We start from the raw sequence: 72,089 nt of genomic DNA, 5'->3' as shown, positions 1-72,089 counted from the left end.
TTGGTTCAACATGATCTTAACCAGGCCTGCTCATGACAGGCTGAAGCCATCAGTCTTTGGACAGAATCAGTCTATCTTGACACTGTGAGCTGGGTGGGGCTGAGAGGGCTCTCACAGCAGCTGCCCTTTCAAGGACAACCTCTGCCAGAGCTATGGCTGACCCAAGGCCATTCCAGCAGGTGCAAGTGGAGGAGTGAGGAATCAAACCCCAGTTCTCCCAGATAAAAGTCTGCGCACTTAACCACTACACCAAACTGGCTCTCTTTCCATGGGGGAAAAAAAAAAAAAAGATCTGATCAGAGGCAAATGAAGGATTCGTTGTCTTTAGATACAAGATGGAAGGCTGTGGGCTGTTAATCTTAAATCCTGTTTCCCAGGCCTTCAGGAGCAGAGCAAAAGAGACAAAATTTCTCGGGATTATAGAAGACAGACGGTCTACAGACAGAAAGTCTTTGGCTCAGAAATTAAGATTTCCACCTTGGAGAAGGATGAAAATTTGAGGTTTCTTGCAACTAAAGGTTCTTCCATGTGACGTCTGAGAAGATTTGCCCACTCTAGGTTGGGAAATTTTTAGAGATTTTGGCAGTGGAGTTTGGGGAAGGGAGGGTTTGGGGATGGGATGGAACTCCGTGGGATATAATGTTGTAGTGTTTGCTCTCCAAAGCAGCCCTTTTATCCATGGGAGCTGATCTCTTTATTCTCATGATCTGTTATAACTTTGGGAGATCTATAGGCCCTAGCTGGAGGTTGGCAAACCTGATTCTGAGTTGAATCTTATAAGAGTTGTTTCTGACCAATTTCGCACACAGCTTACCCCGCAGTCACGTTCCTCGTCTCTGCGCCGCGTCCATCGGATTCCCCACTATGTGTGCCAGAGTTACAGGAAGTGCCGTGGCTTTCCCGTAGCAAACGTAAACCGGGTTGCAGCGGTTACGTTTGCTACACGAAAGCCGCAACACTTCCTGTAACTCCGGCGCAGTTAGTGGGGAATCAGAAGGACGCTGCGTAGAGAAGAGGAACGTGAACGCGGGGTAAGCTTTGTGCGAAATCGGTATCTGTTTTTCATTACATGCTGACTTTAACCATGATCTTTTCTAACGAGCCACCGTGGATTATATCTGCACTGGCCTCAGAGTTATTTTTAGGTGCAAGAGGCAACCCCCCTTACTGGACACAGTACGAAGTTTTGAGATTGGATAAACCAGGGCTGGACTGAAAAAAGAGGAGTTTGACTTCTGCCTTCACATGGTCAAAAAGGCATAACCTGAGCTAGAAAACACACCTTCCAAGAGTGGGTACCAGTATACTCAGAGTAGCCCTAATACCACAATTCTCACTGTACTAATCTGTATACCAGGGGTGGCCAAACTGTGGCTTCGGCCACCCCTGCTCTATACATTGTCCCATTTTGTAATCCCGTTTTTGTTCGCTTAAATATATCCTTGCTAAGTAATATTTTTGGAGAAAGATGGCCTACACAAGAATGAATAAACAAATACATTCATAGAGAGTAATCAAGAAGAGGCTGTGAAATCAGTAGATTTCCCCCACCTGGTTTAGCCGCTCGGGCCACATAATAGCCTCGTGGTTAATGGTGATCTTGAGCTCTCTGGATGGTTGTCTCTCCGCAGTCCCGACATTCACACCCCCATGGGAGTAATTTGGAAATCCCACCCACTGCAGAATGTCAAGATCTACAGTGATGTCCCGATTCTCATCCAAGTACACTTCACCCGTGGAAGTGTTGTAAAGTGGGATGTTCCTCAGGAAAGCGTGAAGCTAGAAGGAAGGAGAAAACTCAGGCACTTGGAAATCAGCAACGAGTGTGGATCTCTGAGCACGGTTCAGTTGGAAATCTTATCATCTATGGCTCAACGTCTGTGCCACGTCTTCTAGATTCACTGTAGTTCTGACTGTTTTGCCCATTCACAGAGGGCCTAAATCTGCTTGGGAGTTCTTCTTGCTTCTCATGTCTTACACCACACTCCTAAGGTCTGGAGCCTGTTGCGGGTTTACTTTTGCACACCTCACTGTACCCTCAGTATCCCAAACCCAAAACAACCTGCAGTTATCAAAAGGTTAATACACACTTAATAACAGATAGGTTTATTAGACTCCAAGTTTCTCTTCTCTCCAGACAGAAGGCTTAGTAATACATGTAGAAAAGCAAAGCAATCGGATAACATTACAGTTTAAGGACATAAGAGAAGCCATGTTGGATCAGGCCAATGGCCCATCCAGTGCAACACTCTGTGTCACATAAGAACATAAGAGAAGCCATGTTGGATCAGGCCAATGGCCCATCCAGTCCAACACTCTGTGTCACATAAGAACATAAGAGAAGCCATGTTGGATCAGGCCAATGGCCCATCCAGTCCAACACTCTGTGTCACAGAAGAACATAAGAGAAGCCCTGTTGGATCAGGCCAATGGCCCATCCAGTCCAACACTCTGTGTCACACAGTGGCCCCAAAAAATTATATATATATATACACACTGTGGCTAATAGCCACTGATGGACCTCTGCTCCCTATTTTTATCTAACCCCCTCTTGAAGCTGGCTATGCTTGTGGCCGCCACCACCTCCTGTGGCAGTGAAATCCACATGTTAATCACCCTTTGGGTGAAGAAGTACTTCCTTTTATCAGTTTTAACCCGACTGCTCAGCAGTTTCATCGAATGCCCACGAGTTCTTGTATTGTGAGAAAGGGAGAAAAGGACTTCTTTCTCTACTTTCTCCATCCCTTGCATAATCTTGTCAACCTCTATCATGTCACCCCGCGGTGACATGGCAGTTTCTGGGTACTGTGAGAAGGTTATGCATTTCAGATAATTCAGAATTCTGATGAACTATACCCAGCTCGTAAGCTTACACTGTTTTAGAATCTAATACCTGTTTAAAAGGATGAATTCTATGAAAACCCAGCTGATTTTAGAGCTGTTTTCTAGGTTTGAGGCTTCAAACAGAAACCAACAAGGATTGTTAATTTCTGGACTGGAGAGGTCCCCTGCCTCTCATGCAGTCAGCAACTTCTGCTCAATATCATGGTTTTCAACTCATTCTCCCAGGAAACTGTATCACAATCTAATCTTTTCGATAATATATCTGTCAGCTGCATTCCAAAATCTGCAGCTGCATCTTACAGATGGCCAGTTATCTGTTACTCTTACCAGTTCCTGTTAATACCATATAAGGCTTTCCCTGTCCTGAGATAACCCTAAACTTTCACCTAGGTTTTTTTTTACTCCACTGACTTCAATTCTCAGCCTAAACTGTTGGGTATTAGCAATATGAATGCTAATATGGCTCCAGGTTGACTCAGCTTTCCATCCTTCCGAGGTCGGTGAAGTGAGTCCCCAGCTTGCTGGGGGGGCGGGGGGAGGCGTAGAGGATGGGGGAAGGCAATGGCAAACCACCCCATAAAAAGTCTGCAGTGAAAATGTTGTGAAAGCAACGTCACTCCAGAGTCGGAAACGACTGGTGCTTGCACAGCACAGGGGACGACCTTTACCTTTTTAATCTTTTGAAATCTTTTGTTTTTTACAGTCTATGGTTTCTAATGGTTTTGCAGAAAATACTTTTGCATAAAATGCTCCATCAGTGGCTATTTGCCATAGCATATTGTTGGAACTCTCTGTTAGGGACAGTGATGCTCTGTATTCTTAATGCTTGTGGAGGGGCACAGTGGGAGGGCTTCTAGTGTCCTGGCCCCGCTGATGGACCTCCTGATGGCATCTGATGGTTTTTTTGGCCATTGTGTGACACAGGGTGTGGGACTGGATGAGCCATTCACCTGACCCAACATGGCTTCTCTTATGCCTGTTGTGGGGGAAGAAGATATAGGACAGTGTAAGCCGCTCTGAATCTCTGATTCAGTGAGAAGGGCGGGGTATAAATCTGCAGTCTTCTTCTTCTTTTCCTCCTCCAGGGTTTATTGTGTTCCTTGATTTGCTGGGTTTCACAGTAGGCTTCAGAAATAACTTTTGTTTTCATTTGTTTTAATCAATTTCATTTGTTTTAATCAATTTGCTTTCATTTGTTTTAATCAATTCATGAATGTGTGTTCCTCGCTAGTCAGAAGACAGATGAGGACCCAGATTTCCACAGATCAGTCAAATTCAGTTGGCCACAGATCTGGAGCCCGATTAAAGGGCATCATGTTTTCAGTGAATTTTTTTCCATGGAGTCAAGATTCTTGTGGCCCAGCCTATATACTTCACTGTGACTGTGATTGTTAGGAGCAAAAGCCCCTGGAGCTGTAGATTTCGTACATCATCTGTCCCAGGGTTTGTGAATTTTGCTATGCTGAAAGGAACAAATAGCTGGTAGACCCCATTGCTATAGTCCACGGCAAAAGCTGGAGCTTTGCTAAGAAATTTTGGTATCCTAAGATCATGTCTTAAGAAAATAAGGGAAGCCATGTTGGATCAGACCAATGACCCATCCAGTCCAACACGCTGTGTCACATAGGAACATAAGAGAAGCCATGTTGGATCAGATCAATGGCCCATCTAGTCCAACACTCTGTGTCACATAAGAACATAAGAAAAGCCATGTTGGATCAGACCAATGGCCCATCCGGTCCAATACTCTGTGTCACATAAGAACTTAAGTGAAGCCATGTTGGATCAGACCAATGGCCCATCCGGTCCAACACTCTGTGTCACATAGGAACATAAGAGAAGCCATGTTGGATCAGGGCCATGGCCCATCCGGTCCAACACTCTGTGTCACATAGGAACATAAGAGAAGCCATGTTGGATCAGACCAATGGCCCATCCATTCCAACACTCTGTGTCACATAAGAACATAAGAGAAGCCATGATGGATCAGACCAATGGCCCATCCAGTCCAACACTCTGTGCCACCCAGTGGCCAAAACCCAGGTTCTATTGGGAGGTCCACTAGCGAGGTCAGAGCTCCAGAAGCCCTCCCACTTTTGCCCCTCAGGCACCAAGAAGACAGAGCATCACTACCCCAGATATAAGAACATCAGAAAAGCCACGTTGGATCAGGCCAGTGGCTTATCCAATCCAACCCTTAGCAAAGTTAAGATGTTTCAGGGCATCTAGAGGAGATGAGGAGGAGGAGGGGTGCTGGATTTATATCCTACCCTTCACTTGGAGTCTCAGAGAGGCTCACAATCACCTTTCCTTCCTCTCCCCACAGCAGACACTGCTTTTGAGAGAGAGAAAAAACCTGAGAAAGCTGTGACTGACCCAGCTCATCCAGCAGCTGCATGTTGAGGAATAGGGAATCAAACCCAGTGCTCCAGATTAGACCCCACCACTCTAAGGCACTACACCAAATTGGCAGAAGGGCAGCAGCTGCTGAATTCACCAGAGCAGTTTCAAAAAGGAAAGGGGGGGGGGGTCTGTGCTTGGAGACAGTTAACAACTGAGGCTGTACTGGCATCTGATTGTGAGAAAAAAAAGTTAAACCATGATTAATTGCTGATTTGTTTATTTAGGTGGAGAAAGGAATACCTGCCAGGGCTGTACCGTGTGGTATCCCAAGCTGTCCCTGCCAAAGATCTGCTTGGATCTCAACGAGTATGCAGCATGTAAAGCCCGTGCCACAGCATGGACAGCATGGAAGGTGAGGTAGCTGTCTCGAGAAAGAATAATTTCCATCAACTCCTGGGAAGGTCCTCCAAATTCTCTCTCTCTGCACAGCTGACTTGGCCTTTTACAGACAAAGCGGGCTTTGAATACACGCAATGGAATGATTGCTCCCAAAACTGCTCGATAGAAGGGTACAACATTGAGTAAGTCAGAAAATCTATCCTTCTTTTTGTCTGCATTGAAAAAGAAAAGAAACCATGGATGTGGTCAGATCTTAAGTATGGTTGCATCAAATAAGGGATGATGTCCCACAGAAGGGTTGTGATCCAGACTTTCCCCACAGAGGGCTTGATCCACATTTCAGCAAATGTTTGTATACGGACAAATATATAGATCAGAACTTCTGGCTCCCCATAATGAATAAATACATTGACCTTCCTCCAAAAGTGAAATGCATCCGACAACAAGAACAGTTTTTCTGCATCTATCGTGAATTTGTTTATCACGGGGAAAGTCAGAGAGAAGGCAACACAAACCCCTCTCCTGCTGGCCAGCGGAGGAAAGACTCTCAGGAATTCTTCTCCGTTGCCAGTGTCTGATGCGATGAGACCGATCCACGTCCATCCAAAATGAACCAGCAATTTTACAATCCCTGGGTAGTGCTGCTCCTCATTTGGAACGATGGGATAGAAAAAAGGGAACTCAAGTGGATCATTAAGAACGTGGGAAACAAACCCATAACTGACCTAGGAAGGAAAGGAAGAGATGGGACTGAAATCCATGACATGATAATGAAAGATTTCCTCGTATCGGAAGGACACTTTGGTGTGGGTTTGGGTCAGGGAAGGAATATTTCTGTGCTCTAGTTAAACATTACGTACATTCAAGGTAAACCTTGGATAATATATAGGGTATCGCATGTCTGATCAAAATTTTTTGTTGGGAGGAGGGCGGGGCGGGGAGGAGGGCGGGGCGACGCGGAGAATGGCGGACGCCTGAAGCGGCTGCTCCCGACTTGCGATCCCTTCGCTCTCCTCCCACTCCCGTTTCTCTCCCTGACCATACCTGGCATGGGCAAACGAAGCACGGCACATCCAAAGGCACCCAGGAGAACCCCCGCGAAAACCTCCGCAACGACACAGCAGGTACTTAACTTTCCCCCAGTCAGTCCTGGTCCTCCGATCCCTTCTGAAATGGCGTCCAGCCCCTCCCCCAGCCCTGGATCGGAGGAAAGCTCTCCGCTGACCACCCAAACATTCCAAACGGTCATTGCACGTTTGGAGGACACTATAGGAGACAAACTTAACAAGGCCATTGCTCCCATACAATCGGAGCTCAAGAAAATAAATGAAACTCTGGCAACAGTCACCCAAACTGCAGACTCAGCGCTCGAGTTGGCAACTCAAGCCCATGACGCTGTGGAAACTTTGCAACGCTCTAATCTCTGGCTCCATGAGAAGGTGCTTTACTTGGATAATAAACTTAGGGCTGCAAATTTGAAATTTCGCGGGCTGCCTGAGCAAGCTGAAGAGAACCAGAAGATAAAAATCTTTATTGCCTCTTGGCTTGTCTCTGCTCTTCACCTCCAAGATGGCGTCGCCCCTCTCATTGATTCTGCCTACCGTCTGGGTGCATTGCAGCCCAATTCAAAGGACTTTTCAAGAGATATATTGTCTACGATCCCAGACTCTAGGACCAGAACCCTGATTCTTCAGAAAGCCCGTTCTGAAGAGGGCCTGCTCTACAAGGGAAAAATGATCCTGGTCCTGGCCGACCTCTCTCCAGAAACCTTGATGCACAGAAAGGAAATGAAACCAATTCTAAACTGCTTGCAGACCACAAGATTCGCTTCCGATGGTCTTTCCCCACTTAAATTCTGGTTGTCCATCAAGGTCTCCGTCTGTCTGCCTCTGATTTTACTTCTGGCTGTGATCTCCTTAAGCAACTGGACATTGACTCTCCTTCACCTTCAGACTCAACCTTGGCTAACTCACTTCGTCCATCCAACTTATTGTTCTCCTCCAAGCCAAGAAGACGACGTTAAGTATATCACATACCTCCATTTCGCCTTTTGCCTACTCTGACTCTCCTCATAGAACTGTTGATTCAGTAACCTATGTGCCTTATGTTGTCAGTTTGAGGGAGCGGGCTCTTTTTATACTTTATTATATCTACAAAGGGACAGTCGGGACATTCCTTCTTCTTGCCCTCCCCAGATTGTACCAAACCTAGTATAGTGTAAAGTTGAATTGTTCCTTAATTGGTAACAATGAACAGTTTAGTAAGATTTATGTTGTTATTGTTGTGGTTTTATTTTTATAGGGGAAACTGTTATTCTTCATTGTTGCTTATGGAAGGCTTTTTTCCAAATGTTGTTCCTAATCCATATTGGTCTGATTTATTATGTGTCGGTTATAACCCACGAGATAAGTGGATTTTTCTAATTGAGATTGGGTTTATGAAGTTTCCTATTATTTTTTTCAAAGTGTGGCTTGTGTATTTTTAATCTTAATTTAGAAACCAAGATATTAATTGTTAAATTGAATTTACATATTCAGGCTCCTTACCTTGTCTACTCCACCCTTAAGGTGCCAGTTTGTTCATATTGTGATGGGTTGGTAAAGGAATTACAGTTGTAATTAACCATTTTTTTCTTCTTCCCTATTTTGGTTATACAGAACTCTATTTTATGGTCAATAGGTCTCTTATGGAATGTAGCACTATTATTACTCTATATCATATCACCATTATGTCAGATTTAAAGGTAATTTAATAATAATAATAAAATTTTATTTATATCCCGCCCTCTCCTGCCAAGGCAGGCTCAGGGCGGCTAACAGCATTTATAGGCATCTGCGTCCCATCCCAAGGGTGACAGGTAGTAGGGCCAGGCTGAACAACCCGCCTCCATCATTGGTGTTATGCAATGCCAGGTCCATTAATAATAAGACCTCAATCCTTCGAGAGTTTATGCTCAAACAGAACATGGACCTGGCTTGCGTGACTGAGACCTGGATCCGGGAGGGTGATACAGTAGCCCTCTCGCAAACAGCTCCCCCGGGTTACTCAGTCTTTCGCGGACTAGCGGGCGGGGGGGAGGAGTTGCATTATTTGTGCGGGAGGCTTACTCCTTCAGGGCGCTCCCGGCCCCAAAGATTGAGGGTATTAAATGTGCCGGTCTGGCGTGGGAGGCTGGAGAGGGCTTGGCGATTTGGCTGGTGTACCGTACGCCTAACGCACCAGCCAATGCCTTACCGTCCCTGCTCGAGGCGGCGACGGGCTGGGCGCTGGAGCACCCAAGGTTGATAATCCTGGGAGACTTCAACGTCCATGCTGATGACCCGTCCTCCAGTCAGGCGACGGACCTGTTGTCTTCCATGGCGACACTGGGACTCTCTCAATTTGTTGTAACTCCCACTCACCAGGCCGGACACATGTTAGACCTGATCTTTGCGGCGGGGGTTGCAGTGAGCGATATAACCGCAGAGGCGGTGCCATGGTCAGATCACTTCGCCCTCAAGGCCCGTGTAGATATGCCTCCCCAAACCTGTTTAGGCGAGGAGCCTATTATGGCTCGCCCGCGGAGCCAAATGGACCCAGAACGGTTCCAGATGGCCCTGCAGGACCCCTGGCCCTCTGGTGATTCTCTCGATGGCCTGATTGAGACCTGGAATAGCCGGCTCTCTAGGGCCATCGAAGAGATCGCACCTCGACGCCCTCTGCGACCTCAGACTAGGCTGGCCCCGTGGTATACCCCAGAATTACGCCAGCTGAAACAAGGTCTTAGACGGCTAGAGAGGCAATGGTGGAGTACCCGTGACGAAGCAACTAGAACATCTTATAGGAAGTTTATGAAGTCCTATGAGATGGCAATCAAGACCGCAAAGAAAACGTACTTTGCGGCTAAGATTGCATCTGCAAATTCGCGCCCGGCCCAATTATTTAGAATAATTCGGAATCTTACCACATTGCCACAGGGCAATTCAAAGGCTAAGGAATTGGAGATTGGCTGTGAGGCTTTTGCGAATTTTTTTGCTGATAAGGTCTAATCGCTCCGCCACGACTGCCCTGCCAATTTAGATGCAGTAAGTGAACTCAAGACCCAATGCGTGTCTTCTGATTTAACCCGCTCAGCTTGGAGGAAGTCGACAGAATTCTTGGCACTGCACGATCCACAACTTGCGATCTGGACCCATGCCCCTCCTGGCTAATTAAGGCTTGCCAGGAGGAATTAAGATGTCCTATATGGGACATCATAAATTGATCCCTTTCAGAGGGTGCTTTTCCAGCACCCCTGAAAGAGGCAGTGGTCCGCCCTCTCCTGAAAAAAGCTACATCAGACCCGGCCGAATTGGCACACTACCGACCGGTCTCAAACTTGCCCTTTTGGGGCAAAATTATTGAGAGGGCTGTGGCGTTGCAGTTACAGGATTTTTTGGAGGACGCTTCCACCCTAGACCCATGCCAGTCCGGCTTCCGCCCAGGCCATGGGACAGAAACAGTCTTGGTCGCCCTCATGGATGACCTCCGACAGCAACTGGACCGAGGTGGCTCGGCAGTATCGCTGCTGCTAGACCTATCGGCTGCGTTCGATATGGTCGATCATCGGCTGCTGACCCGCCGCCTCACCGACGCAGGAATTCGGGGGCTAGCCTTACAGTGGCTCTCCTCCTTTCTTGAAGGTCGGGGACAAAGGGTGGCAATTGGGGGGGAAGTGTCTCAGAGGCACCCACTTCATTGTGGGGTGCCTCAGGGGGCAGTTCTCTCCCCGATGTTGTTTAACATCTACATGCACCCCCTTGCCCAGATTGCACGGAGGTACGGGCTGGGTTGTCATCAGTATGCGGATGATACCCAGCTCTATCTACTGATGGACGGCCGGGCTGGCGATGTCCCTATAAATTTGGACCGGGTGTTACAAGCCGTGGCTGACTGGATCAGGCTGAGCGGGCTGAAGTTGAATCCGGCGAAGACTGAGGTCCTTTGCATGGGCCGCGGCGGACCAGGAGGGGACATTACCCTACCGGCTTTTGACGGTGCGCCACTGATACCAGTGCGCAGGGTCAAGAGCCTGGGAGTGCTTCTGGAATCCTCTTTATCAATGGAGGCCCAGATAGCTGCCACTGCTAGATCCACCTTCTTTCACCTCAAGAGGGCGAGGCAGTTGGCTCCCTTCATGGAACGCAGCGATTTAGCAACTGTGATCCATGCAACGGTCACCTCGAGACTAGACTACTGCAATGCCCTCTACATGGGGCTGCCCTTATACCGAACACGGAAACTTCAGGTAGTGCAGAACGCGGCGGCCAGGCTGCTAGTGGGACTACCTCGGTGGGAACACGTGCGGCCTGGGCTGTGGGATCTGCACTGGCTACCGGTTGTGTACCGTGTTCGCTATAAGGTGCTGGTTATTACCTTTAAAGCCCTATATGGCCAAGGACCTGCCTACCTTAGGGACCGCCTCTCCCCATATGTTCCCCAGAGAGCACCGAGATCTAGCTCTCAAAATCTTTTAATAATCCCTGGGCCAAGAGAGGCTAGATTGAAGAAAACCAGGGAGCAAGCCTTTTCAGCAATGGCCCCTCGATGGTGGAATCAACTTCCAGAGATGGTGCGAGCCCTGCGGGACCTGAACCAATTCCGCAGGGCTTGCAAAACATTTCTTTTTCAGCTTGCTTTTAAGACAGAACCTGGCTAAACTGACCTGTAGCCATCTAGCCATCTTATGTATGATTGTGACTTATAGCATCTTATAGCACCTGTTTTATCTATTTTATCTATTTTAATTAATTTATGTAACTGAATTGTATTTAAAATTGTTGTTTACATTGTTTTATTCAAATCATGGTATTCCATGTCTGTGAGCCGCCCTGAGCCCGCCTTTGGCGGGGGAGGGTGGGATACAAAAATAAATTTATTATTATTATTATTATTATTATTATAGGCAGACAATACAATAGATAAAAACTTTAAATTAACATTATTTAAAAACCAGTCAATACTTAATTAAACTTAACTTAATCTGACAGTAACAATGGTGTTCCTGACGCTATTTCTGTCAGTTGACATAATAACAAGGGTCCCTGAGCAGAACCATATTGGCGGTTTTCTTTATTAAATAACCATAGTTCAGCAGTCTGTGAACGCCAGCTTGAAAAGGGTGGTCTTGCAGGCCCTGCGGAACTGATCGAGGTACCGCAGGGCCTGCACCTCCTCCGGGAGCTGATTCCATAGGCATGGGGCCGCGATGGAGAAGGCCCATGCACGGGTGTTCTGAAGTTTAACCTCTTTTGGCCCAGGGATGGTCAGTTTGTTTTTCCCTGCTGACCTCAGCGGTCTCTGGGGCTCATACGGGGAGAGACGGTCCCTCAGGTAGGCTGGTCCTCGGCCATATAGGGCTTTAAAGGTAATGACCAGCACTTTGTACTGGACCCGGTACGTAATTGGCAGCCAGTGCAGTCCGTGTAGCCCCGGCCGTATATGCTCCCACTTCGGGAGACCTAGCAACAGCCTGGCCACCACGTTCTGCACTAGCTGCAACCTCTGGGTTTGGCACAAAGGCAGCCCCATGTAGAGGGCATTACAGTAGTCCAATCTTGAGGTGACCGTCGCATGGATCACAGTTGCTAGGTCCCGACGCTCTAGGAAAGGGGCCAGCTGCCTCGCCCGCCTCAGATGGAAGAATGCTAACTTGGCAGTGGCTGTTATCTGGGCCTCCATTGATAATGAAGGCTCCAGTAGAACACCCAAGCTCTTTACCTGGTGCACTGCTTTCAATGGCACACCGTCGAAGGCCGGGAGAGATATTTCCTTCCCCAGAGTGCCGCGACCCACACAAAGGACCTCTGTCTTCGTCGGGTTCAGCTTCAGCCCACTCAGCCTAAGCCACGTTGCAACAGCCTGTAAAGCCTGATCCAGATTCCCTGGGATGGATCAGGGAATTTCTCTTAATTGTAGAGGCCTTAACAATGTTATTAAAGCCAAAAGACTTTCTTCTGCTCTGACCACCAAATTACAACCTGATCTTCTTTTCTTGCAAGAAACCCACATTAAAACCGCAAACACTACCATTCTTCGATCTAAATGGTTCCACACACAATGAGTAGCTGCTGGCTCCTCTAAATCACGTGGAGTTGCCATTTTATTTTCAAAAAGAATTTGGTTTGTTCCATCGGCCCAGGAGGTTGATCCCCAGGGTAGGTACATTTTTGTTAAAGGTATGCTTAATGATTCTCCTTTTACCCTGGTTTCCTTGTATGCCCCCAGTACCTCACAAATTGTTTTTATAAAAGATAAGTTATCCAAACTTGCCCTTTTCCAGGAAGGGGCAGTCATTATAGGGGGAGATTTCAACCAAATTATAGACCCCATCTGGGACAGATCATTAATCCACACTCGCCCTCGCCTCCTTCTTCGTCACCTATGCAAACTATCCTTCACAACTTTAATTTGTGTGATATTTGGAGGATACACAATCCTGGGGTCAAGGATTATACTTATTTCTCTGCAGTCCACAATACCTTTACGAGAATTGATTATTTTCTTATCTCCCCCTCCCTATTGAACCAAGTTTCCCATACTAATATCGGTCTCAGGACACTTTCCGATCATGCCTGGTTAGAGTGTACATTGAACACTGTTCTTCATGACAGACCTACATACAATTGGACACTAAACAAGACACTTCTGTTGAACCAAGAATTTTGTACACAGATTGAGAAGGAGATTAATCTTTATTTTGAAATTAATTCTGAGTGTAGGGTTTCCCAGGATATCGTATGGGATGCAATGAAGGCAGTTTTGCGAGGCAAATATATCTCCTTGCATTCGGCCTATAAGAAAAGAAAATCAGAACTCAAACAACTTATACTAGATAATATTAAGCTTTTAGAACTAAAGCATAAACAAACTTGTTCAAATAAAGTCTATCAAAAGCTTGTTCTTGAAAGGCAGAAATTAGATTTACTGGAATCTTCTACCATTAGGAAAAACTTATTATTTGTAAAACAAAGATATTGGTATAACCACCCTCATTCTTTGAAGTTGCTTTCATGGAAACTTAGGGAAGAATTAGGTGAGAGACAGATTAATTTTGTGAGAGACGATTCAGGTAAAATACATTTGTCCAACAAAAAAATAGTGGACACCTTTCACCAATATTTTCAACAGCTCTACACTTCGTCCAGTCCTCCTTCTCACATAATAGATCAATTTTTTCAAAATCAGAATGTCCTTAGCCAACTATCGCATGAACACCAAATTTTTCTAGACTCACCTATTTCCTCTCTAGAACTTTCCTCTCTAGAACTCTCTAGAACTTTCCTCTCTAGAACTCTCTAGAACTTTCCTCTCTAGAACTATCAAACTTTCCAAAATCAACAAAACCCCGGGTAGAGACGGACTACCCTCAGAATTCTATAAAAAATTCAGCTCTTCACTACAATCCCGTCTTGCCACAACTTGTAACCTAGTCTTGGAATCCAGTCGTATGCCCCCCTCTTGGTCCCAGGCGAAGATAGTTCTTATCCCAAAAAAAGCTAAAGATCTTCTGAGTACCAAATCCTATCGTCCTATTTCACTATTAAATAATGATTATAAATTACTTACCTCCATTTTGACCGCCAGGCTCAATAAAATAATTGGTCCACACCAACCAATCAGGATTCATCCCAAATCGTGACATTACCGACAACACTAGACAAACAGTTAACTTAATACAATATTGTTTTTTCCAACCATATGAATCCTGTATCCTCGCTCTTGACGTTGAGAAGGCCTTTGACAGAGTAAAACCTCTTTTTCTCAAAAAAGTTCTATATTACATGGGTTTTGGGCCAAAGTTCATGATGGCTATAGAATCTCTGTACTCCTGTCCATCCGCTCTTCTACAAATCAATGGCCAACTTTCCCCCTCGCTTAGTTTGGAAAGAGGGACTCGTCAAGGGTGCCCCTTATCGCCGTTGTTATTTGCCATTGTCATAGAGCCCTTTGCCAATATGATAAGACTTTCTCCTGAGATTTCTGGTGTGTCAGTCCAACATTCTACTTTTAAAATAAGCCTATTTGCCGACGATATCGTTTTATTCATCACAAACCCACTTCAATCCCTAAAAGCTATTTCTACACTTTTGTCGGATTTTGGCAAAATCTCGGGTCTTAGGGTTAATCATTCCAAATCAATTCTTTATCCAATCAAAATTTCCAATACTTCCAAAAAGGACATAATTGTTAACTATCCCTTTAATTGGGTCACCGAGTCATGGCCATATCTAGGATTGAAAATCCCCTTGAACATTTCCGGCTTATTAAACACTAACTATAAAGCCACTGTATCCGAAGTTACCTCCACTCTTAAACAATGGGATATCCTGCAGTTGTCTTGGATGGAAAGAATCCAGATAATTAAATCTTTTATCTTCCCTAAATTTTTATATTTATTTCGGGATCTCCCTATTGAGATTCCTCAGTCTTTGTTAAATTCCTGGCAAAAAATATTGACTTCTTTTATCTGGAATTACAAAAAAGCCAGAATTAAAATTTCAACCCTTTGCCGGTCCAGACTAAAAGGAGGCTTGGCTGTCCCTGACACCACAAGGTATTATAAAGCCGCAATTTTATCCCAAATGACCAAAATACTCTACCAACATCCTCCACCTCCATGGGCGTCCTTAGAGGAAGCTCATTTCACCCCTTTGAAATATTACGAATTAATATGGCTTAGGAAATCTGAACGCCCACCTTGGCACTTCATAAACCCATTCCTAAAGGCACTCTTATCTGTATGGGACTCGGTGCACCATCTCTTAGCTCCTGGCCTTTCTATTATTTCCTCTTATATAGGCCAAAGGTATTTTCCCCCAGCCCAATCACCTTCCTCCTTTAAAGTATGGAGAGACTCTTCAAAAGTTTTTTTCTTTAACCTCCTTTCATCTTCCAAGCAACTCTTATCCAAAACTGAGTTGGATCAAAAGTTGACAGCTTCGGCTTCCTGGTTCGAATATTTCCAGATAAGACATTTACTTCAAGATCCCAAAGTAATCTCCTCAATTCCTCACCCTTTGACTGACTATGAACACTTGATTCTTCACCTGCAGGAAGGAAGAGAGACTAAACGTCTTATTTCACGGCTATACCATATTCTTTTGTCTGCACTGGAATCATCCTTACCTTCATACACCACCTTATGGCATAATGACTGTAACACTACACTCTTTCCTGACCAATGGGACTCCATATGGGCCAGTGATACCTTACATTCTAACGTAATAAATATTACTCAACAGAATTACAAATTAATAGCTCGTTGGTATCTTACTCCAAAGCAATTTTCTCACATCACTCAGCTGGGCTCCTCTGATTGTTGGAGGAATTGTGGTCTTAAGGCCTCTTATATTCACTGCTGGTGGGATTGCCCTAAAGTTAGGCCCTTTTGGACTTCAATTTGTGCCCATTTCTCATCCCTGACGGAGGTTTTAATCCCGGACAACCCAACTGTTCTACTTCTCAACCATTGGTCCGGTATTCAATTGTCACCCTCTAAGAAATCTTTGATTGTTAAACTTTTGACGGATGCAAAAACAACAATTGCGCAGTCCTGGAAAAACCCAAACAAATTGTCACTGGACACCTGGCTACTCAAAGTCTGGGAGCATATTGTCATGGATAAAATTCAAGCGGCCATGGACCACAATGACCCCTATCAAGCCTATGCCAAGTATTTGGCAACGTGGCTTCCTATCTTAGAACGACTGGATAGTGATCCCTTTTATATTAATTCCTACACCAAAACCAAAATGTATAAAGACTTCTTATTGTTATAAGAACACTGTAACAACTAATCATATTTATAATATATTAGTTCCTCTCCTTTCTTAGCCTTATCTTATTGTATTGTTCTATTTTATTTTATGATATTTTATTTATTACTTTAATATTAATATCAATATGGATATTAATTATTTTGGGGGATTGTTTTGATTCTTTGTTTGTGTTTTTGATGTATTTTTCTTTTTAAAAAGTTTATGATGTTATTTTATGCTGATTTTACTTGTAAATTTTCCAATTTTATATTGTCTGTATGTTATATTCAGATTTTAATAAAATCGTTCAAAACTTAAAAAAAAATTGTTGTTCAGTCGCACAGTCGAGTCTGACTCTTTGCGACCCTCTGGACCAAGTCACACCAGGCCCTCCTGTCTTCCACCAGCCTCCGAAGTCTGCTCATATTCGTGTTTGTTACATCAGTAATACTGTCCAGCCATCTCCTCTTTTGCCGTCCCAACACTCTTCAAGTAACATCTGGTAAATATGTTGAAAGATAGACTGTTTGGGGTATGTTTTGGAAGTGTCGGAGTTTGTGTTTAATCTGATAGCAATGTTTATTTCAGTCTAAGCAATTATGTATTTGGGGAAGATTCAAATACATTTTCCTTGAATCCCTCCCTCTGGTGAGCCAGATTGGTGTAGCAGTTAAGAGCAGTGGATTATAATCTGGAGAAGCAGGTTTGATTCCCCACTCCTCCGCATGCAGCTGCTGGCGTGACCTTGGATCACTCATAGTTCTCTCTGGGCTGTTCTCTCAAGTGCAGTTCTCAAAAGAGCTCTCTCAGCCCCACCTATCTCCCAGAGTGTCTGTTGTGGGGAGAGGAAGGGAAGGAGATTGATAGCTGCCCTGGGACTCCTAGTGAAGAGTGGGGCATTAATCCAATCCCTTCAGCATCACTTTTTACTCCTAGAAATTTAGAAGATTTTTAAGGTGCTTGTTTGACTCACTGATTTTTTAGGTATTTGTTACCTACAATTCACTTGATTAACTGGTTATGGTGGTGGAATTCTTTATTTATAGTTTGAATTTTCTGTTTGGTGTAGTGCTGATTAACAAATAGCTCAAGTTGCTGTTTAATTAATGTTTAAATATGTGTAATGCATATGGAAAGTTAATTTTTATATATATATTTAAAAGAAGAGGAATTCAGATGTCTGTCCAGACTTTTAAAGACTAGTACTTGCTTCCCACTTCATAGTTTTCTGTCCAGGATTGTTACTCTGGAACCTCAAGAATTAAAGGACTCAAGGCCAGAATGCAACTAGATCTGGGCTAAAGAATTAAAGGCTCAAATGTGGAGAATTATCTAGAAGGCAGAGATAAATAATATGTGGCCAGTCAAGGCAAAGCATCTCTTAGAGCCTCATCCTCAGGGATGTCCAAGAACTGGAAGTAGAATTTACGCACAGTAATAGTTATCGTGCCTAATCAATTTTAATTTATTATTTTATATTCTAATGAGCAGGGTGTGCATGGTGTCACTGGAAACCAAAAAGAACTTAATGCCCTGTGAAGAGATCTTCTCTGGACAGTTTGCTAAATTAAATTAGAATTATCTGCCTCTTTCTCTCACACACCCCATACCTGTGGGATTTTGAAGATGCCCATCAGATGCGAAATCTGGATTGAGATATCAGACTCTTCCTTTTCAACCACAGCCAGGAGGGTCTTCTCTCTTCCACAGTGAAAGTTTGGAACATTATTTTGCCCAGATGAGAGCAGGTAGAAAAAGCCATCATAAGTCAGACTTGCATCATCGTAGTTGTCGTAGACGTTGTAGCCCAAAGTGACATTGGGCAAGAGCCGGGGGTTCTGATTGATCTCCCGAATGGCAAACAGGAAGGCCAAGATCCTCACGCACTCTGCGACTGGATTTCTGCCAAGAGAAGGAGCACGTTTTGTTTTTCATTCATTGAAAACATCAGACCAAATTCCTCATCATTTCTTGACAATGTGTAGTTCTTGCTTCTTTTTGTGCAGCTAGCCTCCTTTTTTCTCATGTCTGCCTCGAAAAGAATAGTCATCTGTCATTTACAACCTACCAGAACAGATGTACCCACCATTTCTACAAAGGGAAACTCGTTACCTTCAGAGACCTAAACTGAACAAACAGAACATTCCAAAGTGTCATGAAAAGGACAACATTGCTGCAAGGGGAGAGGGATGTTTCATGTACAGCACGCCTCTGGTCACATCTAAAACGAATGTGTCGAAGCAGCCACCTCCCAGCAAGACACCCCCCCTCCCTATGCTGAATTTTGTTGCTGCTGGAACATCTTCCCTTTTGACAAGGGAAAGAATGCTGGTCAAAATGTGCATTGTTATGATGAATACAAAAGCATTTCTCCCCCAAAGCCAACAATATCAACAATCTTAGCAGGCTGCTTTCTTTGAGGTGTGACCGATACGTATTATAAGAAACAGTTGCAACCTTTGTGTAGTTGCATCGTAGCTGACACGCAAAGAAGGTTTGTTCTGCTAGGAAACATTACATTGATTGGCTGAAAGATACCTCAGCTACCTAAGAGGTCGGATTGAAAGCGATTAATTCAATTATGCACCAGGAGAGGGTAGAGGAAAAGAAAGGTCCCCTGTACAAGCATCAGTCGTTTCCGACTCTGTGGTGACGTTGCTTTCACAACCTTTTCATGACAGACTTTTTTACAGGGTGGTTTGCCATTGCCTTCCCCAGTCATCTACGCTTTCCGCCCAGCAAGCTGGGTCCTCATTTTACCGACCTCGGAAGGATGGAAGGCTGAGTCCACCTCGAGCCAGCTACCTGAAACCCAGCTTCCACCGGGGAACAAACTCAGGTCGTGAGCAGAGCTTAGGTCTGCAGTACTGCAGCTTTAACACTCTGCGCCATGGGCAAAGACTATTTTCCCCCCTTTCCCAAAAACACTAACGATTCAGAATATCCTAAACTTTGATAGGCAGTAGATTTGGGACAGACAAAAGGGAGCTTTTTTTTTTTGTACAATGAATTATTCAAAGGTAGAACTGGATTGCAGAAGATGGAGTGGAGGCACAGGAATAGACAGATTTAAAAGGTGATTGGACAAATCCATGGAGGGTACATGGATCAACGGCTACTAGCCATGGTGATTAATTTGAATCTGCATATTCAGGGGCAGTAAACCTCTGAATAACACTACCAACAATCAACTTCAATGGAAGGAATCAGCCTCTATCCCTTGTTCTTGGCCCTCCAGTGGAACGAAAGACTATGCTGTGAGACATAATGTTGAATTAAGTAGACCATTGGTCTGATCTATCAGTATACTGCTTATAGTTTCAGTCCTCATACAATCTTAGGGGCAGAAATATCAGCACCAATGAAGGACAGTGATTTATCCAGGGACATGAGAAAGGGAAGCCTATGATTCCCGAACTGAGTACAATCACATTACATCTGCACCACAAATTACTAACTTATAAATTCTGGGAGGCTCATTGAAGAAGACTAATTGTTGTTGAGCAGTGGATGTAGGTAGAATCCCTCCAATAAGGTAGTCTCCTGGCCTATAATGATTCAGGGGTCGCAATTCATCCTCAATTAAATTCAATGGGCATTTTGCCCGCTCATCCCTGCTGACGACACTGTGAGGCAAAAGCAGCAGAAGCACCAAAACCAGCATCACTTTTAGCAAATTCCAAGTGCTTCTTCCAAAATCAAGGACCAAAGACTTGAGTACTGGAGTCCAGGCTTCAGACATGAAAAGCTGATATTGATTAAAAGAGTGGCATCTTTCCTTTCAGCCCTACGTCTCAGCCGAAATTCTTGCTGTCACAGGCAGTAATTGTACGCCAGATAAAGTGATCACGTTGGCTTTGAAGTCTTTGGATTACATTATTGTTTGTGAAGGCGATCTCTGAAGCAATTCCACACAGAGGTGATAACCTCATCATCATTTTGATGATTATAAGGGAAAGAATTTCCTACGCAACCTCCTGCAACTGGCTATCATTCTGTGCACAGCTGAAGAAAAACATGTTTATGGGAACTCATCAATGTCGGAGTAGTTTTAGTATGAAAAAAGGCAAATGTTTCTGGAGCTTTTCTGATTAGTAAAAAAATGACTAAGAGGTGATATGATAGAGGTTTACAAAAGTGTGCATCTGGTAGATGGAGTTTTGAAGTTCTCTGTCTTCCGTAATAGTAGAACTAAACATTATATATATCCTAGCCATAGTGAGGAGGACTCATCTACCCTCCCTTTGGCTGAGTTGTGTTTCACTCAAAGAGCAACCCTACTCTCCAGCCCCAGGACAGATGAAGATTGGACCACTGGAGAAGCTGCCAGCCTGTGGCTATTACTAGGCAACCAAGCTTGGTTCTGTCAGTAAAAAGTGGGGGAGGAGGCCCTTCCCAGGTCTATTCTGGCATTTTAGGGAGAACTCATTGGGCCAGTCTTGACTAGGGTTGTCAGCTCCAGGGTGATGGGAAGTTCCTGGGAATGTTGTTATGGAGTCAACAGAAGGTAGAGTTTGGGGAGAGGAGAGGCCTCAATGGAATATCATGCTTTAGAGTCCACCCTCCAAATCAGTTATTTTCTCAAGAGGGAGAGAGATGTGGTTTTTGGAGTTCAGTTGTGATACCAGGAAATCTTAAGGCTCCGCCTGGAGAGGCTCCCTCTGGGTGACTTGATGCCACCTGACTGACTTGCCATAACTAGGCCTGGTGCTTGCTCCTGTTCAGCAGCAGCCCTCCATGACAGCCAGTGTGAGTAGCAGATAGTGCTTCAGAGCAAGGTCTTCCAGACCCAGATTCTTCCATTTATCTTATTTCAGACCAGTCACAAACTTTCAGCCTAAGCTACCTCATAGTGCTGTTGTGCAGATCTAAAGAGGGAGAGGGGAATGATGCAAGCTGCTTTGATTCCCACTGTGGAGAAAGATTGTTCTTTTCCTAGGTAGAGGCTACAGAGACGGGGGAGGAGATGGAACGCTGAAGTCATAAGAACATAAGAGAAGGCATGTTGGATCAGTCCAATGGCCATTCCAGTCCAACACTCTGTCACACAGTGGCCAAGAAACCAGGTGCCATCAGGAGATCCATCAGTTTGGCCAGGGAAATAGAAGCTCTCCAACTGTTGTCCACCCCCCAGCACCAAAAATACAGAGCATCACTTGCCCCAGACAGAGAGTTCCATCTATCTTGTAACCAATAGCTTCTTGAAGCTGTCTATGCTTGTAGCTGTCACCACTTCCAGATCAATCCCCTTACAGAAAATGGTTGCCTTGTTCCTCCAGGCCCTTTGTTACACCTCAACTAACTTTTTAGTTTAAAACAATTTTTATTAATTTGCAATATATTGTAATAATATTCATAAAAAATTAATACGAAATTAATACCAATACATTACATTTTTCCTCCTCCCCTCCCCCCTTTTCATGACCCCCGCCAATGTTTACTTAAATTGCTAAAAAATACAAGGTAATTTTACCAATCATAGAATCTTCATATTAAAAAACTTGTAACAAAGAAAAGAAAAAAAAGTAAAGGAAAAAGAAAACCCTATAAAATAATTGTAGTCCATCTTCATGCTTATCTTTTAGCCCTTGTCAGAAAAAAAGGGTAACACAGTAAAAAAACAAACAAAAGAAAATTATTCCTTTGTAATTTTAGTCCATTATTCCACAAAACTTCAACTGTTATCAAAGATCGCTAAATGTCTCTTTACCTTCCAGTGCTTTTCAACATATTTTTGAAATTTCTCCCACTCCATTTTAAACTTCTCCAAATCATAGTCTTTTAAGATTCTTGTAAGTTTGTCCATTTCACTCCAAGACATAACTTTTAAAATCTAGTCCCATTTTTCTGGTGTTTTATCTTGCTTCCATAACTGTGCATATAATGTCCTTGCAGCTGAAAGCAGATACCACACAATCGTTCTATCTTGCTTTGGAAAATTTTCCATTTGTAATCCCAACAGAAAAATGTCTGGAGACCTCTTGATGTCATAACCTAAAATTTTTAACATTTCTTTCTGAATCATTTGCCAAAATTGTTTTGCCTTTTCACAAGTCCACCACATATGGTAGAAAGAACCTTCATGCTTTTTATATTTCCAACATCTATCTGACGCCTGATTGTTCATTTTTGCCAGTTTCTTAGGTCTTATATACCACCTTAAATCTTCGTTCGCGAAGTCAAGCCGAGAGAGAGAGAGAGAGAGAGATACCACCTGTATAACATTTTGAAGCAATTTTCTTTAATGTTATAACATGTCAATATCTTCATAGAGTTCTTCCATAAGTACTCCCATGGCTCCATTTGTATTTCTTTATTTATATTAATTGCCCGTTTCATCATTTGAGATTTAACTACTTCATCTTCCATAGACCATTTCAATAGTAGTTTATAAGTTCTTGAATCAACTTTTCATTATCACCAAACAGCATTCTTTCCAATTCTGTTTGTTCTTATCTTATACCTTTGTTTTTAATGTCCTGTTTCACCAAACTCTTAATTTGTTGCAATTGAAACCAATTATATTTATATTGTAATTCTTCAGCCGATTTTAGTTCCACCTTTCCTCCATGTATTTTAAATAATTGTTTATATGTTAACCACATCCCTTCATCGGTATCTGAAGATAGCTTTATTACTTCCGTTAGCACAATCCATAGTGGCTTTCTCTCATCTCCATATTTTTTATGTTTTGACCAAGTATTTAGCAGATTTCTTCTTATGATGTGAGAAAAAACCTTCCATCTTATTTTTCACATAATACATATAAGCATGCCAATCAAAAATATTTCCATAACCTTCTAACACCAATAGTTTCTTATTTAATAACGTCATCCATTCCCTGATCCTCACCAAACAAACTGCCTCCCCTTTCTTTTGCATCAGTCAAAATGTTCATTTTAATTTTGGGGTTTTTTCTGGCCCATACAAATTCTGAAATCTTTCTTTGCAATTTACTGAATTGTTTATTATCCTTCACAATTGGAATTGTTTGAAATAGGAACATAATTCTTGGTAGAACATTCATTTTAATTGCAGAAATTCTGCCCAGCATAGACAAGTTCAATTTATTCCATTTTATCAGATCTCCATCAATCTTACGCCAAAGCTTCTCATAGTTGTTTTTATACAAGTCTATATTTTTCATAGTAATTTCCACACCTAAATATTTTACTATTTTACTCTGTTATGCTTTGTAGTTCTTTCTGTTTGCTCATTGTCATGTTTTTGCACAAAATTTTAGATTTTTCTTTATTTATATAGAAACCTGCGAGTTCTCCATATTCTTGTATCTTACGAAGCAACAATGGTGTTACATATATGGGATTTTCATTAATAAACGTTACATCGTCTGCAAAGGTTCTGTATTTATAAGAAAAGCCTCTTAATTTCAATCCCTCTATTTCTTTATCTTCTTGAATTTGCATAAGCAAAATCTCTAAAGTCATTATGAATATCAATGGAGATAGAGGGCAACCTTGTCTTGTTCCTTTACTGATTATCATTTTTTTCCGTCAAATCTGCATTTATACAAAGTCTTGCTTGTTGTTCAGTATATATCGCCTTGACCATTTTTATAAAGTCTTCTCCCAATCTCAATTTCTCCATCACTGCAAACATAACGTCCCAATTCACATTATCAAACACCTTCTCTGCATCTGCAAAAAATAATGCCACTTCTTTTTCAGGGTGTTTCTCATAGTTTTCAACAATGTCTATAACTGTTCTGGTATTATCTCTGATTTGTCTCCTGGGAAGAAATCCTGCTTGCTCATCTTTAATGAAATTGTTCAAATGCTGTTTAAGTCGTTCTGCTAGTATCCTAGCATATATTTTATAGTCATTATTAAGTAATGAAATTGGTCTATAATTTTTTACATTCATGGTGTCTCTGTCTTCTTTCGGTATCAACGAAATTACTGCTTCCTTCCATGTATTTGGTATTTTCCCATCCATCATTATATTCATTAATTTCTGGAGTTTTGGTCCTAATGTCTCTGCGAGGACTTTATAAAATTTTGCTGTAAAACCGTCTGGATCCAGTGCCTTTCCCAGTTTCATTGACTTTATTGCTGCTTCCACTTCTACTTTTTCAATTGGTTCATTTAAAAACTTCTCCATATTTTCTGTTAAGGGATTTACTTAATTTTTCTGTAAATATGCATCTATTTTTCTTTTATCCACCTTTTGGCCTTGAAATAACTTAGCATAATATTTGTAAAATTCCCTTTTAATTTCTGTTTGGTCAACAATTTCTGTACCTCCCAATACAATTTTATTAATAAATTTATTCTCCCTTTCTTTTTTTCATTTGCCAAGCCAGGTATTTTCCAAACTTATTTGCTCCTTCAAAAGATTTCTGTTGTAGTCTTTTAAGGTTCCATTCTACCTCTTTATTTAACAAATATCTCAATTGGTTCTGTAATATTGTAATCTCCCTTATAATTTTCTTTTTTCCCAGTCTCTTTTTGAGTTCCTTTTCTTTTTTTGCAATCTCTTTTTGAATATCCAGCATTTGTTTCTCTTTAGATCTTTTATCTTTATTGTTCAAAGTAATTAAAATACCTCTCATTACTGCTTTATATGCATCCCATACAGTTTGAAATTGAATGTCCTCTTTTTCATTTATTTGAAAGAAAGCTTTAGTTTATTTTTCTAGAGACACCACTGTATCTGTTTTCTGTAGCAAATCTTCATTTATTCTCCACCTCCTGGTCTTTTTCATAAATTTTGCGGACCACATTAATGGATTGTGGTCTGCCCCTACTTTAGGAAGAATCTCTATTTTTTTCATCATAAGTCCAAGGTCTTTTGTAGCCCATAGCATATCAATTCTTGAGAGAGTGGTGCCTTGCTGAAAAAAAGGTATAATCACGGACCTTAGGGTTAAATTTCCTCCATATATCTTCCAAACTTTCTTGTTTCACTAATTCAAAAATGACTTTGGTAATTTCCCTTCATTATTTTTTTTCCAGATCTATCCAAAGTATTTTTAACTGTTCCATTGAAGTCTCCCATTACCATTATTTGTTCATACGTCACTTGGTCTAATTGTTTCAGAACATCTTTAAAGAAGGTATCTTTTGCCCCATGTGGGGCATACAGTCCCAATAACAATGTCTTTTTGTCATTCAACATCACTTCCACTGCTAAGTATCTTCCATCATTATCCTTAAAAATCAGTTTTGGGCCTAATTCTTGTTTAATATAAAAAATCACTCCCCTTTTTTTCTCCTTAGCGAATGAATAAAATTCCCTACCTAATTGCTTATTCCATAAAAATCTGTAATCCATTTGTTTGATATGTACTTCTTGTAGGCAAATTATACTACATTTTTGTTTCTTGATCCAATGAAACGTAGCCTTTCTTTTTTGCGGTGAATTTAGTCCATTTACATTCCAAGATATTAATTTGTAATCTATAGTGATTCTTTATTTTATTCTGCATCCCCAAATTCCCTATGTTCCTCAAAAAAACTCCTCAGTTCTTGAACATTTGTAATTGTAATCCTCTTTCCTCCATGTTCAAAACTTAGACCTTCTGGCAATATCCATCTGTATCTCATTTCATTCTCCTGCAATTTGTCAGTTAGTTTTTTATACAGTCTTCTGTCATTTATGACCTTTCTTGGCAACTCTTTCATGATTCTTACTCTGCTATCATCTACTTCCAATGTTTTTTCAAATTGCGGATGTTCTCCGCAGCTGAGAATGAAACGTCTGGAAGGAAAACTTTCTCCAGTAGAACACGGCACTTGATCCCGAAAGATTCTACAAACCCTATTAAATCTTTCATCACTTTGACCAGTCTTGTCTCCATGGCATCCAGTTGCTCTTGTATTTTAGCCATTTTTACCTCTTCAAGTGAGCTGGCCCTTGCATGAGTCAATTTCGGTCCCGACTTGTGTTCAGACATAACTGTCCTCCCATTGCAAAAATAGGCTCTAGAGTTGGTCTCTCCAAATCGAAATTAAGTCACAGGGTCTTATAGATTAAAGCATGCCCTTTTCAATGAGCCCAAAATTGCCATTTTCTGAGCTTCCTAGCTCAAGATATTAATTTTTAAAGTTTGTAATTTGCACAAAATGGCGTCTGTGTTTTTTCTGCCCCTTTAAATTTTTTTTCCTTTTTTCTCCTAGAATCCTCCAAAATTAGTTTCAATTATATAGTCCAATATATTCCACCCTGTAATAATGATACCTGCCAGCTCCACTGATTTTTAAAGTCCTGTTCTTTTTTAAAAAAGTTTTTGAATTTTTGACCTTCCTTTAATTGCCGCCGAAGTTTTTCTGTGGTTTATAGTCCTAGAGAAGACCAGCGAGGCCAAGTCAGACACTGCAACGACCTCTCGGAGCCCTTCCCAATAGGCACAGGTGTAAAGCAAGGCTGTGTTCTCGCGCCAACTCTCTTTACGATCTTCTTTAGCATGATGCTTCAAAGAGCCGCAGTAGATCTAGATGAGGACGATGGTGTCTACATCCGCTATCGCACCGATGGCAGCCTGTTCAACCTGAGGCGACTAAAGGCACACTCCAAGACAATGGAAAAACTCATCCGAGAGCTACTGTTTGCTGATGATGCTGCACTCGTCTCCCACTCGGTATCAGCTCTGCAGCATATGACGTCCTGCTTTGCAGAGGCTGCCAAGCTATTCGGCCTAGAAGTTAGTCTGAAGAAGACAGAAGTTCTCCACCAGCCTGCACCCCAGGAAGATTATCACCCTCCCTGCATCACTGTGGGTGAATCAGTTCTGAAGACAGTCCAGCAGTTCAGCTACCTGGGGTGCATCATCTCCTCAGATGCCAAGATCGACAAGGAGATTGACAACAGGCTGGCAAAGGCAAACCGTGCATTTGGCCGACTGCACAAAAGAGTGTGGAGCAACAAGCATCTGAAAAAAGGCACAAAGATCAATGTTTACAAAGCGGTTGTGATGACAACCCTCATCTATGGCTCCGAATCGTGGGTTTTATACCGTCATCACCTGCGACTCCTTGAGCGCTTTCATCAGCGCTGCCTTCGCACCATCCTCAACATCCACTGGAGTGACTTTGTGACCAACACTGAAGTCCTCAAGCGGGCAGAGGTTACCAGCATCGAGGCACTGCTGTTGAAGACGCAGCTGCGCTGGGCAGGGCATATTTCTAGGATGGAAAACCACCGCCTTCCCAAGATTGCCCTGTATGGCGAACTCTCCACCGGCCATCGAAATAGAGGGGCACCAAAGAAGAGGTACAAGGACTCCTTGAAGAAATCCCTTAGCACCTGTCACATCAACCATCACCAGTGGTCTGACCTAGCCTCAGATCGCAAAGCATGGAGGCACACCATCCACCAGGCTGTCTCTTCCTTTGAGAACACACGCATAGCTGGTCTTGAGGACAAAAGGAGATTGAGGAAGAATCGCACTGCTACAGGACCAACCCTAAATCAGACTTTTCCCTGCAGCCGCTGTGGCCGGACCTGCCTGTCCCACATTGGTCTTGTCAGCCACCAGCGAGCCTGCAGCAAACGTGGACTATTGCACCCTTCTTAAATCTTCGTTCGCGAAGCCAAGCCGAGAGAGAGAGAGTACTAGAGAAGGCCAGGAGGCTTCAAAATTTCCCTTCTTCCAATGGCTACTTCCTTCCTTTCTTGCCACAAAGTCTCATTTTCGATGGTTGAGAAATCTCGCCACTTCCTGTGACGTCTTTCAGTTCAGCAACTCTGTGACAATGGGAGTTTTCTACAGAAACCGCAAGTATTCCAAACAAAAGTTGTTTTTTGTCTTTTAACTTTGCTTCTTAAGTTCCAAAAGTCCCAAAATTACCCCCTTACCCCTCTTCTTGACTTTAGAACAGGGATCCTCAAACTATGGCCCGCGGGCCAGATGGGGCCCGCTGATGACGTTTATGCAGCCCGCCAGGTTATGGCAAAATCAGACCGAAAGTGACGTTCGACCTAAACTCGCGTTAGCAACGCACACTTCCGGCACTAAGCTGAGGCGGCGGAGACAGAGTGTGAGGTGATACTGAGGTGAGGTGAGTTCCCAGGCCGAGGTGTGTGGTGTGGGGAAGGGAGAGAGATGCAGAAGACGGAGAACTGACGGCCCGTGCCTTTGTACAGTAACGGCAGTCCGGCCCTCCAACAGTCAGAGGGACAGTGAACTGGCCCCCTATTTAAAAAGTTTGAGGACCCCTGCTTTAGAATATTATAGTTGAGTCCAAATCTTAATCCTTATCTCATGTAGAGCTTATTTTAGTCCCAGAATGATAGATAAAAATCTTTTACCTTGAAACCAGATATATCCTTCTTTACACCGTTCTTTCCAAAGATAGATATTAAGATAGTCCAAAGAAAACTTGAATCATGATGAATTTAAGTCAATTTAATGCCCTTGGAGACCCTCTGTAGACGCTGGAATGCAATCCTTCACTGGGGACTCTTCAAAGCCTACAAGGAACCTTGCTGGGATTTTCTGTCAGCCAAAGTAAATCCCCTCAAAAATTTTTAAGCATGTCTTGGACTTCTCCATCACTGAGAAAAGGAGGCAGCAGGCGTTGAAATCACCTTCTCTGCCCAGAACAGAGGCTCCGGTCCATTCCTCAGCAGAGAAGCAGCTCAGTCTGCCATGATCCAACCCCGGAAGTCCACCTCAACTAACTTTTTATTGGGGAATACTAATATTTCTTAGCTCAAGATGGTGAGTCTACGAGAGGTGAGGTGAGCAAGGATCTCTGTCAATGTTTACGGAGATAGACCACTGAAAATTCTTTGGTTATTAATGGATTTTATTATAGGTATGGGTTTTCAAATAGTTACATCCCAATCAAACAATTTCAAGCATACAAGAGGAATACAGTGGTTAGCTGAATAAGTATGGATGCGGGAGAGGTGATACAATACCTAGATCTTGCAGAGTAGGCTCAGTCAGAGGAAACACAAGGCCTCTGGAGGGAGATTTCTTTTGAGAAGGTAGGGGGCTGAGGGCAGGAAGGGATGGAGGGAGGAGAGGATGGAGGAATTCCCAATCTTGACAGGTAGGATTGCTTGTTTTCTAGGGTAAATTACGTCACATCAAGCGATTCAATTACCCAATGAGGAAGCAGAGTGTCACACCAATGGAAAATCATAGTATCATATGTGAAATACCCAATCAGAGATCATTTTGTCATAAATCCATACCCCAATAGTGGAATTTTAATTACACTGGCCAAATGACTTTTTATGACCCTGTTTTTCCAAACGGATTCCTTTGAAGCTCCCCAAAAGTGATAGATTTCTCCCTTAGTGTCAAACATGGATAGGCATTTTTAGCTTGGAGAAACGTCGACTGTGGGGTGACATGATAGATGTTTACAAGATAATGCATGGGATGGAGAAAGTATAGAAAGAAGTACTTTTCTCCCTTTCTCACAATACAAGAACTCGTGGGCATTCAATGAAATTGCTGAGAAGTCAGGTTAAAATGGATAAAAGGAAGTACTTCTTCACCCAAAGGGTGATTAACATGTGGAATTCACTGCCACAGGAGGTGGTTGCGGCTACAAGCATAGACAGCTTTAAGAGGGGGTTAGATAAAAATATGGAGCAGAGGTCCATCAGTGGCTATTAGCCACAGTGTGTATACGTTCTTATGTCCCATTAGCTGTTCATTTTTGTCATTAAATGCTGCTTAGTATTAAGACCAGGTCTCATTAAAATAATGTAGCATTTGGGGGAAAAGATGCAACCCAACATTCCAGCACTGGAGGCCAACATAGAGAAGACCTGTACAGCTACCATGTATTTGCCCTTTGTGCTCAGGTAGGTGGGAACAAACGACACCCACACACTGCAGAACACCAGCATGCTGAAGGTGATCAGCTTGGCCTCGTTGAAGGCCCCAGGCAGCTTCCTGGCCAGGAAAGCCACCATGAAAGAGACAGCAGCCAGGAAGCCCATGTAGCCAAGGGCACCATAAAACATGGCCACAGACCCCTCGTTGCATTGCAGCGTGATCTGCCCAGCCTGGGAGTGCATGTCAGACTCTGGAGAGGGGGGAGAGGTTCCCAGCCAGAGGATGCAGAGGCCAACTTGGACACTGGAACAGGAGATGATGATGGAGTTGGCCAAACTCTTGCCCAGCCATTTATTCATCCTGTTCCCTGGCTTTGTGGCCATGAAGGCCACCACCACAGTGACAGTTTTGGCCAAGACAGAAGAGACAGAAACTGCGAAGATGATGCTGAAGGTGGCTTGTTGAAGGAGACATGTCACTTTGCTTGGCTGGCCAATAAACAGAAAGGAGGAGAGGAAGGAAAGTAGGAGGGAGATGAGGAGAATGTAGGTGAGGTCCCGGTTGTTGGCTTTGACTACTGGAGTATCTCGGAATTTAATGAAGAGTCCTAAAATGCCACCAGTGATTAGGGACAAGAACAGAGGAATGACAGTTAGGATAACCCCCAGAGGTTCTTCATAGGACAGAAAGGTTGTAGTTTTCAACACACATTTATCTCGGTCACTGTTTGGATGCTGATCTTCTGGACATTTTTCACAGTGGTCTGCATCTGGGAAGATCAAAACAGTTTTAATATCTTTAACATGTTTATTATTATTATTATAATAATAGTCTTATAACTTGACATATTGAATCAAGGATTTTTAAAGGGACGAGCACACATTCAACAGCCCAAAGTCTCATGGATAGGTATGCTTTCACATTTAGAGATTGCATCCTCTGAATCTGAGATGATCCTGCAAATTTACAAATTAGGTGTAGACCAGGGGTGTCAAACATGCAGCCCAGGAACCAAATCAGGCCCCCGGACAACTCCTATCAGGCCCCCAAGCAACCAGGTGTCATCTGCTTCCTTCTCCTTCTCTATTGCTTCCTTCTGCATAACAGCTTGCTTTGAAAGGCTTGCTCAATCGCACAGGCGCTACAGAGCAAACCCTCTATTTCTCCATTGGCTGAGCCTCCTCCCTTGGGGAGGAAAGGGGGAAAGCAGAGCTTGTTTTTCCAGGTTTTCTCAATTGCAAAGCAGTGCTACTGAGCCAAATCCCTCTTCCTTCTATTGGCTGAGGCTCCTTCCCCTCCTGCAGAAGGAAGGAAAGAGCCAGAGCTTCCTTTGCCCAGTTCCCTGGATCCCATGGAAGAAATACAAAGAAGCACCTTTAAGACCAATGAGTGCTAACGTTTTAAGCATGTTTTATGTTTCTTAAAAAAAACATTTAATTGTGCTTGTCTGTGTCCTTTATAAAGTTTATATCTCTGTTCCCTAATCTTAAATAGGTATACCCACGGCCTGAGTCCAACAAGGTCTCATTTATATCAGATCCGTCCCTCATAACAAATGAGTTTGACACCTCTGATCTTGTCTTTCTCAGTAGGAAAGCAAGTCAATGAGGTGGATTAGGCTGAGAGTGTGTGTCCAGACCAAATTCACCCACCACATTTCCTTTGTAGACTGCAGATTTTAACCTAGGCTTCCCAGATAAGTAGGCTGATATTGACCACTATACATTGCTGTCTCTCTATTCTTGCATTGCCTTATAGGAGTTGTAGTTATTTCTCTGAGGAAGACCATTGTTTTGTAGACAAACACATAGCCCTCAGGCTGCATCATGGTGCCTTCACATTTTCTTGATCAGCACAAGAAGCAGCTTATGTACAAAAGCTCACAATGCCCAGCCATTTCATATTTTCCTCTGGGTCATAAGCTCAAAGCATTGACCATGAGATTTCTGTAACGAAGATAAATAAATCAAAAGTAGGTTTGCAACTTACAGATATACACTTGAACAATACCTGAACAGCATACTCAAGATAACTACAGCACATTGTCTCCAGATCTTGATGCAATAATTCGGTACAAGCGGTGTCAGTTATCAGAGACTGTTAAATAACCAAAATATTGCAATAGTGCTAATCTTTTAAGCATGTATTCTTTTAAGATTTTTTTTTTAAAAAAATCTTTAATTGTTTTTGTTGGTGTCCTTTAAAAAGTTTATATCTCCACTATCTGGAATTAAATTTTATGGCATACATGGCCCAGCCCAACAAGGTCTCATTTATGTCTGATCTGGCCCTTGTAACAAATGAGTTCGGCGCCCCTGGACTAGATCATGAAGGCATGAATACAGAGAAAGGGAGTGACAAAACGCAGTTGTACCCAGGAGAGCCCTGGCACAATAAGAACATAAGAGAAGCCATGTTGGATCAGGCCAACGGCCCATCAAGTCCAACACTCTGTGTCACACAGTGGCAAAAAATTTTATATACACACATACACTGTGGCTAACAATGAACCAACTAAACACACACACTCTCTTGCAGGCCTGATAGGATCCATCTTGGGGCTTGATTCAGCCCCCCGGCTGCACATTTGACACCCCTGATCTAGAATGTGAATCCATTGTCATTGTTTGAGCAGATTTGTGACCGCCTAGTCCTACCACCACCAGTAGGTGAGTTGCTATAGTAAGACACAGTCCAACAACACTCTGTGTAGTTAACTATATACAGGTTTATTTACATTTATACAGACTCCCATCAAAGTGCTCTGCCAATCATTCATATAGAGTAGAAGGGTAGTTATGTACAGCACAGCATTACTTATATACACATGCATTTAGTCACTGTACCAATGAGCTTTCAGTGCTGAGTCCTTCTGCACTCATCACCTTGTTACCTCATCAACCTGGTTGAAACCAGTTTTTACTTGGCAGAGCCTTGCTATAACACTGATGTCATCTATTTGACACTAGCTGTCAGATCAGCATGCTTCGCTTGCCTCATGCCTTACTGAGCATTTTCATATGCTAACATCCATCTGTGGTGTATATTGAAAAGTGGAGGGTTTCAGATGCCAAAGACATTAGCAGGCAAACGACAATAGCAAGTGTGACTGCAATTCGGTGTGATACGCAGAGTGGGAGTAGCACAATAAAATGTACTTTATGTATTTTATGGTGGCCGTATTCTATGTTTTGAGCAGACTTCGGAGGATGGTAGAAGTCAGGAGGGCCTGGCGTGACTTTGTCCATGGAATCGCAAAGAGTCGGACTCGACTGTGCGACTGAACAACTATTTTTTAATGTATTTTATGGTGGTAGTGACACCACGAAATGTATTTTTTGTATTTAATTGTTGCTTTATTGTTTTACATAGTATTCCCAAATTGTTTCAAACTGACTGTTAGCCGCCCTGAGTCCGCTTGCGGAGAGGGTGGGATAGAAAATAATAATAATAATAGTGATATACACAGTGATTATTCTCTAGTGGGAATAAGTATGTGCTAACCTTTACTGATGACTTTTGAAGACACATTGTGACCTACCTAATTAAAAAGAAAAGTCAAGTGCTGGAAAAATTTAAAGCATATGTGGGCGGTAACTGATCAGTAACAGATTTCAAAAAAAGGCACTAGGAATCTGCACTGATAATTGAGGAGAATATGTGAGACATGAAATTAAGGATTATTTGGCTGAAGAACAGAGCATTAGTTTACAATCCCATACACTCTACTCCAGAGTAGAATGGTCCAGAGTAGAATGGTCCAGCAGAAAGGAAAAATCGCACACTTGCTGAAATAATAATAATAGTGGAGAAATCAGAATTGGTAATGAGACAGAAAACCGAGGACTCTGTTCAATCTAGGTGAATGCATTGTCTTGAGCTTCGCTATCGGTTGCAATTTAGCAGTCTGTCTCTAATCTCCCTTTGAAATTTCTTTGCAAGAATTTGCAATTTCTTTGCAAAGTTTCTTTGCTACTCATAGCAAAGTCAGCAACTGAATGTCCTGGAAGATATAAATGTTTCCCACTGGTTTTTTAATTTTTCTGATGTCAGACTTGTCCGGGGTGACATGATAGAGGTTTACAAGATAATGCATGGAATGGAGAAAGTAGAGAAAGAAGTCCTTTTCTCCCTTTCTCACAATACAAGAACTCGTGGGCATTCGATGAAATTGCTGAGCAGACAGGTTAAAACGGATAAAAGGAAGTACTTCTTCACCCAAAGGGTGATTAACATGTGGAATTCACTGCCACAGGAGGTGGTGGCGGCCACAAGTATAGCCACCTTCAAGAGGGGTTTAGATAAAAATATGGAGCAGAGGTCCATCAGTGGCTATTAGCCACAGTGTATGTGTGTATATAACATTTTTTGCCACTGTGTGACACAGAGGGTTGGACTTGATGGGCCGTTGGCCTGATCCAACATGGCTTCTCTTATGTTCTTATGTCCATTAATTATTTGTCGAAGGGACAGGAGTATTTGTCCAATGTAGATGGTGGAAGGTTAGGAGTCTTTGGCTTGGAGAAATGACTATTGAGGGGTGACATAGCAGAGGTTTACAACATTATGCATGGTATAGCAAAGGTAGAGAAAAGGTCTTTCCCCCCCCTTTGTCACAATGCAAGAACTCTTGGGCACTCAATGAAATTAAGGAGCAGTAGGCTTAGAACTAATACAAGGAAGTGCTTCTTCACCCAAAGAGTCATTAACATGTGGAATTCATTACCCCAGGATGGGGTGGCTACAAGCATAGACAGCTTCAAGAGGGGATTGGATAAACACCTGGAGCAGAGCTCCATCAGTGGCCATTAGCCACAAGATATAGATTTATTTATTTATTTTATCAGATTTATATCCCGCCCTCCCCCGACAGGCTCAGGGCGGCTAACAACAGTTTAAAAACACTAGCAATTTACAAACATATTAAAATTAAATACATTTAAAACATTTCCATACATATTAAAAATCCAAGATGGCAAGTTTCTGATTTCCATTACATTAGTTCAGTGAGATTGTCGGTGCTGAAGGTAACAGCCACCTTCCCCTAGCCATTAAAGGCGAGTTTGAATAGTTCGGTCTTACAGGCCCTGCAGAACTGAGGCAGGTCCCGCAGGGCCCTGATTTTTTCGGGGAGGGCATTCCACAAAGTGGGGGCTATTACTGAGAACACTCTGGCTCTAATGCTGGTCAATCAAACTTCTTTCGGTCCAAGGATCTTAAGGAGATTTTGAGACCCTGAACGGAGTGCTCTCTGGGGTATGTATGGGGAAAGGTGGTCCCAAAGGTAGACAGGTCCCCAGAATGGAACATTCTGTCTGGAACAGTGATGCTCTGTATTCTTAGTGTTTGGGAGGGCAGCAGAGGGTGGAGAAGATAGTTTGCCTCTTAGCTTTTTTAAAAAAAAATCAGCAAGGTCACTTCTTTGGAGTCACCCACCTTCCTTTGTGGAGATGGTTCCTTCCGGGCATGGAACACAGTCATAGCAACAAAATGGCTTCCCTTCCTGAGTCACTTTGGCTTGTCCAGGCTGACAGCTCTCGGAACACCTCGAACTGGGGAAGGACTAACCAGAAAACCAAGCAGAAGGGTGTTTTGTGTGTATGCAGATATAATGTATAGGCCCGGCTGTCGAAATTCCAAGTTCAAGCCCTAATTTAAGAGTGACAGTATTGATAGAAAACCACATATGTGGGAAGCTGACATTCACCGCTCTGTTAAGACAGGCAACTCAAAATGTAGCATTAAAGGTAAATTAAGGGCTTGTTGTCTTTAGATACAAGATGGAGACCGTGGACTGGCGATCTTAGGTCCTGGATGCTAGGCCTTCCAGAGCAGAGCAAAGGAGGCATAGGGCGTTTTCCCACAGAGCTTACCTCGGAGCGACGTCCCTCTTCATTGCGCAACGTCTGCGCGGATTTCCCACCAACTGCTCCGCATAACCAGGAAGTTCCGGACCTTTTGTGTCGCAGATGTAAACCGCTAAAAAACAGTTTACGTTAGCGATGCAAAAGCTGTGGCTCTTCCTGGTTATGCGGAGCAGTTGGTGGGAAATCCGTGCAGACGCTGCGCGGGGAAGAGGGACGTCGCTCCGAGGTAAGCTCTGTGGGAAAACGCCCATACTTTCTTTCAGGTTTTCAGGTTTGTAGAAGGCAGGTGGTTTACAGAAGGGAAGTCTTGGCTCAGAAATAGAGATTCCCACCTTGGGGGAAGATGCAAGTCTGAGGAAACTACAGATTCTTCCACCCCATTAAAAAAAAAGTCTGCCAAGAAAACTTTGTGATTTGATTTTCTCCCATGGGTCAGTAACAACTCCGTGTTTCCATGGGGACTAACTTCATTTTAACCTCCTCCATAGATTGTCCCATTTTGCAATCCCCCTTTTGTTCATTTAAATATACCCCCATTAAGTAATATTTTTTTAGAGAATGATGGACAAGAAATGCCACACGAGAAAGAACAAATACATTCATTGACATAATCGTAGACAGTAATCAAGAAGAGGCTATGAAATCAATAGATTTCCGCACCTTGTTTAACAGCATGGACCACATGATAGCCTTCTGGTCAATGGTGATTTTGGCCTCTCCAGATGGTTGCCTTTCCGCAGTTCCAACTTTCACTCCCCCATGGGAGTTATTGGGAAGCCCCACCCACTGCATGATGTCAAAATCTACTGCAATGTCCCTGTTCTCATCCAAGTACACTTCACCTGTGGAAGTATTGTAAAGTGGGACGTTCCTCAGGAAAGCGTGAAGCTAAAAGGAAAGACAAAACTTAGGCACTTAGAAAGCAGCCGAAGAGGGTGGATATCTCAGCACAGTGCCATGTCTTCTAGCTTTCCTGCAGTTCTGAAAGTTTTGCCTGCTGTAAAGTGAATTCACTCAGCTCTCAAGTAAGCAGCAACAGTTTACTCAAGAAGAAATAGTCGCAAACAGTACAGGCAACTTCACTCAATATATACGCTGTGGCTCAGTTAAACATGCCCCCTTTAGTCAGCGGCAATCCCTCCTATTGCCTCTCCAGGATCCTTTATTTGTATTTCCTGGAAGAAATGCCTCGCATTCCGATTGGCTGGTTCTAAGATAACGGCCAATCGGAATGCAGGCATCAGGATCTTGGAGCGTAATGCTTCAGGCCTACTAACAGTGAACACAGCTAATACATAACAGGTATACTAACAGTGCACACTGCAAATACATAACACTGCCCATTCACAGAGGGCCGAAAACTACTTGGGATTTCCTCTTATTGCTTTCATGTCTTACACCACCCTCCTAAATTCTGGAGCTAGGCTTGCCAGGTCTGTGTTGGAAAATCCCTGGAGACTTTGGGGGTGGATCCAGGAGAGAATGGGTTTGGGGGAAAGGAGGAGCCTCAGTATGGTATGGATGTCTCTTGGAGGCATGCCAATGTAGCATGAGGTATGGTCAATGGGGGTTTGCATTTGGATCTTCCCAAGCTGAAATGCCAGCAGCACACGTCACAAGATGAGGCTGCTTTGTTCTCTCCCCCTGAGTTTTGAAATGTTTAAAAGGTTGAAGTTTTGAAACACACAACTTAAAAAAAAACCACTTCCCGTATGCTGGAGAGCCAGTTTGGTGTAGTGGTTAAGGGCGCGGACTCTTATCTGGGAGAACCGGGTTTGATTCCCCACTTAAGGTCGGCCTACAACTGGTTATTGATATGCTGTGCCCTGTCCGCTGGTGGTGCGTTTTATTTATTGTTTTTACTGCTAATTTTAAATTGGTGTTTTAACTTTGATATGTAGGTTTTTATTTTTATTCTTATATGTTGTGATCTGCCCTGAGCCCGTTTACCGGAAAAGGCGGAATATAAGCCTATTAAACAGACAGACAGACAGACAGACAGACAGACAGACAGACAGACAGACAGACAGATAGATAGATAGATAGATAGATAGTAATAATGTTTCAGGGCATCCAGGGGATTGAAGGCCAGAAGCTGCAAAATTCACCACAGCAGTTCCTAAAAAGAAAAAGGTCTGTGCTGCGAAACAACAACTGAGGCCTCACCGACAATCTGTTTGCAAAAGGATAAGAAAATTAAACAATGATGATTTGTTGATTGGATTATTGATGCGGAGAAAGGAATACCTGCCAGGGCTGTAGACGGCGGGATCCCAAGCTGCCCCTGCTGAATGTCTGCTTGGATTTCGACGAGTAAGCGGCATGTAAGGCCCGGGCCACAGTATGAACAGCGTGGAAGGTCAGGTAGCTGTCTCGAGAAAGGATCGTTTCGATCATACCCTGGGAAAGCTCCTCCAGATTCTCTCTCTCTGCACAGCTGACTTGGCCTTTCACGGACAAAGCGGGCTTTGAAAAGATGCAATGAAATGATTGCTTCCAAAATTGAACAATAGAAGAGTACAACATTGAGTAAGTAAGAAATTCTACCCTTTTCTCTGCCTGCATTGAAAAAGAAAAGAAGCCATAGAGTTGCTCAGAAGTTAAATGTGGTTTCAAAAAATAAAAGGTGAGGTCCCACAAGGCCGTGGTGATCCAGACTTTCCCCGCAGGGGGATTGATCCACTTTTCAGCTAGTGCTTGTATACAGACAAATATAGAGACCAAAACTTGTGGCTCCCCATGACAAACAAATACCTTGACTTCCCTCCACAAGCGAAATGCATCTGACGACAAAATTTCTTCTGTATTTTCCATGAATATGCGTACAGTTGGGAAAGTCTGTGAGAAGGCCACACAAACCCCACTCCTGCTGGCCAGAGGAGGAAAGACTCTCAGGAACTGTTCTCCATTGTCCGTGTCCGACGCGATGAGACCGATCCACGTCCATCGGAAATGCACCAGCAGTCTGACAGTCCCCGGGTAGTGCTGCTCCTCTTTCGGAACCGTCCGAAAGAAAAAAGGGAACTGAGCTGCATCATTAAGAATGTGGGAAACAAACCCATAACTGACCTAGGAGGGAAAGGAAGAGATTGGATTGACATCCAAGACATGGTGATGATGATGAAGTGCCAGAAGGAGGCTTTGGTGCACATGTAGGGGCAGGAGAGGAATATTTCTGTGCTCTAGTTAAACATTACATACATTCCAAGGCTGATCATTCTTGCTCTTGCTCATGCGCATGGATCATGAAGTGGGTGCGATCTGTATGTAAAAAAGTGGAGGGCGGGATTTGCCTTCACAAATCACAAATCTGTTTCCTTACTTTGGATTCCCCGCCTCCATTGTGAATGAATTAATCTGCAACGATTCTGGTGCCCTGTTTTAGTAGCTTCTGAAGCAAAACGAACAAGCACAATCAAGTATTCGATACATCATGCAGGAAAAGGAAAGGTCCCCCGTGCAAGCACCAGTCTTTTCCGACTCTGGAGTGACGTTGCTTTCGCATCGTTTTCATGGCAGACTTTTTACGGGGTGGTTTGCCATTGCCTTCCCCAGTCTTTTACACTTTCCCCCCAGCAAGCTGAGGACTCATTTGACCGACTTCGGAAGGATGGAAGGCTGAGTCAACCTCGAGCCGGCTACCTGAAAACCCGGCTTCTGCTGGGGATCGAACTCAAGTCGTGAGCAGAGCTTAGGACTGCAGTACTGCAGCTTTAACACCCTGCGCCACAGGGTTCATGCAAAAACATACAAAATTCCAAGATAAGGTTTCAAAGTAAAAGTCCAAACTCTCACACAGTTTCCCAATTGTCCAATATTTTCATGGTCAAAATTCCATATGTTTCCTCAGGAGGGTGTAAATATTGGACAGGTGCCCCGATTAAGAAATATATTGTGATGAGACAGAACGCATATGTTTGCAGAGGAAGCCTGTGGTTGAGAAAGGCGTGAGTGCCAAAACTGGTCCCTTGGGCTACAAAGATTTTCTTCCATATCATCTTGATTTCTGGCAATGAATACAGGCCAACTGGAAAGAGATTGTTTATATTGGACAATTGGACAATTTTGGGAAACTGTGTGAGAGTTTGGACTTTAACTTTGAGACCTTATCTTGGAATGTTGTATGTTGTTGCATGATGTATTGAATACTTATTAATTGTTTGTGCTACACAATTGTTTATTTTGCTTGTACATCCTATTAACTGTGTTTCTCATTTTTGTGCATTAGTAGCTTCTCAGGCAATCTCCACATGCCAGCAGAACAAGAGATTTCTCGCTTCCCTCTTCTCAGGAGACATGTGAGGTGGTCTAGTATTCCCATCTCTTTAAGGACTTGCCACAGTTTGTTGTGATCAACACAATCAAAGGCTTTAGCATAGTCAATGAAGCAGAAATAGACGTTTTTCTGATACTCCCGTGCTTTCTCCATAATCCAGTGAATGTTGGCAATTTGATCTCTAGTTCCTCTACCTCTCCAAAACCCAGCTTGAACTTCTGGTAGTTTTTGATCTACGCACTGCTGAAGCCTAGCTTGTAGAATCTTTAACATGACCTTGCTGGCATGTGAAATGAGTGCAATGGTGCAATAGTTTGAACATTCCTTGGCATTACCTTTCTTTGGGATTGGAATATAAACCGATCTTTTCCAATCCTGGGCCACTGTTGCATTTTCCAAATTTGTTGATATAATGTGTGCATCACTTTACCAGCATCATCTTTTAGGACTTTGAATAGCTCAACTGGGATACCGTCATCTCCGCTCGCTTTGTTGTTAGTAATGCTTTCTAAGGCCCATTTGACTTCACATTCCAGGATGTCTGGCTCAAGGTCAGCGATTTCACTGTCATGGTTGTCAAGGACATTGAGGTCCTTCTTGTATAATTTTTCTGTGTATTCTTGCCACCTCTTCCTGATCTCTTCTGTTTCTGTTAGGTTCCTACTGTTTTTGTCCTTTATCATGGCCATCTTTGCACAAAACGTTCCCTTGATTTCTTCAATTTTCTTGAATAGACCTCTTGTCCTTCCCATTCTATTATTTTTCTCTATTGCTTTGCATTGTTCCTTCAGGAAGGCCTCCTTATCTCTCCTTGCTGTTCCCTGAAAATCAGTTGGGTGAATTTTTCCTTCTCACCTTTGCCTTTCGCTTTCCTTCTTTCCTCAGCTATTTGTAAAGCCTCATCAGATAGCCACTTTGCTTTCTTGCATTTCTTTTTCTTTGGGATGGTACTGATTGCTGTTTTCTGTCCAATGTCACAAACCTCCGTCCATAGTTCTTTAGGCACTCTGTCTATCAACTCTAGTTTCTTAAACCTATTCTTCACCTCCACTGTATATTCATAAGGGATGTGATCAAGGTCAAACCTGAATGGCCTGATGGCTTCCCCAGTTTTCTTCAGTTTAAGTCTGAATTTTGCGATGAGTAGCTCATGATCTGAGCCGCAGTCAGCTTCAGGTCTTGTTTTCGCTGACTGTTAGGCGCTTCTCCATCTTTGACTGCAGAGTATATAATCAATCTGATTTCTGTGTTGCCCATCAGGTGACGTCCACATATAGAGTTGCCTTTTAGGTTGTTGGAAGAGGGTGTTCACTATGACCAGTTTGTTCTCTTGACTTTCTCAAAATTTTATTATAGACTCATTACAATTACTACCTGTTCCAACAGGTAGGTGTACCATAATAACAAATCAAAAACAACGCAACTTAAAAATATCTCATATGTTACCATTCCACACCACTTTATATATATATATATGTGTATTTATATTTTCTATTTTTTTTATAGCAGAGGAATAATTAAGCTTAACAATGCTGCTTTCCCTAACAGATTTTTAAAACTTAATACCAGAAACATTCAATATAACTTCTTATTTTCCTTCTTCTTCTATATCTTGATTATTCCTTCTACTCTCAAAAAAACCCCCCATAAAGAATAAATTCTAACTATATATCTCAGTCCCTGGAGACCTTAAAATTAAGGTTAAGAAGAAATTCTTCTTTCTTCACCTGGACTGAATTAAACAAGGAGGGATGTTACCCAGGTGCTCTCACCAGCTGACCCCACCCAGCCTTTAATTCTGAAAGAAAAAACAATAAATATAAATTATAAGTTTCTTCAGCTTTTCCCTTTTCTTGTTGCTTCAGTGTCTTTTAAATAGAGTCCATATTTTCTCCAGATTAACATGAACTTCCTCAGTACACGCACGGGTTGTCCTTGGAGGAACGAGAGGAGAGCATTCCTTTCTCTTATTAACTCTCGATGTAGGAGAGGAGGTAATTAATTTAGAGAGTAGTATCTCACCCGAGGCTGTGTCATAAGCTGTAAACGAAGTGGAGCCTTTTTGGACACATAGTTTGCCTGATTGTAGCCATTTATATTTAATCTTTAAGTCCCGCAATTTGGCAGTTGTGTCCTTAAGGTCTCTTCTGATTCTTAAAAATTCAGGAGGAAGATCCAGAAAGACCTGAATCTTTAACCCCTGGTAGTCCAAGCCTCCTCTCTCCCTAGCCTCTGCAAAGACTCTTTGCCTCATTCTATAATCCTTGAACTGCACCACAATATCTCTGGTATAAGACGAATTGTCTTCACATACCTTTCCAACACGATATGCTTTCTGAATGAATGGGAGAATTTCAACTTCCAGGTGGGTTACTTCAGCAAGCCAATTTGCCCTGAATATATATAAGTCCATTTCAGCTTCCACATCCGATTTAAAACCTCTAAATTTTAAGCACAGCTCCCGGCTACGAAAGTCCATTGTTAAAACTCGTTCCCTCGTCCATGCATCTGAAGTCGTCTCTTGAGCTTTTTTAACGCTTCTTGTGCAGTCTGGGTTGCCTGTTTACAAGAATTCTCTAATTCATCCAGACGCTGACACATTGGTTGAAGCATAGAAGTTATGTCCTCTCGTATTTCTTGTCTTAATTTAGACATAGCTTGAGACAATAAATTCACAGTAAGAGGGCTATCTTCAGTTTCTGGTTCCTCATCTCTCCCCAACCTTGCGTGGGAGGTGGATGGCTGTTCCAAGAAATTAGTTAAAGGCTGAAAGCTTTTTTCCTTCTGCTTGGTTTTTTTCCCCCCTTTCGGAGGCATCTTTCAAAAGTTCAAAAAATATAGTTAAAGGGGTGAAAAAAGATATAACTTTGGAGACAGCTGGGAGAGCGTTAGGCAAAAGCTCCTGACCAGATATTGGTCAGAGCCACTCCCCCCGTTTGTTCTCTTGACAAAACTCTACTAACCTTTGCCTGGCTTCATTTTGTTCTCCAAGGCCAAACTTGTCAGTTGTTCCCGTTACCTTTTGACTTCCTACTTTGGCATTCCAGACCCCTATGATGAGGAGGACATCTTTTTTTGGTGTTAATTCTAGAAGGTGTTGTAGATCTTCATAGAACTGGTTCACTTCAGCCTCTTCTGCATCAGTGGTTGGGGCATAGACTTGGATTACTGTGATACCGAATGGTTTGCCTTGGATACAGATAGTTCTCCAAACTACTACACCAAAATTAGGGTTAGCTGCCTCCCTCTCTCACCCCCCCCCCCATCCCATACCTGTGGGATTTTGAAGATGCTCAGCAGATGTGAAATCTGGATGGAGATTTCAGACTCATCCCTTTCAACAACAGCCAGGAGGGTCTTTTCTCTTCCACAGTGATAGTTCGGAATATTATTTTGCCCAGAGGAGAGCAGGTGCAATAAGCCGTCGTAACTCAGACGTGCATCACCATAGTTGTCGTAAATGTTGTAGCCCAAAGTGAAATTGGGCAAGAGCCGGGGGTTCTGATTGATCTCCCGAATGGCAAAGAGGAAAGACAAGATGCTCACACAGTTTGCGACTGGAGCTCTGCCAAGAGAAGGAGCATGTTTTATATTTCCATTCATCACCCCAAACCCCTGATTATTTCTAGGCAATAGATAGATCTTTCCTTTAGTTGGGCTGTTAGCCTCCTTTTTTCTCATCTCTGTACGAAGGACAAAAATGCCTCAAAATGAATAGTTTTCTGTCATCTAGAACCCACCACGTCAGAAGCACCCTCTGTTTCTAAAAAGGGGAAGTAGTTACCTTCAGAGACCTAGAAATACCATTTCAAAGTGTCATGAAAGTGAGAGCAAGGTTTCATGTGCAGCTCTTTTTTGGTCACATTTAAAATTAATGTCTCAATGCAGCCACCTCCCCATAAGACTCTTCCTTCTCCATGCAGAGTGTTAAAGCTGCAGTCCTGCAGTCCTAAACTGTGCTCATGACCTGAGTTCAATCCCTGGTGGAAGCTGGGTTTTCAGGTAGCTGGCTCGAGGTTGACTCAGCCTTCCATCTTTTCAAGGTCAGTAAAATGAGCTTGCTGGGGGGAAAGTGTAGATGACTGGAGAAGGCAATGGCAAGGGAAAGAAAAGATCCCCTGTGCAAGCACCAGTCGTTTCCGACTCTGGGGTGACATTGCTTTCACAACGTTTTCATGGCAGACTTTTTGCGAGGTGGTTTGCCATTGCCTTCCTCAGTCTTTTACACTCCCCGCCCCCCCAGCAAGCTGGGGACTCATTTTACCAACCTTGGAAGGATGGAAGGCTGAGTCAACCTTGGGCCAGCTACCTGAACCAGCATTCGCTGGGATAGAACTCAGGTTGTGAGCAGAGAGTTCAGATCACAGTACTGCAGTACTGCTGCTTTATCACTGCGCCACGGCATGACAATGGCAAACCACCCCGTAAAAAAAGACTGCTGTGAAAACGTCACCTCAGAGTTGGAAACAACTGGTGCATGCATAGGGGACTGTTCCTTTCCTTTTTCTTCACGCTAGGCTGAAATCTTTTGCTGCCACAGCAATAAAAAAACCTGGCCAAAGTGTGTGTTTTTATGATGAATAAGAATGTATGTCTCCAACCAAGGCAATAGCATCTTTGCAGGCTGTTTTCTGTGAGGTGTGAGTGAGAATTATGGATTAAGACAAACATCTGCAATCACCATCTAGTTACATCATAGTTCACAAGCAAAGAGGGTTGCTTCTGCTAGGAGGACTTAAGCTTCTGTTACATTGAATGGCTGAAAGATACCTCAGCTACCTCAGAGGGGGGATTTAAAGAAGTTAATACGTTTGTGCACAAGGTAGAGGGAGAGGGAAAAGACTAATTTTCTCACCCTTTTCCAAAAGAGTAGCAACTGAGGATATCCTCAGCTTTGAGGGGCAGTAGATTTGGGACAGACAAAAATGGACCATGTTTTCCTTACACAATGAGTTATCAAAAGGTGGGACTGGATTGCAGAAGATGGAGTGAGAGGTACAAGAATAGACAACTTTAAAAGGGGATTGGACAAATTCAGGGAGGGTTTTTTGGACCAGTGGCTACTAGCCGTGGTGAAGAACTTGAATCTGCTCATTCAGGGACAATAAGGAAAGGAAAGGTCCCCCATGCAAGCACCAGTCATTTCCGACTCTGGGGTGACGCTGCTTTCATGACGTTTACACAGCATACTTTTTTACGGGGTGGTTTGCCATTGCCTTCCCCAGTCTTTTACACTTTCCCCCCAGCAAGCTAGGTACTCATTTTAGCAACCTCAGAAGGATGGAAGGTTGAGTCAACCTTGGGCCAGCTACCTGAACCAGCTTTCGCTGGGATAGAACTCAGGGCGTGAGCAGAGAGTTCAGATCACAGTACTGCAGTACTGCTGCTTTACCACTCAGTGCCACGGGGCCGCTTCCAGGGACAGTAAACCTCTAAATAATGCTACCAACAATCAACATCAGGGGAAAGATTCACTCTCTATGCTGTGTTCTTGGCCCTCCTGTAGAACTGTGGGCCATGATTTTGAACTAGGTAGACCACAAGTCTGATCCATCAGGTCTCTGTTTACATTTTCATGCTCATATGGTCTCAGAAGCAAAAAATATCGGGACCAACTAAGGGCAGTGATTTATCTAGGGACATGAGAAAGGGGACCCCATGTAACTCAAATTGAGTAGAATCACATGACATCTGTCATCACAAATGACTGACCTATGAGTTTTGGGAGGCTGCTTGAAGAAGACTCGTGCTCGATCAGCAACAGATATAGGCAGGATCCCGCCAATAATGTAGTCGCCTGGCCTATAATGATTCACAGGGTTCTTTTTATCCTCCAACAAATTCAATGGGCATTTTGCCCTTTCAGCCCCACAGACGACGCTCTGAGGCAGGAACAGCAGAAGCACCAACACCAGCATCACTATCGGTCTTCTGTATCTGCCCTGACACAATCCTCCGTTGCATCTGCTGCTCAAGTATGTCCTCAGGCATTTAGCAAATTCCAAGCCCGTTTTCCAAAATCAAGGAGGCAGAGACCTTATGCATTGTAGCCCAGGCTTCAGACTTGAAGAAGCTGATACTAAAGCGGTATCTTTCACTCCTGCCTACGTCTCTGCTGTCACAGGAGGTATTTGTGCATCATATAAAGTGATCACTTTGGCCCTTGAATCTGAGGATTACATTATTGTTTGTGAAGGTGATCTCTGAAGCTATTCCTTACAGAGGAGAAGACCGTACGATGGTTTTAATAATTATAAGGGAAAGAATTTCCTATGCGGCCTCCTGCAACTGGGTATAATTATTCTGTCCACAGTTGAAGAAAAACATGTTTATGGGAACTCATCAGTGTTGGAGTACTTTTTGTATGAGGAAAGTCAAAAGTTTCTGGGGCTTTTCTGATCACTTAAAAAAAATGACTAAGAAGTGACATGATAGTGCTCTATAAGAACATAAGAGAAGCCATGTTGGATCAGGCCAACGGCCCATCAAGTCCAACACTCTGTGTCACACAGTGGCAAAAAATGTTATATACACACATACACTGTGGCTAATAGCCACTGATGGACCTGTGCTCCATATTTTTATCTAAACCCCTCTTGAAGGTGGCTATACTTGTGGCCGCCACCACCTCCTGTGGCAGTGAATTCCACATGTTAATCACCCTTTGGGTGAAGAAGTACTTCCTTTTATCCGTTTTAACCTGTCTGCTCAGCAATTTCATCGAATGCCCACGAGTTCTTGTATTGTGAGAAAGGGAGAAAAGGACTTCTTTCTCTACTTTCTCCATTCCATGCATTATCTTGTAAACCTCTATCATGTCACCCCGCAGTCGACGTTTCTCCAAGCTAAAGAGTCCCAAGCGTTTCAACCTTTCTTCATAGGGAAAGTGCTCCAGCCCTTTAATCATTCTAGTTGCCCTTCTCTGCACCTTCTCTAATGCTATAATATCCTTTTTGAGGTGCGGCGACCAGAACTGCACACAGTACTCCAAATGAGACCGCACCATCGATTTATACAGGGGCATTATGATACTGGCTGATTTGTTTTCAATTCCCTTCCTAATAATTCCCAGCATGGCGTTGGCCTTTTTTATTGCAAACGCACACTGTCTTGACACTTTCAGTGAGTTATCTATCATGACCCCAAGATCTCTCTCTTGGTCAGTCTCTGCCAGTTCACACCCCATCAACTTGTATTTGTAGCTGGGGTTCTTAGCCCCAATGTGCATTACTTTGCACTTGGCCACATTGAACCGCATCTGCCACGTTGACGCCCACTCACCCAGCCTCAACAGATCCCTTTGGAGTTCCTCACAATCCTCTCTGGTTCTCACCACCCTGAACAATTTAGTGTCATCCGCAAACTTGGCCACTTCACTGCTCACTCCCAACTCTAAATCATTTATGAACAAGTTAAAGAGCATGGGACCCAGTACCGAGCCCTGCGGCACCCCACTTCTTACCATCCTCCACTGCGAAGACTGCCCATTTATACTCACTCTCTGCTTCCTATTACTCAGCCAGTTTTTGATCCACAAGAGGACCTGTCCTTTTACTCCATGATTCTCAAGCTTTCTAAGGAGCCTTTGATGAGGAACTTTATCAAAAGCTTTCTGGAAGTCAAGGTAAACAACATCTATCGGGTCTCCTTTGTCCACATGTTTGTTCACCCCCTCAAAGAAATGCAACAGGTTAGTGAGGCAAGATCTTCCCTTGCAGAACCCATGCTGAGTCTTCCTCAATAACCCGTGTTCATCAATGTGCCTACTCATTCTGTCCTTGATAATGGTTTCTACCAACTTTCCCGGTATTGAAGTCAGACTGACTGGCCTGTAATTTCCCGGATCTCCTCTGGAACCTTTTTTAAAGATGGGGGTGACATTTGCTACCTTCCAGTCCTCAGGAACAGAGACAGATTTCAATGAAAGATTACAGATTTCTGTTAGAAGATCCACAAGTTCAACTTTGAGTTCTTTCAGAACTCTCAGATGTATGCCATTCGGACCCGGTGACTTATTAGTTTTTAATTTGTCTATCAGTTGTAGGACCTCCTCATTTGTCACCTCAATCTGACTCAGGTCTTTCAACACCCCTTCCAAAATTAGTGGTTCTGGGGCGGGCAAAAAGTTCTCGTCTTCTACAGTGAAGACGGAGGCAAAAAATTCATTTAGCTTCTCAGCCATTTCCCTATCCTCCTTCAGTAATCCTTTTACCCCATGGTCATCCAAGGGCCCCACTGCCTCCCTGGCTGGTTTCCTACTTCTAATATATTTGAAGAAAGTTTTATTGTTGGTCTTTATGTTTTTTGCAATATGCTCCTCATAGTCCCTTTTTGCCTGCCTGATCACAGTCTTGCATTTGATTTGCCACAGCCTGTGTTCCCTTTTACTAATCTCACTTGGACTGGTTTTCCACCGCTTAAAGGAGTCCTTCTTACCTTTTACAGCTTCCATTACTTTGTTCGTTAACCATGCAGGCCTTTTCTTATGCCTGTTTGTGCCTTTCCTAACTTGTGGTATGTATTTTATCTGAGCTTCTAGGATTATAGTTTTAAATAGCGTCCAAGCTTCCCCAAGGGTTTTGACCGTATGTACCTTTCCTTTCAGTTTCCTCCTCACATGCCTCCTCATCTCAGTGTATTTACCCCTTTTAAAGTTAAACGTGGTTGTGGTGGTCTTTTTGGACAACTCCCTATTTATACAAACGGTGAAATCAATAACATTATGGTCACTGCTCCCAAGCGGCGCAATCACTTTTACATCTCTCACCCAGTCTTGGGCATTACTTAGGACCAAATCCAGGATCGCCCCACCCCTGGTAGGTTCTGAGACCATCTGCTCCATAGCACAGTCATTGAGAGCATCAAGAAACTCAATCTCTTTCTCTCGACCAGAACACATATTGACCCAATCAATCTGCGGGTAGTTAAAATCACCTATTATGACACAGTTTTTACGTTTAGCTGCTATCTTTAAGCCTTCCATCATATTATAATCGTCCTCTCTCTTTTGATTTGGTGGGCGATAACAAACTCCCATAGTTAAATTTCCTTTTGGGCCCTCCATTTCAACCCAAAGCATTTCTAAAAGTGAATCTAATTCTCTGATCTCAGTCTTACTGGACCGTATATCCTCTCTGACATACAGAGCCACCCCACCTCCAACCCTTCCCTCCCTATCCTTCCGATATAGCTTATATCCAGGAATCACCGTGTCCCACTGATTCTCCTCATTCCACCAAGTTTCTGAAATTCCCACAATGTCTATGTTTTCTCCCAACACTAAACATTCCAATTCACCAATTTTACTTTGAACACTTCTAGCATTTGCATACAAACATCTATAATTTCCCAGGCGAGCTAGGCCCGCCACCTTCCTCCTGCCGCCTCGAGACACTGGCAGACAGTCCATATTGTTTGTCACCTTCACAGTGGACAACTCCGGTCCGTTACCCGGTAGAAAAATAGCAGCTAACCCTTCATCTCTTTGAGACGAGTCCTCCCGAACCAGAGACATTTCATCTCCTGTCGGCTTTCCCCAAAATTTTTCCCCCCAATTTTCTATAAAATTGTGCATGGAATAAATGGAATTCTGAAGGAGATCTTTTTCTTGAGAGCCAGTTTGGTGTAGTGGTTACATGCGTGAACTCTTATCTGGAAGAACCAGGTTTGAAGAAGAAGGGTGATTAACATGTGGAATTCACTGCCACAGGAGGTGGTGGCGTCCACAAGCATAGCCACCTTCAAGAAGGGGTTAGATAAAAATATGGAGCAGAGGTCCATCAGTGGCTATTAGCCACAGTGTGTGTGTGTGTATATATATATATATATATATATATATATATATATATATATATATATTTAAGAAGAAAAATTGCAGATTTATACCCCGCCCTTCTCCCTGAATCAGAGACTCAGAGCGGCTTACAATCTCCTATGTCTTCTTCCCCCACAACAGACACCCTGCTTTTCTCAACCAAATGGATTGACCATTCCCCGCCAACTATACAACAATGGCAAGAAAAAATATGGGAATACTTCACATTATACAAAATGACATATATTTTGACAAAATCTACAGATGAACAATATCAAAACAAAGTGGTAGCAGTATGGCATCCATTAATTAACTACACGGCAGAACATGATAAAGACCGATTTTGCACCCAGCTTACCCCACGGTCACGTTCCTCTATTCTGTGCAGCGTCTGTCGGATTTCCCACTATCTGCGCCGGAGTTACAGGAAGCGTCGCAGCTCTCGTGCAGCAAAGGGAAACCCCCAAAAACCACTTTCCGTTCACTGCGTGAAAGCTGCGACACTTCCTGTAACTCCGGCACAGATAGTGGGAAAGCTGATGGACGCTGCGCAGAGAAGAGGAATGTGACCGTGGGGTAAGCTGAGTGTGAAATTGGTCATAGTCTCAAACAATCATTTTTATAAAAGCTTGATATATTTTTAAATATAGGTTTGGTTATGTAAGAATGTCTAATTTTAATTGTGTGAATTTTGATTATCAACACCATTACTGTCATTTCTATAGTCATTATTTTTTATTGTTGTTGCGTTGGTCATTATGATTATTGTTTTATTTAATATGAAATTATCATATTTAATTATTTTCTGTATATTTGTAGGTTTTACAATAAAAATGTTTGAAAATTTAAAAAAGAAGAAGTTGAAACCATTTAACGTAACAATCAAGATAACGTTAGATAGCAATGTAGGCACTAATTCAGTTTATCCAAACAAGGTTGTATGAGGTGTGTGTTTAAAGCTGGTAAGTAATGCAACGAATTGTAGGGAAGAGGGGAGGTGTTGGAGGCCAGTTTAGCTGGAACTTCGTTGTCTTGCCTGTATGCCTGCTGGAATAATTCTGTTTTGAAGGCCCTGTTGAACTGAATCTGGTTTCTCAGAGCCTGGCTCTCTTCCTGAAGATCAGTCCACCAGGCCGGGGTCAGAGCCGAGAAGGCTCCGGCTTGGGTTGAGGCAAGACAAATGCTTTTCAGGCTCACAATTAAGTAGTGTAATTTGTTAACTCTCCTTGCAGTTTTTCTTGTAGTTGCATTACAGTCAAGGGTGTCCCGTAAACATAAAAGTCTCTTTAAATTTCCCTTTTCTTTCCATTCAATGTAGAAGAAGAGAAGAAGAAGATATTGGATTTATATCCCGCCCTCCACTCCGAAGAGTCTCAGAGCGGCTCACAATCTCCTTTACCTTCCCCCCCACAACAGACATCCTGTGAAGTAGATGAAGTTATTGGATTTATATCCCGCCCTCCACTCCAAAGAGTCTCAGAACAGCTCACAATCTCCTTTACCTTCCTCCCCCACAACAGACACCCTGTGAGGTGGGTGGGGCTGGAGGGGGCTCTCACAGCAGCTGCCCTTTCAAGGACAACCTCTGCCAGAGCTATGGCTGACCCAAGGCCATGCCAGCAGGTGCAAGTGGAGGAGTAGGGAATCAAACCCGGTTCTCCCAGATAAGAGTCCGCACACTTAACCACGACACCAAACTGGCTCTCCCAACTTTCCAGTTTATCCAAACAAGAAAAATTGGGATGGAGCATGAAAAGAAGCAGCAGGGTTATCTCTAAATTAATTTATTTTTTCCATTAATCCAAACTTTTAATGTGGTGTATAGAAAGGGGTTCTCAGTCATTTTAGATCCCTTACTTTTTCCCCACCAAAGACAATTTTCTCAATTAATTTCAGATGTTTCTCATCAGCTTCCATGTTCATCTAGGACTTATCAAAAAATCAAAAAAAGAATGACACCAAAGCTCTCAACTGGTTTGCTTTGTAATATTTACTTATATTAGACTCCACCCATCCTCCTTCATCCATCCTCTTGTATCTTATAGGGTTCATGAGTCTTCGTCTTTTGCCTTGGTAAATAAAATTGTAAACTCTGTGGTAAACTAGGACTAGAAAGTTGTTGAAACTTGAGGAAGAAGCAGAAGAAGAAGATATTGGATTTATATCTCGCCCTATACTCTGAATCTCAGAGTCTCAGAGGGGCTTACAATCTGCTTTACCTTACACCTCCCCCCCCCCAAAACAGACACACTGTGAGGGCTAAGAGAGCTCTTACAGCAGCTGCCCTTTTAAGGACAACTCCTACGACAGCTATGGCTGGCCCAAGGCCATCAGCAGGTTCAAGTGGAGGAGTGGGGAATCAAACCCAGTTCTCCCAGATAAGAGTCCGCGTACTTAAACACTACACCAAACTGGCTCTCCCTGAAGATCATTCCACCAGGCTGGGGCCAGAGCTGAGAAGGCTCTGGCCTGGGTTGAACAAATCCTAATGCAGCATGTGAGCAATGCAAAAGAAGCAAGCGCTAAAATATATGCTCAATTAAGATAGATTCAAGTACATTAAATGAGGGGTCCCCAACCCCCGGGCCGTGGACCGGTACTGGGCTATGGCCTGTTAGCAACTGGGCCGCGGAGTGAGGCAGAGATCTTTGCCTACTCCTCATTTAAAGACCCCCATGGGAGGGCGAGGATAGGGTGTGGGCTTAGGGGCAGCCTGGAGCAGCAAAAAGCCCAGCAACCCCACCCCCATCTGTCCATGGAAAAATTGTCTTCCACAAAACTGGTCTCTGGTGCCAAAAAGTCGGGGGCCATTGCATTAAATGGTTTGAAAATAACATGAGAGAAAGTTATTGGGATACAGAGAGAGCAAACTATTTAGAATAAGGTACAGTTTATTCAAAGAAGGAAGACTGTATCATCAGCTGTTAGAGAGAACTCCTTGAAATTGTTACATAAATGGTATCTTACTCCAGGACACCTTGCAAGAATAAGAAATGAGCAAGACGATTACATCATCCACATGTGGTGGCCATATCTTGTACTGTCAGTTTCGGGAGAAAAATTTTGTAGAAATGGCAAAAATGTTTTTCGGTCTCTCTATTAATGATATGGGAGAAACAAAATGAAAAAGTGACATCTAAAGGATTATTAGTGTTCGTGTTAACGGCAGCCCATAGGAAAATAGCTAAAAGTTGGAAATCTGCAGAATTATTAACATTACATTCTTGCTATCTTGAATTATGGCAGATAGCTATTGCTGAAAAATTACAAAGTCAAATTAGAACTATCAAAGACAAAGACAAAACTTCAGGGTTTTTTTTGGAAACGTGACATGGCTTTATCTTATACATAACTCAGAATAATACCCACAGTATATTTAAGGGGAAAAAAATCAAGTAAGCCTCTCTCCATTAACTATATTTGTTCGAAGGAAGGAAGGAAGGAAAGGAAAGGAAGGAAGGAAAGGAAGGAAGGAAGGAAAGGAAGGAAGGGAAGGAAGGAAGGAGAATTCTATACATATGTTGAATCCTGTGCTTTCTATCAATGTTTCAATTCGTGAACACTTTTTTGTAGTACGTTCTATGTAGATTTGTTCTTCTTTGTGTGTGTGTGTGTGTGTATATATATACACACATACACATAGAGACGCTTTCTTCATTTTTGGGGGGAGGGCTGTGTTGTGCTTATATATGTATCCTAAAATGTGACAGCGCTCAGAAGTATAATAGGGATGTCCCATCTGGGGATCACGCAGTTGCCACCTAATCATCTGCACCCCACAAAGTCTGAAAGTAGTTTGGGAGGATCATGCGTCTGGCATGACGCCTATTCACCCAGACCGCATTATGTCTAACGGCACAAAGAACACAAGCTTTTCACACATATGTTTAACCACATTCTGTTCCCCGGACAAATATATCCCAGAAGAATGCCAGCTTGCATTAAATCTTGTAGACTATGCTGCCTTGTGTTGGGCAGATGTTTCCTGTTATGCTTTAAGTGCGGGTGACTTCATTATAATTGAAACATGTATAAAATAAAGGAACCTGGCTCGGGAGGAAGGCTTTTTCTCCCCTGAGCAGGCTTTTTCACCGAATACACGCGTCGAGTGATCATTCCTACAGTCCCATTAACTGTTCAGTTTTGTAATTAAATGCTGCTTGGTATTCAGATCAGGCCTCATTATAATAATGTAGCATTTGGGAAGGAAGATGCAACCCAGGAGCCCAGCACTGGAAGCCAAGATGGAGAAGACCTGCACGGCTACCATGTATTTCCCCTTCGTGCTCAGGTAGGTGGGCACAAACGACACCCACACGCTGCAAAACACCAGCATGCTGAAGGTGATCAGCTTGGCCTCGTTGAAGGCCCCAGGCAGCTTCCTGGCCAGGAAAGCCACCGTGAAAGAGACGGCAGCCAGGAAGCCCATGTAGCCCAGGGCACCATAAAACATGGCCACAGACCCTTCGTTGCATTGCAGCGTGATCTGCCCAGCCTGGGAGTGCATGTCGGACTCTGGGAAGGGGGGAGAGGTTCCCAGCCAGATGATGCAGAGGCCAACTTGGATACTCGAACAAGAGATGATGATGGAGTTGGCCAAACACTTGCCCAGCCATTTCCTCATTCCGTTCCCTGGTTTTGTTGCCATGAAGGCCACCACCACAGTGACGGTTTTGGCCAAGACAGAGGAGATAGAAACCGAGAAGATGGTGCTGAAGGTGGCTTGTTGAAGGAGACATGTTACTTTCTTTGGCTGGCCAATAAATAGAAAGGAGGAGAGGAAGGAAAACAGAAGAGAGACTAGGAGAATGTAGGTGAGGTCCCGATTGTTGGCTTTGACTACTGGAGTATCTCGGAATTTAATGAAGAGTCCTAAAATGCCACCAGTGATTAAAGACAAGAATAGAGGAATGACAGTTAGGATAAGCCCCAGAGATTCTTTGTAGGACAGAAAAGTTGTAGCCTTCAAGACACATTTATCTTGGTCACCATTTGGATCCTGATCTTCTGGACATTTGTCACAATGGTCTGCATCTGCGAAGAACAAAAATCATTTCAGTATTTGTGTGTTAGGCTCGTATCCTTTTTGTATACATCTGTGGTGTGGCCTCATTTGGAATACTGTTTCTCTTATCTCCTTTCTGTTCTAGGGTTGCTTCCCTTTTTCTCTCAGCACTGATGTGGGATAACAAGAGTCTTGCCTTAAACTGTGAGCAGTTCTGGTCACTGCATCTCAAAAAAATTATTACGGCATTGGAAAAGGTGCAGAAATGGTCAACTGAAATGATTAAGGGGATGGAACCCCTTCCCTATGAAGAAACATTAAGGAGGTTAGGGGTCCTTAGCACGGAAAAAAGATGATTGAGGGGTGACATGACTGGAGTTTTCAACATTATGCATGGGATAGAGGATAGAAAAAGAAGTACTTTTCTCTTTTGTTCACAGTACACCAACTCATGGGCACTCAATGAAATTAAGGTTTTGAACAGATAAAAGTAAGTATTTCTTCACCTAAAGAGCAATTATCATGTGGAATTAACTGGTGGCTGCTACATAGGGAGTAGAGGTTCATTAGCAGCTATGAGCCACAAGGGTACAGATGGGACACTATGTCTGGGGTAGTGATGCTCTGTATCAAGGGTGGGAAGGCTTCTGCAGTTTTGGCCCCACTGGTGGACCTCCTGTTGACACAGAGTGTTGGACTGGAGGGGCCAATGGCCTGATCCAACATGGCTTCTCTTATGTTCTTATGTGACACAGAGTGTTGGACTGGAGGGGCCACTGGCCTGATCCAACATGGCTTCTCTTATGTTCTTATGTGACACAGAGTGTTGGACTGAATGGGCCATTGGCCTGATCCAACAGGGCTTCTCTTATGTTCTTCTGTGACACAGAGTGTTGGACTGAATGGGCCATTGGCCTGATCCAACATGGCTTCTCTTATGTTTTTATGTGACACAGAGTGTTGGACTGAATGGGCCATTGGCCTGATCCAACATGGCTTGTCTTATGTTCTTATGTGATACAGAGTGTTGGACTGGATGGGCCATTGGCCTGATCCAACATGGCTTCTCTTATGTTCTTATGCGACACAGAATGTTGGACTGGATGGGTCATCGGCCTGATCCAACATGGCTTCTCTTATGTTTTTATCCTTGACATTACTCCTGCTATAGACAGACATAACACATTTCCTATGTGCACTTCCAAGAATTCCCTCTCTCAAAATGAGCTTTGGAAATTTCAGGACAATGTTGTCAAAGACACATTCAGTTTCAGGGTGCGCTGCAAATGCGAGTTAGCCGATCCTTCGTCACGCAGGGTTAGAAGTAAAAATATAAGAATTTAATGAAGCATTTCGTAAAGCATGGTCTACTAGTAGCAACCAGTATTGGCTATGAAGCATTACGGAATGGGTATAACATAGCTTGATTTCATCAGATGTTGGGAACTAAGCAGAGTCACCAGGGCCGGCGCGTGGGAGTAGGTCAAGTATGCGACCGCCTCAGGTGCCACTAGGCCTAGGGGTGCCATGAGGCGCCCCCTACCCCTGCACCGCTGCCTCCCTCCATTTTCCCGTACCCACTGTGAACGCTCACACTCAGCCCAGCCCTCCCCTGCTTCAAAGGGAGCCAGCTGGCTTCCTTTGAAGCAGGGGCGGGGTGGGTTGCGTGCACAAGCGTTCACGCTAAGCCTAGCCCTCCCCTGCTTTGAAGGGAGCCAGCTGGCTTCCTTCGAAGCAGGGGCAGGGTGGAATGCGTGCACAAGCCTGGCCCTCCCTTGCTTCAAAGGGAGCCAACATGTGCGGTCCCATTTGGAGTACTGTGTGCAGTTCTGGTCGCCATACCTCAAAAAGGATATTATAGCATTGGAGAAAGTCCAGAAAAGGGCAACTAGAATGATTAAAGGGCTGGAGCACTTTCCCTATGAAGAAAGGTTGAAACGCTTGGGACTCTTTAGCTTGGAGAAACGTCGACTGCGGGGTGACATGATAGAGGTTTACAAGATAATGCATGGGATGGAGAAAGTAGAGAAAGAAGTACTTTTCTCCCTTTCTCACAATACAAGAACTTGTGGGCATTCGATGAAATTGCTGAGCAGACAGGTTAAAACGGATAAAAGGATCACTCAAAGGGTGATTAACATGTGGAATTCACTGCCACAGGAGGTGAAGAAGAAGAAGAAGAAGAAGATATTGGATTTATATCCCGCCCTCCACTCCGAAGAGTCTCAGAGCGGCTCACAATCTCCTTTACCTTCCTCCCCCACAACAGACACCCTGTGAGGTGGGTGGGGCTGGAGAGGGCTCTCACAGCAGCTGCCCTTTCAAGGACAACCTCTGCCAGGGCTATGGCTGACCCAAGGCCATGCTAGCAGGTGCAAGTGGAGGAGTGGGGAATCAAACCCGATTCTCCCAGATAAGAGTCCGCACACTTAACCACTACACCAAACTGGCCACAAGCATAGCAACCTTCAAGAGGGGTTTAGATAAAAATATGGAGCAGAAGTCCATCAGTGGCTATTAGCCACATATATATATGTTACACAGAGTGTTGGACTGCATTGGCCTGATCTAACATGGCTTCTCTTACGTTTTTATGACACTGTGATGTCATTGGGCTGCGCGTGCTATGCACACGTGTGAAAATATGGGGGGGCAGGGAACAGAATGCCAGAACCTATAGCACCGGGCCTGAGAGTCACTACTTGGATGAGAGACCTCAAAGAAAGGCTGGCAGACCAACTCTGCTCAATCACTTGAATTGAAAACTTTATGGGGTTGCCGTAAGTCAACAGTGGTTTGACAGAACTTTACACCCAGACTGGATGTGGACTCTTTATTCCTTATGCAGCATTCCAATGTGCTTCCAAAGACTCTCTTGTCCTCTCTAGGTTCAGTTTCTTTGATTTCTTCCACTTGAGTAGGTGAATGACAGATGGATCCTCACCTTGTTATTTAGAGAGTCTGGTGGCCACACACTTAATTTGCGGGTGGAACATCCCAGCTATTTACATATGCAGGCATGTATGTATTTGTACCTTTCCTTACATTCTAATGCACAAACCAGAAGAACTAACCCTTCTCATGGTCTTGTCTACTGACACAGGCAGCTTATTTAGCTATTTCTCATAGAACTCCTCCTGGAAACTGATGCCAGAGATCTTTCTCAGGTTAGGTTGACCTGTCTCTGCTCCAGACAGCTCAACAGGAAAAGAGAGCTGCTGTGAATAGAGGTGGAACAGCAGAGGATAGAGAAGATACATTGCCTCTTTTTTTTTTTTTTTTAAACCAGCAAGTTGATTTCTTTGGAGTTACCCACCTTCCTTTGTGGAGATAGTTCCTTCCGGGCAAGGAACACAGTCATAGCAGCAAAATGGCTTCTCTTCCCGAGTCACCTTGGCTTGTCCAGGCTGACAGCTCTCGGAACACCTTGAACGGGGGATGGACTAACCAGAAAATCAAGCAGAAGGAAAAGACAAATATCAGTTGTTTGTTGTATACAGTTACATTATACTATACAGGACTCACTTTGGAACTCCTGAGTTAAAGCCCTAATTTGAGGTCAACACTATCGACAGGAAATCACAGGAGTGAGAGACTGATTTTCACTGTTTCATTGAGACAGGGCAATTCAAGGAAGAATTAAGGCACAGGTTTTTCCCTAGGGGAACATGGTGCAACAGAGTTCTGGAACCTTAACAAGAAATCTCCAAAATTTTGGGTTATGACTTTAAGAAAACTGCAGAGACTTTTTTGCTTGGATTACAATTAGAAAAATTTCCAAAGGAAGACAGGACTTTAATTTGGTATTTGCTCTCAGCTGCTAGGACATTGTATGCGCAGCTGTGGAAACAGGGGAAAATACCAGAGAAATGGGATTGGATTGTGAAAGTTTTATCGTGGAGTGAGATGGACAAATTAACTAAAACTTTAAGAGACTATGCTTTAGATATATTCAAAAAGGAGTGGAAGAAATTTAAAGGATATATGGAGAAAGAGTGGAATGTAAAAAGACATTGGACAATTTTTTAGTATTAATGAGAAAAGAAAAATATTGAACTTTGATTGGTTAGTGGTACCTTATAACTGAATTTAAATTTATAACTTCAGGGAAGTCAAGTATTGGAGGGAGGGGGGGTTGAAATATCATATGGGTTAGTATAGAAAAGAGACAATTAAATATTGTAACCGTATGTTATTAATAAATTGTTAAAACACAAACAGAGTTCTGGAACCTCTTTGCGGAAACAAAATTCTAAAAAAAAAAATAAATAAATCTAAAAGTTGATGAGGAGCACCAGTGTGTTTTCCCTTAATTTCATTCTGGAAAGTTCTGGAAACAATTTTCCAGAAGGGAAAAAAAAACTGATGAGACATAAATGGAGGATTTGTTGTCTTTAGATGCAAGATGGGAGGCTGCAGTTTGTCAGTCTTAAGTCTTGGATGCTAGGCCTTCCGGAGCAGAGCAAATGAGACAAAATTTCTCAGCTGTTCAGGCTTGTAGAAGACAGATGGTCTACAGAGGGGAAGTCTTTGGCTCATAAATCAGGAGTTTGGGGAAGGTAGGGCTTGGGGGCGGGATGGAACCAGGGGCCGCGTTGTAGAAAAATAGGTGGTGGAGCTCATCCAGGGATTGTTATGCAGCTGCACCTACTATTCAAAGGACATGGTGGGGAGGAGGAGGGGGAACCCTCAGAAGCTGCGTTCCTGTGAGCTGTTCAGGAGCTGCGTTCCTGTGAGCTGCGTTCCTGCGTTCCTGTGTTCCTGTTCAGGAGCTGCGTTCCTGTGAGCTCCTGCTGAATCCGAGGTCTGGTTGGAATTTAGTGGGATATAATGCTGTAGTGTTGGCTCTCCAAAACAGCTATTTTTTTTCAGTGGGAGCTGGTCTTTTATTCTCATGATCTGGTATAATTTAGGAAAATCTCTAGGCCAGCGGTGTCGAACTCATTTGTTGTGAGGGCTGGATCTGACATAAATGAGACCTTGTTGGTCGGACCATGTGTGTACAGACAAACACAATTAAAGATTTTTAAAAGCCTTAAAACATCAGCACTCGTTGGTCTTAAAGGTGCTTTCTTTGCATTTCTCCCAAGGGATCCAGGGAACTGGGCAAAGGAAGCTCTGGCTCTTTCCTCCCCTCCCCAGCGCACCAGGAGGGAGAGGAGCCTCAGCCAACAGAAGGAAGAAAGGTTTGGCTCAGTAGCTCTGCTGTGCAATTGAGAGAGCCTGGCAAAGCAAGCTCTCCCTCTGCCCGTTTCCTCCCGAAGGGAGGCGCCTCAGCCAATGGAGAAAATAGAAACATTGCTCTGTAGCTTCTGTGTGATTGAGCAAGCCTGGCAAAGCAAACTGTGATGCAGAAGGAAGCAAGAGAGGGGGAGATGGAAGCAGATGACAGCCAGTTGCTCAGGGGCCTGATAGGAGCCCTCCAGGGGCCTGATTCGGCCCCCGGACCGCATGTTTGACACCCCTGCTCTAGGCCCTAGCTGGAGAATGGCAAACCGGATTCTGAGTTGAATCCTGTAAGAGTTGTTCCTGTCTGTTTTTCAGAACATGCTGGCTTTAACCATGACCAGGGCTAATGAGGCACTGTGGGTCATATCTGCAGTGGCCTCAGAGTGATATTCAGGGTGATTTTCAGATGTGAGAGGCAGCCCCTCTTCCTGGACACAGTATGAAGCTCTGGAATTGGAGTTTTCAAAAGTTTTATTAGTTTCAGAAAAGACTGGGGGGATAGGGATAGGGGAAAAGAAAAACGAAAGCACAATACATTCCAGCCTTGTTTTTCATAGAATACTTTCCAAAAGCGTAAGGATAATTCTACAATATTCCCTTTACATGAATTGCCCCATATTATTTTATCTAAGCTGTATACGATCCATTTTAAAATGTTATAGCATAAGTCTTTTGTTATTATCTAATAATTTGACAGTTCCACTAAAGGTAAATTTTATAATATAAAATACAGTAAAAAAGAAAAAACAAAATCAGTTCACACCAGACAATCTTAAAAGTCTTGAGTTTCCAACCAGGCATACAGTTTCATCCAATTTAGATTTCCCAGCCATCAACTGGGATAAAAAGTCCAGCTCTGCTGTGTCTAAGGCTTTTCCCACCAAGTCCATTTTTGTGGAAATTTCCTGAGATTTCCATCTCTGCGCCGGAAGGATCCTAGCTGCTGTATTAAAATGTGCCGACAGATGTCTCATCTCTTTAGACTAGTCCTCTGGAAATACGTTCAATAAAAAAAAAGTTCTGGTTTGAAATGGATCTGAGCCTTCATACTCTTCCGTAACATTTCATGCAGCATTTCCCAGTAGCCTTTCACCATCTCACACGTCCACCACATATGGTAAAAAGTACCAATCTGTTTAGTGCACTTCCAACGTTTGTTAGACATATTGGTATAGATTTTCACACACCTTCCAACCCTCCCAGCAATTAACACAGAACAATGGTCACATTCAACAGCCAGTTTCCTTATCACTACCCTTCCAGGAAGCCCCACCAAACAATGGGCAGATCCACAAACCTATTGCCCTTTCACCACACCCCCTCCAGCCTAGAAATAGCAGCTCTCCAGCAGCCCTGGCCTCACTCAATGCACAGCAGCCAAGAAGGTCAGAGCCCCTGCTCCGGCTGCAACGCCACTGAGGATGTTCTCCGCAGCCGAGAACGAAACGTCTGGAAGAAAAACTTTCTCCAGTAGAACACGACACTTGAGCCCGAAAGATTCTACAAACCCTAAAGATCTTACACATTTTCTGTGGGGTCAAGTACCATCTGCAAAACATCTTGTAGCTCTGGGATTGGATAGGCCAGGACTGGACTGAAAAACAAGGAGCTCTTCCGCCTTTACACAGGCAAAAAGGCATGGTCTGCAAAGCACACCTTCCAAGAGTGGATACCAGTGGGGGTCATTTAATAGAAAAAGAGGTGCCCGAGCTCATTAGCATAACTCATTTGCATATGCCACACACCCTCTGACGTCACTGGAAGGTGGACTAAATCATACCAGCTCAGTGTTTACCTTAAAATGCTTCTTGAATTATAATTGTCCGAATAAAACCTGAAAGAGCCCTGTGGTGCAGAGTGGTAAAGCTGCAGTACTGCAGTTGGAGCCTTCTGCTCACGACCTGAGTTCGATCCCGGCGGAAACTGGGTTTTCAGGTAGCTGGCTCGAGGTTGACTCAGCCTTCCATCCTTCCGAGGTGGGTCCAAGGAGGACCCAGCTTGCTGGGGGGAAAGTGTAGATGACTGGGGGAAGGCAATGGCACACCACCCCGTAAAAAGTCCGCCGTGAAAACGCTGTGAAAAGCAACGTCGCCCCAGAGTCGGAAACGGCTGGTGCTTGCGCAGGGGACTACCTTTGAAGAGCCCCGTGGCGCAGAGTGGTAAAGCAGCATTACTGCAGTCGGAACCCTCTGCTTACGACCTGAGTTCGATCCCAGCCAAAGCTGGGTTCAGGTAGCTGGCTCCAGGTTGATTCAGCCTTCCATCCTTCTGAGGTCAGTCAAATGAGTCCCCAGCTTGCTGGGGGAAAAGTTTAGATGCCTGGGGAAGGCAATGGCAAACCACCCTGTAAAAAAGTCTGCCGTGGAAATGCTGTGAAAGCAACGTCACCCCAGAGTCGGAAATGACTGGTGCTTGCACAGAAGCTGACTTTTACCTTTTAATAAAACCTGACTTCCATCATACTTACTTTCTCCTACATGGCCACAATGGCATGATGAAGATTTCCATTTGTCTGCTTGATATGTTTTGGTTATTTCCCCATTCTTTTGTGGGGAGGAATTATTAGAAAGTTTGTCAGATCTTAGAGTTCAGCAAAATTCCCATGAGAGGGGTTAGAACATAAGAACATAAGAGAAGCCATGTTGGATCAGGCCAACGGCCCATCAAGTCCAACACTCTGTGTCACACAGTGGCAAAAAAAAAAATTATATACAAGGAGCTCTTCCGCCTTTACACAGGCAAAAATGTTGAACAATGGAGCCCAGAAGCAAGAAAGAAAGAAAGAAAGAAAGAAAGAAAGAAAGAAAGAAAGAAAGAAAGAAAGAAAGAAAGAAAGAAAGAAAGAAAGAAAGAAAGAAAGAAAGAAAGAAAGAAAGAAAGAAAGAAAGAGCACAATAAGATATGGATTCTGGAGCTCCACTCCTGTGAGCTCCTGCCCAAAATGAGGTCTGGAGACCAATATGCCCAGCCCAGCCCTAATACCACAATTATCACTCTGCTAATCTCCCTACAAGAGCCCCGTGGCTCAAAGTGGTAAAGCTGCAGCACTGCAGTCGGAGGCCTCTGCTCACGACCTGAGTTTGATCCCGGTGGAACCTGGGTTCAGGTAGCCAGCTCCAGGTTGACTCAGCCTTCCATCCTTCCGAGGTCGGTCAAATGAGTCCCCAGCTTGCTGGGGGGTTAAAGGGTAGATGACTGGGGAAGGTAATGGCAAACCACCCTGTAAAAAGTCTGCCTTGAAAACGTTGTGAAAATGTTGGAGGAACGTCGACTGCGGGGTGACATGATAGAGGTTTACAAGATGATGCATGGGATGGAGAAAGTAGAGAAAGAAGTACTTTTCTCTCTTTCTCACAATACAAGAACTTGTGGGCATTCAATGAAATTGCTGAGCAGTCAGGTTAAAATGGATAAAAGGAAGTCCTTCTTCACCCAAAGGTTGATTAACATGTGGAATTCACTGCCACAGGAGGTGGTGGCGGCTACAAGCATAGCCAGCTTCAAGAGGAGATTGGATAAAAATATGGAGCAGAGGTCCATCAGTACATCAGTACTGTGGCTAATAGCCACTGATGGACCTCTGCTCCATATTTTTCTTTGCATTTCTCCTATGGGATCCAGGGAACAGGGCAAAGGAAGCTCTGGCTCTTTCCTCCCCTCCCCAGGGGACCAAGAGGGGGAGAAGCCTCAGCCAACAGAAGGAAGAAATATATATATTTTGGCCACTGTGTCACACAGAGTGTTGGACTGGATGGGCCATTTGCCTGATCCAACATGGCTTCTCTTATGTTCTTCTGTGACACAGAGTATTGGACTGGATGAGCCACTGGCCTGATCCAACATGGCTTCTCTTATGTTCTTCTGTGACACAGAGTGTTGGACTGGATGAGCCACTGGCCTGATCCAACATGGCTTCTCTTATGTTCTTCTGTGACACAGAGTGTTGGACTGACTGGGCCATTGGCCTGATCCAACATGGCTTCTCTTATGTTCTTCTGTGACACAGAGTATTGGACTGGATGAGCCACTGGCCTGATCCAACATGGCTTCTCTTATGTTCTTCTGTGACACAGAGTGTTGGACTGAATGGGCCATTGGCCTGATCCAACATGGCTTCTCTTATGTTCTTCTGTGACACAGAGTGTTGGACTGAATGGGCCATTGGCCTGATCCAACATGGCTTTTCTTATGTTCTTATGTGACACAGAGTGTTGGACTGGATGGGCGATTGTCCTGATCCAACATGGCTTCTCATATGTTCTAATGTGGCACAGAGTGTTGGACTGGATGGGCCATTGTCCTGATCCAACATGGCTTCTCATATGTTCTAATGTGGCACAGAGTGTTGGACCGGATGGCCATTGGCCTGATCCAACATGGCTTTTCTTATGTTCTTATGTGACACAGAGTGTTGGACTGGATGGGCGATTGTCCTGATCCAACATGGCTTCTCATATGTTCTAATGTGACACAGAGTGTTGGACTGGAGGGGCCACTGGCCTGATCCAACATGGCTTCTCTTATGTTCTTATGTTCCTAATGTCACCTCAGAGTCAAAAACGACTGGTGCTTTACCTAATCTCCCTACATGGTCCTATTCTGCAATCCCTTTTTTGTTCGCCAAAATGTATCCCAGCTAAGTAATATTTTTGGAGGAAGATGACCGAGAAATGTTACAAAAGAATGAATAGAGATACATTCATTTACATGATCCTAGAAAGTAATCAAGAAGAGGCTATGAAATCAATAAATTTCCTCACCTTGTTTATCCGCTTGGGCCACATTATGGAGTTCTGGTCAATGGTGATTTTGGGCTCTCTGGATGGTTGTCTCTCCGCAGTTCCGACTTTCACTCCCCCATGGGAGTTATTGGGAAATCCCACCCACTGCACAATATCAAGATCTACTGCAACGTCCCTGCTCTCATCCAAGTGCACTTCACCTGTGGAAGTATTGGAAAGTGGGACGCTCCTCAAGAAAGCATGAAGCTAAAAGGAAAGAGAAAATTTAGGCTCTTAGAAATCAAGCAAAGAGGGTGGATATCTCAGCAAAGTTGCTTTCGAAGTCTAACCTTCTATGGCTTGAGGGCTGCGTCTTGCTGTCACACGCCGATATTTCTCAATAAGCAGTCTTTTGTTTTTAATCCAAGAAACTTTATTATCAGAAACTCAGGAGCTTTATATATATATATATATATATATATATATATATATATATATATATATATATATATATATATATATAGGCCACTGTGTGACACAGAGTGTTGGACTGGATGGGCCATTGGCCTGATCCAACTTCTCTTATGTTCTTATACACACACACATACACACACACACTGTGGCTAATAGCCACTGGTAGACCTCTGCTCCATATTTTTATCTAACCCCATCTTGAAGCTGGCTATGCTTGTGGCCGCCACCACCTCCTGTGGCAGTGAATTCCACATGTTAATCACCCTTTGGGTGAAGAAGTACTTCCTTCTATCCATTTTAACCTGACTGCTCAGCAATTTCATTGAATGCCCACAAATTCTTGTATTGTGAGAAAGAGAGAAAAGGACTAGTGCAGTTTACAATCTCCCTTCCCTTCCCTTCCCTTCCCTTCCCTTCCCTTCCCACAAGAGACACCCTTTGAGGTAGGCGAGACCGAGAGAGCTCTCCAAGAACTGCTCTTGAGCAGAACAGCTCTGAGAGAACTTGTGACTGTACCTAAGGTCACCCAGCAGCTGCATGTGGAGGACTGGGGAATCAAACCCGGTTCTCCAGATTAGAGTCCACCACTCTAAACCACTACACCAAAGTGGTGGAAGGGCAGCAGGTGCAAAATTTATCACAGCAGTTTCTAAAAGGAAGGGGGTCTATTCTGGGAGACATTTATACCTGAGGCCCTACCAACATCTGACTGCAAGTTTATAAGAAAATTAAAGAATGTTTAATTGCTGATATAGTTATTGATGCGGAGGAAGGAATACCTGCCAGGGCTGTAGAGCGTGGGGTCCCAACTTGTCCCTGCCAAAGATCTGCTTGAATCTCGATGTGTAAGCAGCGTGTAAGGCCCGTGCCAAAGCATGGACAGCATGGAAGGTCAGGTAGCTGTCTCGAGAAAGGATCGTTTCGATCATATCCTGGGGAAGGTCCTCCAGATTCTCTCTCTCCGCACAACTGACTTGGCCTTTCACAGCCAAAGAGGGCTTTGAATACACACAATGGAATGATTGCTCCCAAAACTGCTCGATAGAAGAGTACAACGTTGCGTAAGTGACAAATTCTATCCTTTTGTTTGTCTGCATTGAAAAAGAAAATAAGCCATGGATGTGATCAGCAGTTAAATATGCTTTCCAGAAATGGAAGGTGAGGTCCCACAAAGCTGTGGCGATCCAGACTTTCCCCACGGGGGGCTTGATCCACTTTTCAGCCAGTGTTTGTACATAGACAAATATCCAGACCCAAACTTGGGGCTCCCCATAATAAACAAATACATTGACCTCCCTCCACAAGCGAAATGCATCCGATGACAATGCTTCTGTCTCTCTCCATAATATGTGTTCGGTTGGGAAAGTCAATGAGAAGGCCACACAAACCCCTCTCCTGCTGGCCAGAGGAGGAAAGACTCTCAGGAACTGTTCTCCATTGTCTGTGTCTGATGCGATGAGACCGATCCACGTCCATCCGAAATGCACCAGCAGTCTGACAATCCCCGGGTAGTGCTGCTCTTCTTTCGGAACCATCCAATAGAAAAAAGGGAACTGAAGTGGATCATTAAGAACATGGGAAACAAACCCATAACTGACCTAGGAGAAGAACATAAGAGAAGCCATGTTGGATCAGGCCAATGGCCCATCCAGTCCAACACTCTGTGTCAAATAAGAACGTAAGAGAAGCCATGTTGGATCAGGCCAATGGCCCATCCAGTCCAACTCTCTGTGTCACATAAGAACATAAGAGAAGCCATGTTGGATCAGGCCAATGGCCCATCCAGTCCAACTCTCTGTGTCACATAAGAACATAAGAGAAGCCATGTTGGATCAGGCCAATGGCCCATCCAGTCCAACACTCTGTGTCAAATAAGAACGTAAGAGAAGCCATGTTGGATCAGGCCAATGGCCCATCCAGTCCAACTCTCTGTGTCAAATAAGAACGTAAGAGAAGCCATGTTGGATCAGGCCAATGGCCCATCCAGTCCAACACTCTGTGTCACATAAGAACATAAGAGAAGCCATGTTGGATCAGGCCAATGGCCCATCCGGTCCAACACTCTGTGTCACATAAGAACATAAGAGAAGCCATGTTGGATCAGGCCAATGGCCCATCCATTCCAACACTCTGTGCCACAGAAGACCATAAGAGAAGCCATGTTGGATCAGGCCAATGGCCCATCCAGTCCAACACTCTGTGCCAAATAAGAATATAAGAGAAGCCATGTTGGATCAGGCCAATGGCCCATCCAGTCCAACACTCTGTGTCACAGAACGTAAGAGAAGCCCTGTTTGATCAGGTCACTGGCCCATCCAGTCCAACACTCTGTGTCACACAGTGGCCAATATATGTGTGTGTGTGTATATAAATATACACACACACACATATACATACATACACACACACACACACACACATATATACTGTGGGTAATAGCCACTGATGGACCTCTGCTCCATATTTTTATCCAATCCCCTCTTAAAGCTGGCTATGCTTTTAGCCGCCGCAGAAGAAGAAGAATTGCAGATTTATACCCTGCCCTTCTCTCCGAATCAGAGACTCAGAGCGGCTTACAATCTCTTTTATCTTCTCCCCCCTCAACAGACACCCTGTGAGTTGGGTGGGGCTGAGAGGGCTCTCCCAGCAGCTGCCCTTTCAAGGACAACCTCTATGAGAGCGATGGCTGACCCAAGGCCATTCCAGCAGTTGTAAGTGGAGGAGTGGGGAATCAAACCCGATTCTCCCAGATAAGAGTCCACCCACTTAACCACTACACCAAACTGTCTCTCAGGGAAAGGAAGAGATGGGACCGACATCCAAGACATGATGAGAAAAGGAGGCCTTGTGTCAGAAGGATTCTTTGGTGTGGGTTTGGGTCAGGGAATGGATGTTTTTATAATCTTGTGCTCTGTGACCAATTTGCCTGCCTGCATTCTTGTTTTGCACATCCCTCCGCATACTTATCTAGGGAACTTATTATTGAAGTCTTTCAGCCGACCAGCCAAGGTCAGACGCTAGCAAAAGTAGATTAGCACCTGGACTCTCATCTATGAGGTGGAAGGGAGTCGCGCCAAATCCTGGTTCCCGCTCTTGAATTGCCGCGCTTATGCTTGAAAGCTAACGGTTGGGGCGAGGGGTTAAAAGGGGGAGGCTTTGCGCCAAGACAGTAGTCTTAGCAAAGATGGAATACTGCCTTAAGATGTCCTTGGAATAAACTGCTGATATATTGGACTGTGCTGTTTCTTGACTCGAGGTCTTGACTACTAGAAGCCACAAGAACCTGACGTCCTGTGAAGAGAACTTCTCTGCACAGGTTGCTATATAAAATTAGGATGAGCTGAATCTCTCACAGACCCATAACCCATACCTGTGGGATTTTGAAGATGCCCATCAGATGTGAAATCTGGATGGAGATTTCAGACTCATCCCTTTCAACGACAGCCAGGAGGGTCTTCTCTCTTCCACAGTGATAGTTTGGAACATTATTTTGTGCAGAGGAGAGCAGGTAGAACAAGCCATCATAACTCAGACTTCCATCATTATAGTTGTCGTAGACGTTGTAGCCCAACGTGACGTTGGGTAAGAGCCGGGGGTTCCGATTGATCTCCTGGATGGCAAACAGGAAGGCCAAAACCTTTGCGCAGTCAGTGGCTAGACTTCTGCCAAGAAAAGGAGCACTTTTTATTTTTTGCACTCACTAAAAGTATCAGACCAAATCCTTGATTATTTCTTGGCAAGATATAGTTCTTGCTTCTTTTTTGTGCATGTAATGTACTCAGTGACGAGACGCGTTGAAGGCAACATGCTTTATTGGATGGTACATCACAGAGAGGGCAATGCGGGCCGGGACCCGCTTTGTATACATTCACCCCGGAGCAGCCCTCCCGCTGGCCAGTCCAATCCTGGCCAGTCAAGCTTCCCACCACTGATCTTGATTGGCGGGGCTTTTCGCGCGCTGCGCAGAGTGACCAAGGGACTTCCCCTGGTCGCCTCTGCTGCGTGGGCATGCGGTGCTTTAGTTAAGCACAAGACACTACAGTGCAGTTAGCCTCCTTTTCTCTCATGTCTGCCTCATAGTTGACCATCATTGAAAACCTACCAGGGCAGATGTACCTTCCGTTTTGACAAAGGAGAACTTGCTACCTTCAGAGACCTAAACTGAACAATGATAACCTTTTGTCCGATGAAGTCTGCTTAAGAGCATACGAAAGCTTACGTTCTAAATAAAACTTAGTTGGGTCTTAAAGGTGCACTTGTCTACTGCTTTGTAACATTCCGAAGTGTCATGAAAAGGACAACATTGCTGCAAACGGAGAAGGAGGTTTCATGTGCCACGTTCCTCTTGTCACGTCTAAAATGAATGTCTGAATGCAGTCAACCTCCCAACGAGACCCCACCCCCTTCCCAACAAGACCCCACCCCAGTCTACTCTGAATTTCGTTGCTGCTGGAACATCTTCCCTTTTGACAAGTTAAAGAATGCTGCTCGAAAGGTGCATTGTTACGATAAATACAAATCTATTTCACCCCCAAAGGCAGTAACATCAGCAATCTTAGTAGGCTGTTTTCTTTGAAGTGTGAGCAAGAGTTATAGATTAAGACAGAAATCTAAGTTGCAGCCTTTCCCTAATTCCATAGCGTACAAGCAAAGAAGGTTTGTTAGGAAAATTTAAGTTTCTGGTACATTGAATGGCTCAAAGTTACCTCAGCTACCTCGAAGGGTGAATTTGAAGAGGTTAATACAATAAGAACATAACAGAAGCCATGTTGGATCAGACCAATGGCCCATCCAGTGCAACGCTCTGTCGCACAGTGGCCAAAAAATGCAGGTGCCATAAGGAGGTCCATCAGTGGGGCCAGGACACTAGAAGTCCTCCCACTGTGCACCACCACCCCCCCAAGCACCAAGAATATAGAGCAGGGGTGGCCAACGGTAGCTCTCCAGAATTTTTTTGCCTACAACTCCTATCAGCCCCAGTCATCAGTCATGCTGGCTGGGGCTGATGGGAGCTGTAGGCAAAAATCATCTGGAGAGCTACCGTTGGCCACCCCTGATATAGAGCAGCACTACCCCAGAAAGAAAGTTCCATCTATTCTGTGGCCAATAGCCACAGATGGACCTCTGCTCCATATGCTTATCCAATCCCCTCTCGAAACTGTCTATTCTTGTAGCCATCACCACCTCCTGTGGCAGTGAATTCCACATGGTAATCACCCTTTTGGTGAAGAAGGACTTCCTTTTATCAGTTCTAACCCAACTGCTCAGCAATTTCATTGAGTGCCCACGAGTTCTCGTATTGTGAGAAAGGGAGAAAAGTCCTCCTTTCTCTACCTTCTCTATCCCATGCATAATCTTGTAAACCTCTATCATGTCACCCCTCAGTCGACGTTTCTCCAAGCTAAAGAGCCCCAAGCGTTTTAACCTTTCTTCATAGGGAAAGTGTTCCAACCCTTTAATCATTCTAGTTGTCCTTCTCTGCACTTTTCCCAATGCTATTATATCCTTTATGAGGTGCGGTGACCAGAATTGTACACAGTACTCCAAATGAGGCCGCACCATCAATTTATACAGGGGCATTATGATACTGGCTGATTTGTTCAGGAGAAGGTAGAGCGAGTGACTAATTTTTTTTCCTCCCTTTCCCAAAACACTAGCAATTGAGGATATCCAACTTAGATGGGCAGTAGACTTGGGATGGATGAAAGGGAACATATTTTTGACACGATTAGTTATCCAAAGGTGGAACTGGATTGCAGAAGATGGAGTGAGAGACACAGGAATAGACAGCTTTCAAAGGGAATGGGATAAATTCATGAAGGGCACGTTGACCAGTGGCTACTAGCCACGGTGATTCATTTAAGCCTGCACACTCAGGGGCAGTAAACCTCTAAATAACACTGCCAACAATCAACATTTAGTGAAAGGACTCAGCCTCCGTGCTCTGTTCTTTGCTCTCCAGGAGAACTAACAGCGCTTCTGTGAGACGTGATGTTGGACTAGGTAGACCTCTGGTCTGATCCATCAGGGCTCTGCTTACCTTTACATGATCATACCATCTAAAAAAAAAAAATTGGGACCAATTAAGGACAGCGATTTATCCAGGGACATGAGAAAGGGCAGTAGAATCACATTACATCTGTCACCCTTAATTACTGACGTATGAGTTCTGGGAGGGTTATTGAAGAAGACCGGTAGTCTGTCAGCAGTAGATATAGGTAGAATCCCTCCAATAACGTAGTCTCCAGGCCTATAATGATTCAGTGGCCGCCATTCACCCTCGATCAGATTCAATGGGCATTTCGCCCTTTCGGCCCCACAGATGACACTCTGAGGCAGGAACAGCAGAAGAAACAAAACCAGCATCACAATCATCTTTCTGTATCTGTCCCTACACGCCCCTCCCTTTCATCTGCCACTCAACTACAGATTCAGATAACTGATGAATTCCAAGCGCTTCTTCCAAAATCAAGGAGTCAGGGACTCGAGCATTGGAGACCAGGTTTCAGACCTGAAGAAGCTGATATTAAAGAAAAAGAGGGGTGTCTTTCACTCCTGCCCTATTTCTCAGCTGAGATTC

General features: G+C 43.7%; 2 protein-coding genes across 2 annotated transcripts; both read right to left on the bottom strand.

Annotated features, from left to right (window-relative positions):
* Window positions 1-29,987: 29,987 nt before the first annotated feature.
* LOC132571707 (vomeronasal type-2 receptor 26-like) lies at window positions 29,988-43,869 on the bottom strand. The gene is made up of 6 exons (XM_060238501.1): window positions 43,540-43,869; window positions 38,850-39,059; window positions 38,238-38,483; window positions 36,651-36,878; window positions 35,560-35,686; window positions 29,988-30,892 (listed from the first exon to the last, which is right to left on the bottom strand). The coding sequence occupies exons 1-6, from the start codon at window positions 43,867-43,869 to the stop codon at window positions 29,988-29,990; spliced, it is 2,046 nt and encodes a 681-aa protein (XP_060094484.1).
* Window positions 43,870-54,209: 10,340 nt separating this feature from the next.
* Window positions 54,210-71,810, bottom strand: LOC132571706 (vomeronasal type-2 receptor 26-like). The gene is made up of 6 exons (XM_060238500.1): window positions 71,788-71,810; window positions 68,880-69,171; window positions 66,289-66,600; window positions 65,075-65,302; window positions 58,402-58,528; window positions 54,210-55,114 (listed from the first exon to the last, which is right to left on the bottom strand). Exons 1-6 carry the CDS (start codon window positions 71,808-71,810, stop codon window positions 54,210-54,212), a joined length of 1,887 nt encoding a protein of 628 aa, XP_060094483.1.
* Between the last annotated feature and the right edge of the window lie 279 nt (window positions 71,811-72,089).

Source organism: Heteronotia binoei, chromosome 5, assembly GCF_032191835.1.
Source record: "Heteronotia binoei isolate CCM8104 ecotype False Entrance Well chromosome 5, APGP_CSIRO_Hbin_v1, whole genome shotgun sequence".
NCBI classification, from domain to species: domain Eukaryota; kingdom Metazoa; phylum Chordata; class Lepidosauria; order Squamata; family Gekkonidae; genus Heteronotia; species Heteronotia binoei.
Note: the sequence above shows the minus strand (reverse complement) of the source record. Positions and strands in the feature narration are given on the sequence as shown.

Coding starts and splice junctions, on each gene's coding strand:
- LOC132571707 (XM_060238501.1), bottom strand. CDS start 43,869: ATGAATGGAAATATAAAACATGCTCCTTCTCTTGGCAGAGCTCCAGTC. Junction 39,060..43,539: donor GCATCTTCAAAATCCCACAG/GTATGGGATGGG, acceptor TTTCCCTCCTAG/GTCAGTTATGGGTTTGTTTC. Junction 36,879..38,237: donor GCCGTCTACAGCCCTGGCAG/GTATTCCTTTCT, acceptor CTTTCCTTTTAG/CTTCACGCTTTCCTGAGGAA.
- LOC132571706 (XM_060238500.1), bottom strand. CDS start 71,810: ATGCCCATTGAATCTGATCGAGG. Junction 69,172..71,787: donor CCCATTGAATCTGATCGAGG/GTGAATGGCGGC, acceptor TTTTCTTGGCAG/AAGTCTAGCCACTGACTGCG. Junction 55,115..58,401: donor AACTATCTCCACAAAGGAAG/GTGGGTAACTCC, acceptor TGTTCTTCGCAG/ATGCAGACCATTGTGACAAA.